General features: G+C 44.2%; 6 protein-coding genes and 2 long non-coding RNA genes across 14 annotated transcripts in view; 5 read left to right on the forward strand and 3 right to left on the reverse strand.

Moving 5' to 3' along the window:
- Positions 1-6,195: 6,195 nt before the first annotated feature.
- Positions 6,196-20,973, forward strand: LOC135236899 (von Willebrand factor A domain-containing protein 5A-like). Of its 5 annotated transcripts, none has more exons than XM_064303489.1 (19): positions 6,199-6,437; positions 7,585-7,636; positions 7,794-7,996; positions 8,411-8,633; positions 9,112-9,275; positions 9,425-9,539; positions 10,155-10,330; positions 10,930-11,018; positions 11,606-11,750; positions 13,253-13,332; positions 13,527-13,641; positions 13,903-14,061; positions 15,114-15,217; positions 15,792-16,043; positions 17,821-17,918; positions 18,114-18,184; positions 19,926-20,102; positions 20,260-20,383; positions 20,562-20,973. In XM_064303489.1, the coding sequence occupies exons 2-19, from the start codon at positions 7,594-7,596 to the stop codon at positions 20,639-20,641; spliced, it is 2,418 nt and encodes an 805-aa protein (XP_064159559.1). In that variant the 5' UTR covers positions 6,199-6,437; positions 7,585-7,593; the 3' UTR covers positions 20,642-20,973. The 5 variants fall into 5 exon arrangements, with proteins under 5 accessions (XP_064159561.1, XP_064159560.1, XP_064159559.1 ...); XM_064303488.1 differs by having other exon boundaries at positions 15,792-16,039; positions 17,811-17,912; XM_064303487.1 differs by having other exon boundaries at positions 6,200-6,437; positions 15,792-16,039; positions 17,811-17,918.
- LOC135236901 (uncharacterized) lies at positions 18,009-20,068 on the reverse strand. Its single transcript, XR_010324704.1, has 2 exons — positions 19,926-20,068; positions 18,009-18,184 (listed from the first exon to the last, which is right to left on the reverse strand). It is a non-coding gene; the product is annotated as an uncharacterized LOC135236901 (long non-coding RNA).
- A 1,228-nt stretch (positions 20,974-22,201) lies between the features above and the next one.
- On the forward strand, positions 22,202-26,702 carry LOC135236900 (hemicentin-1-like). The gene is made up of 5 exons (XM_064303492.1): positions 22,202-22,368; positions 23,129-23,389; positions 24,115-24,444; positions 24,894-25,157; positions 25,689-26,702. The coding sequence occupies exons 1-5, from the start codon at positions 22,311-22,313 to the stop codon at positions 25,787-25,789; spliced, it is 1,014 nt and encodes a 337-aa protein (XP_064159562.1). The 5' UTR covers positions 22,202-22,310; the 3' UTR covers positions 25,790-26,702.
- Positions 26,703-41,376: 14,674 nt separating this feature from the next.
- itpkcb (inositol-trisphosphate 3-kinase Cb) lies at positions 41,377-49,753 on the forward strand. Its single transcript, XM_064301344.1, has 7 exons — positions 41,377-41,547; positions 45,829-45,922; positions 46,147-46,360; positions 46,514-46,718; positions 47,397-47,498; positions 48,033-48,104; positions 48,492-49,753. Exons 1-7 carry the CDS (start codon positions 41,392-41,394, stop codon positions 48,696-48,698), a joined length of 1,050 nt encoding a protein of 349 aa, XP_064157414.1. The 5' UTR covers positions 41,377-41,391; the 3' UTR covers positions 48,699-49,753.
- A 1,797-nt stretch (positions 49,754-51,550) lies between these two features.
- actmap (actin maturation protease) lies at positions 51,551-56,968 on the reverse strand. 3 transcript variants are annotated; one of them, XM_064300917.1, is made up of 7 exons: positions 56,559-56,968; positions 55,469-55,701; positions 54,779-54,847; positions 54,086-54,210; positions 53,864-53,993; positions 53,235-53,305; positions 51,551-52,059 (listed from the first exon to the last, which is right to left on the reverse strand). In XM_064300917.1, the coding sequence occupies exons 2-7, from the start codon at positions 55,642-55,644 to the stop codon at positions 51,737-51,739; spliced, it is 894 nt and encodes a 297-aa protein (XP_064156987.1). In that variant the 5' UTR covers positions 55,645-55,701; positions 56,559-56,968; the 3' UTR covers positions 51,551-51,736. The 3 variants fall into 3 exon arrangements, with proteins under 3 accessions (XP_064156987.1, XP_064156989.1, XP_064156988.1); XM_064300919.1 differs by lacking the exon at positions 56,559-56,968 and having other exon boundaries at positions 55,566-55,702; XM_064300918.1 differs by lacking the exon at positions 56,559-56,968 and having other exon boundaries at positions 54,779-54,861; positions 55,469-55,604.
- A 370-nt stretch (positions 56,969-57,338) lies between these two features.
- On the forward strand, positions 57,339-61,853 carry snrpa (small nuclear ribonucleoprotein polypeptide A). The gene is made up of 7 exons (XM_064300920.1): positions 57,339-57,497; positions 57,844-57,951; positions 58,191-58,363; positions 59,114-59,290; positions 59,601-59,783; positions 59,881-59,969; positions 60,516-61,853. Exons 2-7 carry the CDS (start codon positions 57,879-57,881, stop codon positions 60,673-60,675), a joined length of 855 nt encoding a protein of 284 aa, XP_064156990.1. The 5' UTR covers positions 57,339-57,497; positions 57,844-57,878; the 3' UTR covers positions 60,676-61,853.
- A 4,664-nt stretch (positions 61,854-66,517) lies between these two features.
- On the reverse strand, positions 66,518-68,177 carry LOC135235479 (uncharacterized). Its single transcript, XR_010324383.1, has 2 exons — positions 68,036-68,177; positions 66,518-66,977 (listed from the first exon to the last, which is right to left on the reverse strand). It is a non-coding gene; the product is annotated as an uncharacterized LOC135235479 (long non-coding RNA).
- A 211-nt stretch (positions 68,178-68,388) lies between these two features.
- Positions 68,389-69,131, forward strand: part of LOC135235475 (protein jagged-2) — a 38,764-nt gene continuing 38,021 nt past the window's right edge. The window contains exon 1 of the mRNA XM_064300916.1: positions 68,389-68,826. Within this exon, the coding sequence (XP_064156986.1) occupies positions 68,671-68,826 (156 nt within the window). The 5' untranslated portion in view covers positions 68,389-68,670. The remainder of the gene's footprint in view (positions 68,827-69,131) is intronic.

A 69,131-nucleotide genomic window follows, 5' to 3' on the forward strand; every position in this document is an offset into this window, starting at 1 on the left:
TAGACATGCATCAGGGTGTTAATAGATGTAGGCAGTGAGCCAGAGACTGAGGACGGTGGCCCGGCGTAAATGGACAGTTGAATTAACTTGCTCCAAACTGTAAAACATGTTTGAGGGAGAGAACCAACCCTGCAGAGCCTTTAATGCCCAGCGACTTTCCTGAGAGACCAGAGCAATGGGGGGACAGAGCGTCACATCCAGACTATAAAGCATCTTCTTATCAAAACTAATGACCCCTACTTGGCACTTCTGTCACGCAGGACAACACTTTTGACCAACAGCTACAGCCCAGCCCAACTCCTGATGGGATGGAGGCTAAGCACACCAGTGCCTCAGCATCACTTACTTACACCATCCCAATACTTCCTGAATGCATCACAGTGGCTGAGAAAAGAAGGAGAAAGAAAAGGAGAGGAGACGGAAGGAGGCAGCAGCCTACTACGCACAACACCATGCAAGAGATCGCAGCCAGCTGTCATCAGGGCAGAAAGCATGGATCACAGACACAGGGCACTGTGGTGTCAACACTTGCCACACCACGCTCTTACTTAGTGGATGGCCCTCAAGGCACCATCAGAAGGAACAGGCATACCAAGTATGGAAACATGAGCTGGACCTTTCCACAGCACCTGATCAACCAGCCGAGGAGGTGCAGGATTCACCAACACCTCACCAGTCCCCTACCCAGTCAGCTCAGACTTCAAAGTCACCTGCCGTAAATAGGACTTGGTCAGGCAGGGCTGTGGTTAAATCTAAGAGACTGGACTGGTAATGAAAGGAAGAAATGGAAAAAATATATAAATATATATAGGTTACTGTGACTTAAGGGAGTAGTTTATTTTCTTAATACCTGAGAAAATAGTTTTCTGTTTGTGAGGGCGGGGAAGGGTGAAGACCAGACGCGACCAAACAGGGGATCTATAAGTTACCAAAGGGCACTCCAGTAACCACTGAGTCTCGTGAGAGACGAAATAAGGGGGTGCTATACTCCTAGGGGACGTATCCCAAATAATGAATAATAAACCCCTAAACAGGTAACTGAGGAAGAAGGAGTATATAAGGAAAATAAAGGAATAGGGAAAAGAGAAATGAAAAATAAACAACTTCGAACCGAAGCTGAGAAAAAGAAAATGTCTTTTCAAAAACAAACAGAAGAAGTTCTGAGGCCAACTAAAACCAGGGGGAAAAACTGGTTAGTAAAGGGTAGAAAGGTTTGTGCCCCAACGGTGACACAATAACCCCTTAAAACCGCCGGCCTCAGAATCTGGACCTATACCGTCCTAATACCTTTTTCCAAAAAAACAAACAAACTGAAGTCAGAATTCTTTTTTAAATCTCTTTGTTCTTAAATTCCTTATACCTTGCTCAGGAATACGACAGGGAACTGGCTAGAGCAAAACACGTTACACTCAAGCACCGTTCCACTGCCTACTGACGCTTTAAATACCCAGCCACAGGTGTGGCTGGTAATCAGTGGAAGGTGTGAGCAACCCCCAGGTGAAACCGATCAGAGGTAACCCTGCAGGAATGCATGGAATGTTCAAGCAGGAACAATCCTCCCACAGGAACCAAAAATAACGATTAGCCGAGTGGCTAATCTGCGAGCTCGAACTAATCGTCCCCACACACCAAAATAACGATTAGCCGAGTGGCTAATCGGAATGCTAACCACTGAGCCGGTGCAGGCACAGAAAAATGATCTACCTGCACAGAAACCGTGACACTGTTGCAAAAAGAATATATAATGCATTTGTTTAGGCAGTATTCAAGCTTATTGAGACAAGAGCCATTCATACTGCTTTTGTTTAATAAGAAAGGGAGATGTGGAACAATGGTTATTTGGAGTATATGAATGTTCAATAAAATAGTGGATTAAAAACTGTCATGGTGAATTCTGACGCGCAGTAATTCAACAGTGGGGTGTGATGAGAAAGGAGGGGGTTGAACACTGGATCCAACTTCCAGGCGAACTCAAGGATGAAGGCAAGCACGCCTTCAACTAATCAAAAGCTTGTGAAGTCCCAGAAGTAAGAATGAACACTGCATGCTGAGGGCAAAACATTGGAGCTCCCATTAAAATGAATTTTTGAATAAAACATCCCCAATGGTATTCTGAAACCCGATTAACGATTGTCACATTTCATATGAAAAGCAGATTGAAAAATATGTAATAAAATATGTACAGTGGGATCCAGAATTATTGGCACCCTTATACCCTTCATAAAAATGAAGAAAAAAGGCTGCATATAATAAATGACAAATAATAATCTATATGTTATGTTCAAACCTATGGAAAAACTATAGACTATTATTTAAATAAATTTACTCTCATGCTTCAATGTTTTTTATTAAGTAATCTAATTTTTTCTGAAAACCATAGGTGCCATAATTATTGGCACTCCTAACAATTAATCGTAAGATCAAACAAAATGAAATTGGCAATACAATTTTACTTAATTTAGTTCATCTCAGTCTAAAGGAACTATATTGTGTCATTCACTTCCAGTTTCACTAGAAAATAAAAATGAGATAACAAGCATACAAAATCCCTTTGTCATCCATCAGCATGGGAAAAGCCAAATAACTGTCAATTCAGAAGAGACAGATGGTAATTTACATTACATTACATTACATTACAGGCATTTGGCAGACACTCTTATCCAGAGCGACGTACAACAAAGTGTATAACCATAACCAGGAACAAGTATGACGAAACCCCTAGAGAGAAGTACCGGTCCAAGTGCAGGGAACAACCGCATAGTTCAACTTGGACCCTGGAGGTTAAACTGATTAACACTAACAACGAGAACGGCAACAACGCGATCTATGGAAAAAATACAAGTAGTCGTTAAGACAGTTAATGCACCTAAGTCACCTACGAAACAGCTGCCTAGTTACAACCCTAAGTTTAGTCATTTACAGGGGGGAAGGGTGGGATGGGGAGAGGTGCAGCCTGAAGAGGTGAGTCTTCAGTCGTCGTTTGAAATGGGTCAGTGTCTCAGCTGTTCTGACCTCCACAGGGAGGTCATTCCACCATCGTGGGGCCAGAACAGACAGGAGACGTGTTCTGGAAGTGCAGGTGCGAAGAGGGGGAGGTGCTAGGTGTCCTGAGGTAGCAGAACGGAGGGATCTGGCTGGCATGTAGGGTTTGAATATCTTGTGGAGGTATGCTGGGGCTGATCCCTTGACTGCCTGGTATGCTAGGACCAATGTTTTGAATTTGATGCGAATCACAAGTCTGGTAATGGGTACAAAAAAAGACATAAACGGTTAAACATACCACTTAGCACTGTAAGGGCAATAATAAAGGTGTAAAACATATGGAATGGTTGCAAATTTGCCAGGAAGAGGAAGCAAGCACGTTGTCCCCACGGACGATGAGGAAGATGGTGAGGGAGGCCATCAATAACCCAAGGATCACTGTTTAAGAATTGCAGAGATTGGTTTGTTTCTTGCGGTCAACAAGTCTTAAAAAAACATAAAATGGCACCTCTATACCAAATAACTCTTTGGAATGGTGGCACGAAGACAGCCCTTATTGAGCACAATAAACAAATCAAGAATCTGGAGCTTGCCAAACCTTATTGGAATTATGACTGGAAGAGAGTGCTATTGTCAGATGAGACCAAAATTAAACGTTTTGGCCATACACACCATCGACATGTTTGGCGGCAAAAGAGGAATGCATACAGAAAAAGCACCTCATACCTACAGTCAAATATGGAGGTGGGTCATTGAGCTCAAACCCAAAGATATCAATGATTCTGAAAAGTTCTACATGGAGCAAAGGTCAAAAATCCCTCCAAATGTGTTCTCTAACCTAATCACAAATTATAGGAAAAGACTCATGGCTGTTATCTTTGCCAGGGGTTTTCACAAAGTATTTAATCAGGGTTGCCAGTAATTGTGGAACCTGTTTTTTGGGGAAATATTTTTATTTATTTTAAAAATGTAAGACTTTGCTTGATTCCAATGAATCATTAATCAAGCACACCAGTTTACATATGTTGGAAAATAAAGCTTATGTCAATAACTGTATAATTTTTTAGTTTAGCATTTTTTTATTTTTTTTTTAGCATTTTTTGTGCATATCTATCAAGGGTGCCAATAATTCTGAAGCCCACTGTACATTTTAATAAATATCCTCCAAAAATATCCAGACCAAAACAACCATTGTTTCACAAATTGCTACACATTATGAAATGTATGATTGTATAACTTTATACCTTACACAAATTATAAATAGATCAACAGCATTTTCTTTGGTAGTTAAATCACGTTGGTGTTCTACATTAAATTCAATGGACAGCAAGCTCTTTTGCCATTAACATGCATGCTAGAGGCTGTTTTTCCGTTACTTCCTAGGCTTCACCGCCTGGCCCTTCCTACCCTCTCCAGTTCCTATGCAAGCTGTATGAGTGCAGCCCACTCAAGCTGGAATTAGAAATACCAGTGCGCTATAGTTTCTCAAGTTTACCATATTTTATTCAAATTACTCAATTAAAAAAATTGATTATTTTTATTTATTTATTTGTATTGATTTACTGTGTTTATTTTTATTCAAATGTGACCATATATTTATAAGATGTCAAATATGTATGAATATCAGTCTACCTTGTTTTATTTTATAAGTGTGTCTTAAGCAACTGGTGGTGGTTCCAAACAATGCTTCTTCTAGGAATGCTGTTGCCAGTTTCACTGGGAAATAGCAGGCTTGGTTCCACCCTACTACTAACACCCTAACAATTGCCTGACAGTCTTCACACTGGTATGCATGCCTAATAAAGGCAAATTTCACATCTACCCATATGGTGCAGCTGTCATAAAAATCAGTCCAAAACTCAGTTATGCAGTCTCAGAACACACCAATTCCTTCGCCTTCCTCAGGGTCTCCATTTGGTAGACACATCTTAATGTACACCTCAGTACTTTAACATATGGATTTTTAAAGGCGATGATGAGGTCAGAGAGACATTGTCCCCTCCTAACAATCAGTGTTTCTGCAGCAGGCTGTGGTTCATCCACTGTTTGGGTTGGGAGGTCTTCCTCCCTCGTAATCACATTTACAGGAATAAACTGTGGTTTGTCCAGAAGCAGGTGTAGCAGGTCACCCTCCCTGATAATCCCTGTTTCGGGAGCAGGTTGTGGTTCATCCAGTGTTTGAGATAGCACGCCATCCCATGGCAATGTGTCATCCATGTGTGCATCTTCATTTGTAGAATCTCCAAAGGAAATTTCAAGGTTGATTTCTGGATCTATGTTTTCCAACCGCTGTTCCTCAGTAGATTCATGCTGGCCTCTTTCCTTGAGATCTCTAACAGAGAGTGAGTTGACCTGAAGGTCTGCCCTCTCTCCCTCTGAGAACTGCTCTTCTGTTTGCATTTTAGAATCTTAGAGTCTTAAAATTTTAACCTGGCTTTCATAATACAACTGTTCTACTGTGTCAACTTGCTTCTGAGAAGATTCAATTTCAATTGAATATAGGGAGAACCTTTTCTTCTTTTAAGAACAACAACAATATATGAATGAATGACTTGTGCATTGTATGTGTGAGTAACTTGGCATTTTTGCACGTTGAAAACGTTTTTTCCATCAGATATTTATTTTCTCCTTCATGCCATCTGTAGGCTACTCAACTGTCATTTTTTTCCCAATACGCACGCCATATCGTTGGCTGCACGCATCCACGTGCATATTTAACTAGACAGGCAGACACGCCTTCAGCTAAAATATTCTGGTGAAGTCCCGGAAGTAAGTCTTTACTGCGCGTGTTGAGGCAAAACATTGGAGCTCCCATTAAACTGAATGGGAATTATCAGACTTTTGAAGACAAAATAAAACGTCCTCGATGGTATTATGAAACTCGATTAATAACCGTTACGTTTCGTATGAAAAGCAGATTGAAAAATATGCATTATGTAATAAAATATGCACATTTAAAAAAATATTTCCCCGAGACTTCTGGGCCAAAGCAACAATTGTTTCAGAAACTGCCGCACATGATGAAATTTTTTATCATAAAATAGGACCGATGAGGTTTTCTTTGGTTGTTAAATCACCTTGGATTTCTACATTAAATTCAATGGTCAGCCAGCTCTTTTGCTCTCAAGCATGCGCAATAGAGACCGTTTTCCATTACTTCCTAGGCTTTACCGCCTGGCCCCTCCTACCCTCTCCAATTCCTGTGTACGCTCTATGGCTGCACGTCTAGAACTGCATTGCGGTGCTGCAATTGGATGATATTGAATTTCCCTGTTTTCCCATCTCCTTTTGCAGCGCAAGCTATTGGCGAGCAGTTGATAAATTCAGCGCCAGCCCCGCCCATCACCTTTCTTGCGATTTTGCCCCTATTTAAATGTCTGTGTCGCATTTGGGACCAAGCAAGAATTTTAAATTGCTCAAACGAGATTGACCCCGAGCAACAATAGATACCAAAGGTAATTATTGTTTAATTTTTTCCATAAGAGAGAAAGATAAACTAATATTTTTAACTTTATGAATATTGTTTGTTCAAGGAGCAGCTGAGCTTGCTGCGGAAACCTTGTATACAGGAAGTGAAATTTACTAGGGGCGGCAAATGTTTTCATTGAGCTCCAACACATCACTTTGTGCACTCTAAAATTTAACTTAATTGAGAGACGATATGCATTAATACTGTCTCACTAGTTTCTGCACATAGTTGACAGACGACATATGCCCCAATGACAGCGGCAAAAGGCAGAAGGCGTGGTTAAATGAGCGGGCGTAGAAACATTGCTGTCGATGACGAAGGGTGTGTAATGTGCGTGTAGGGACAACACAGTATTAGTTACGAATGACGTGTGAATATCTTTACATATAAAACATATAGACAACTTGGCCGCCATATTATTATTATTATTTGTATTATTATTATTATTGCAGGGGATGAGTAGTTGCCGATTTGGCATTTGCTCACATTTGGCCGTAGAGCTTAAGTAAATATTCAATAACGGTGACCGTTCATGGTGCTTTGGAAATGAAACTAAGTTTATTTAAATGATTAAAATAATTAGAACGTGGCTTGTGTAGCCTATTTATTTTTTTGGTTGCTTTAGGGAGCGGTTGCTTGCACGCTATAAATAACGTTGTTCATATGGAAAAAGGATGCGTAATATTTTAATTTTATGATTACGGTCTTTAAAACATAACACCTAGTTTAGTACCTATATGTTGCATTCTGTGTATTCTTCATACCCTAAGTATCTTTTACATTATTTTTCTGGGAACCGAGTCACCTTTTTATTTGGTTAATTTACTGGATCATACCTCTGCTTTGCTCACAATCATTTCAGACCAGACCAGCATGTCTATACAAACCCTGATTGTTCTAATGGAGCATTTCCCCCGCACAGCTGCGGATATTTTGTTTGAATCCATCTGTACGCTCCCCAGTCACATGCATTCCAGTCTGAGGGTAGGCTGAGGATAACATTTCAACATCGTTTCCCAGCAAGAGAATGAGCTAGTCATTCATGGACGACTGCCAATTTACTCGAAATGCATGCTGGTTGGGACTTTGCCATGCTGTGGCTTATTTCAGCAATGTGTGTTCTCTCTTCTCAGTGAGGAAAGATGGTGAACTGCTGTGGACTGCTCACGGAAAAGAATGAACCTGGTATGAGGGATGCAAACAGGGCCAATACCCACACTTCTGTGTCATTAACTATTGTCCTCTTTTTGCTCATTCTCTTTTTGCCACGACTACCTACCAACACTCCCTCCGCCCTGGGTAACTGACCATTGTTCTCTCTCACTTTTTCTCTCTCTCTCAGTGCCTCTGAAACAGGTGGAGGTGGTGGTGAAGGTACAGGGTCACGTGGCCTCGGTGAGCTCCACGTTGCAATATGAAAACAACGAGGAGCGCCCTCTGGAGGCCATCTTTGTGTTTCCACTGGAGGGAGACGCAGCCCTCTGCCACTTCAGTGCCAAGATCGGGGAGACGGAGGTGGTGGCAGAGCTGCAGGAGAAGCAGAAGGTGAGAGTGGTGTGGAGGGTAGCGTTTGTGGCCACAAACTGGGCATGTGTAAATAATTAGAAAACTCCCACACAAAAAAATACACACAGAAAAGGCACACCACAGTCAGATTAGTTGAGTCACCAGGCCACATTCTTTGCAAAATACACAGTACACAGATCCTGTAGAGCTAGTTGCACAGCATTTTAGTCCAACAGCAAACTCTAAAAATCAGTGTAGGCTCCCAAGCAATATTTAAATTTTTTTCAACAACAGTGATATAGACCTGACTAGGAAAACTCCTGAACATGTAACACTGCTAAAGCACTAATGTAGTATTGCTATGCCAAGTTACATCATGGCTTTAGTTATGTTTCATGTTTACTGTCTCTTGCCTGTTGTCTTGTTGTCTCACAATGATGACATCATACCTAGGCAAAGGAACAGTATGATGATGCGCTGAGCTCGGGGCAGCAGGCCTTCCTGCTGGAGGAGAGCGAGGAGAGTGCGGACGTTTTTCGGCTGAGCGTGGGGAGTCTGCCCCCGGGAGAGAAGGTCTCGGTGACCCTGACCTACGTGACCGAGCTGGAGGTGCAGGCCGACGAGGCGTTGAGATTCTGTCTGCCCGCCGTTCTCAACCCCCGTTACGCCCCCCGGGGTAAAGACATGCTCTGTCTCTGCACTGCAATGTGTCTTCTTCAAAGATGCGAATGCGAGAGGTGATGTAGATCTCTATAGCTCTGAGGATAGTTTGACATTGTGAGTAAGGAGCTGCATTTGTTACAGGTTTGGTCTAGCGCATAAAAGGCACCTAATCACCAAATTGAGGACGAGGCACTTCTATTTTAAGTTCAGTTAGCATTAATTACCTCCTGTATGAACAAATATAGTGTTGAGAAGGTGTGTAAATTGCTCTCAGTAAGTATTAATGTCCAGGAAGTAAGTAATAACACAGAGGGACATATAGTTCTAGCTGACCTTGTGGTGACCCTGGAGCGAATTTTATTGACCATATGCAGGCTCACCCCTACCGTTAGTTTCACAGATGGATACTCTGCCCAGTTACTACCCTCTCTCTTTGCTCTGCCTGCATTATACTTTACCCCCCTCCCTCTCTCACCCTACCTGCCCTTTAGACACTGGAAGTGTACCCGAGGTAACCTCTGCCTTGGATGGTTCAGTGCCCTATACTCTGTCCCTCGGTGTGGACCTGTCCTCTCCAAGTCCCATCTCCAAGGTGGAGTCCAACTGTCCCCTTCAGCCCCTGAAGTACCTGAACACTGAGAAGACACAGGCCACGGTGTGTGCATGCACGTGTGCGTGTGCATGTGCGTGTACTTGTGTGTGTGTGTATGTGTGTGTCCTTACACTTCATGTCTTTTCTTCCTTAATGCACAAACCCCATCGGGCACAGTACAATGTTAACACTGGACATTGTACTGTGTGCAGGTGAGTCTGTCCCCAGGTCACAAGTTTGACCGTGATGTGGAACTGTTGGCATACTACAGTGGCGCCCATCAGCCCACTGCCATTGTGGAGATGGGACAACCCAATGCCAAGTCTGGTAAGCCTCTTTCCCTTTGGCCAAAATACTTGGGATAAAGTGTTATGATTAGTTCACTGACATCCTCTCCTCTCTCATTATTACTAGCACTGGGAGATATAGCACAATGATATATTATTGCATACCGTAATGTTGCATTTAGTCTTTTTTTAATCATACCTTATGCAATAGGCAAACATTCAAACATCAGAGGCTGTGTGAAATGCTTCCAGGGAAATAATGTCACTGCTGTTGCATGACGGCCAGTCAGCAGCAAGGCCTTGTGGCTTCCATGTGATTGACAAAAACACATCACATGATCATATGAAAGCTGTATAACCTTGCTGCTGATTGTCTTATTAATACCCAATAGATACCACTGGTGACGTTTTTTTCCCCGGAAGCATTTCACACAACCTCTGAAGTTGTGAATGTTTACTACCACATCAGGTATGATGACAGAAATAAAAGATGAAAAGAAAGGCAATATGCCACCTGGCGACAGTGACAGTTATTACATTTGATAATTATCATTGCGGATAATTATCATCTCTTTCTCTCTCTCTCTCTCCATAATTCACATCAGTGATTCACTTTACTGTCCTAGTCTAAATACTCTCTCTCTCTCTCTCTCAGGCTCTTTGATGGGTGACCCTGTTGTCATGCTAAGCCTTTACCCAGAGTTCCCAGCAGCAGTGACATCATCGCTGGCCTCATGTGGGGAGTTCCTCTTCCTGGTTGATCGGTCCGGCAGCATGGAATGTAATATGCACAACGATCAGGGAGCACAAATGCGAATCGACAGCGCAAAGGTAATTTATTTAAGAATTATTTCACATTTTTTTTCCGGAATAAACCAAATTGATTCCAAATAATGGTGGTGAGCTGCAGGACCTGCTGGTTTTTGTGATAAAAAATTTAACTGATCAATTAAAGCAGTTGATTACACACATAACGGACATCATCAGATGAATTGTGCATGAATTGTTTGCTGACCGAGAACAATACCAAACTTCAATGATTCATTAAATGAAATGCAGGCCATGAAATCATGGAATTAATTATTTTATTTAGACTAATTCAGGGAGTCAGGCTCTTAGAATCTGGAATCCATTCTTTTGGAATCAATTTTCCCTCCCTGGGGCCAGCTTAACCCTCCTTCCCATAAAACCACACAGTAATAGTTTTTCACTCTCAGTAGAGTTTATTTCACCAAAATAAAAGAATCATTAATGCTCAGTCCTTTGTAACCCCAGCAGAACGACAGCTTGGCTTTGTAATGTGGTATGCTGGATATCCACAGTTGAGTGTTCTGACTGGTTAACACTGGATAAGGGTATGAAAATGGTGTATGATTGGAATGTCGCAGGCCTAGAGCATGTGTAGAGACGGTCTCTAATTGGCTCTGCAGGACACGCTGCTGCTGTTGCTGAAGAGCCTCCCCATTGGCTGCTTTTTCAACATCTACGGCTTTGGCTCCACCCATGATTCTTTCTTCCCGTGAGTGGCGCTCCCCGATTCCTCTCATTTTTACATGTGCTGTAAGAACTCTCATTTGATCAGAAATTCTTTGTGGGATTTTTTTTTGTTGGCTGTGCTGAGCTCTTTGATTGGCTTAGACGTGCTCAGCTGGGCTCTGACATAGGTTCACTCATAGCCTGTCGTTGGCTCTGATGTGTTTTGCAGATCTTTCTTATTTGATCAGACATTTAGGCCTTTAGAACTCTCTCTGAATCAGATTATGGTCTGTGGATCTCCCTCATTGGATCAGACTGAATTCGTTGAGCTTTTACTGGCTCAGGCATCCTCTATAGGTCTCTCTTATTGGCTGGTACATTGACGGAGTGACATGTCGTGATGGTAGGATTAGGTTTCACAAAAGCAAATCTGGGTAGAGCTGCCATATTTTGCCGTTTAATCATATTTTACCGTTTAATCAGTTGTTTTGTTTTGGAGAAAAAAATTAATCGGTTAAAATAACCCAGTGATTGAAGCTTCATCCATTTCCAGGCTCACGAAAGCTTAATCTTCCTCACTAGTTACAGGACGCAATGTGACCTTGGTTCTGGCCTGTGTTTGTTCGGCAGGAAGAGTGTAGAGTACAGCCAGGCGACAATGGACCAGGCGCTTGAGAAAGTTCGGGGGATGAAGGCAGATTTGGGGGGCACTGAGATCCTGTTGCCGCTGAAGCACATCTACAGCCAGCCCTGCCTTCCAGAGCACCCCAGACAGGTAACCCAGCCCCTTTCCTTACAGGAACACACCTGATTTAACAAAAAGTGATGTGACAGAGTGATCTGTGGCTGCATTCTCACACACAAACACAGCGTCTTACTTTCCCATTACTGTCCCCTAGCAGAGAGATAGAAGTGCAGGCGCCTTTAATGTAAAAATAAATAAACATTTGCCTCGGTATTCTGTGCTGCACAAGGGCCACGCCTGGCTTTCAGACAGGATGGGCGTTTTCCCCAGCGCTGCTCAGGCAGGACAGGTGGCCTTGGCTTCGTCCGGGTGATCGCTGAGGCCTTGCGTGTGCCACAGTGTGTCTGGTGTCTTTTCAGTGTCCTTTCCCAACTCTTTTAGTGAACTCAACAACACGCCCCTCCCTCCATTCATTTACAGGAAGCTTTATGTGCTTGGCTGTGGAATTACAGGTGTGTGGCCTTTGCTCCAAAATGCAAATGCCTGGAAAACTATGAAGAACGTTTGGGGATATTTCAGCAAGGATTTATGTGATATTTTGAAATGTGTTACATTGAAAATGTGCTATGTGTGTTGGGTTGAGTAGGAAAAATCCATCCTTGTCTTGTAAAAAAGAAGCAATCTAGTCAGGAAAACACTTGATCCAATTATAAGGGTCTTTATTTTTGGCTGACAAGGTCAACACCATACTTAAAAAGCATTATTTACGTCAATCCTGTATTCCCTCTAAGGGGGACTGTAGAATATACATGCCAGTTTCAAAGATAACCACCTCATTCAATAGGATAGTAAAATTTCTCATCTTCTCTTTTTATAGGGGCAGGCAAATATACAGGCAATACTGATCAGGACAGAACCCGTCATTCTATGCAACCTGAAAAAAGAAATATAATAAGCACAATTATATGGATAACAACATGTTAACCCTTCAAGTGTAAGATGACAAATGCAATAGGAGACAGTACTTAAATGGTCTCAAAAGTATTATATATTCATATATATTGTTTATACAGTTCAATATACATTTCATTTATACATTGTTTTTTAATGTTATGGACAAATTATTCTGTGTTTATTTATGCAATATAACAGCTGGTTTGTGTGAAAACATGGTTAATGCCTGCATACGTTGAAACGGGATTAGCAGAATTCCGAAAAGTAAGCAACCTGTATACGTTCATACAGAATGGTGTTGGCCCTCAGTAAGTGAGATCAGATAGAATTGCCATTTCTGCACATTTTCACCACCAAAATACATATTTGGAATAACTTTAATGCATTTGATGCTGGTAAAATGTGAAACAACTCCAGAAATTGCAGATAATTATAAATAAGATGTTAGCAACATAACTGAGAATTGTATTAAAGGATTGTTTTTGTTGTGATGCTTTTTATGAGGTTATATGTAATCCGCAGGCATTTGCAGATGTTTTAAGGGTTAAAATATTTGACCTGGTTGTGATCACTACCCCTTCATATCAGAACAGCGTGGCACAGCACTGCTGACAGCTGTGTGACTCTCCTTCTCCCAGCTTTTCATCTTCACTGACGGAGAAGTGTGGAACACAAAGGACGTTCTGGACCTGGTGAAGAGCAACGCCATGTCTCACAGGTGCAGCAGCTACACCTGCAGTTAGCCTGCCAGGTCAAATACAAGCTTAGGAGTTCATGCAAATCCAGCATTATGACTAATCAAGATTTAGGGTGATTTTTGAATATTGGCGCTGTGTAGCCGCACCCTATCACGATGTTGCTGGCCACGCCACAGGAGCCAGCCAACCTGACCTTGATGTCATTTCCTCTCAGGTGTTTCTCGTTTGGAATAGGAGAGGGAGCCAGCACCGCTCTGATCAAGGGCATGGCAAAGGAGGGATCTGGGCATGCTCAGTTTATCACTGGAACTGAAAGACTACAGCCAAAAGTGAGTGACTGACTGACTGACTGCCTGGGTGACACCTCCTTAATTTGGAGGTTCTGCTTGGGAAGAGGTCTGTTAACAATGCGCAAATTCAATGAATATCCACAGCAGGAGTATGGAGCAGGCTATCTGGTCACTATATAGAACATCTGTGAGAGATTCAAAGGGTAGTCGGTCTGTCTGAGGAATTGCTTTACCACAGTGAAGGTGCTGCAATCTTTCCCCTCCCTGTCTTTCCCTCACTCTCTCTCTTCTCTTTCACAGGTAATGCAGTCTCTTCGCTTCGCTCTTCAGCCAGCAGTGAAGGATATCTCTGTGAAGTGGAATGTTCCAAAGGGGGTGTCTGTCACCCCCCTGTCTCCCCCCATTAATGTGCTCTTCCAGGGTCAGAGGTCACTGCTGTATGCTCAGCTCACAGGGAAGGTGAGCAAAGTTTTTATCAACAGGAATTTCTCTTTGCATGCAGCAAAAATGCTTGCATAAAATAAACTCTAATAGAGTGCATTTTACACTGATGCAATACTTCTTTATCCAAGGTGGACTCCTATAAGCTCTGTTGAATTAACACTGAAGGTTCTTCTGGAAGATTATAGAGCATCTTTCGGTGTTTACACCTGAAATGGTGTCCAATCTGTTTGATCAAGGTATGCTGGGAGTCAGGTGTCCTTCGTCCCACCCATTTATCAATGGGAAGGGGGATCCATGCAGGTAGTTACAGGTGCTTCATGTTTCTGCTGGGCAGAGAGAATTCTCCCCATATAATAACCGGGCAAATCAAGGTATATCCATATAAGAGATCAGATTTATTTCTGCCGAGAGAGTCCAACCCTTGCTAGGGATGGGTACGAGTAATGGATTGATCGATCACTCGTAGGGATATGTGCCTACTCAGTCTTTTATTTCCTCTTAAAGGCTATGCATGTATAACTAGGCTATGTGTTAGATTTGCACTTTTTTATTTATTTATCTTACAGTATGTAAAAAGAGAAGAAATACATTAAAATAGAGGATTTTTATTAATAATGGGATAATGTCCAAGGGGCTGATCATTTCAATCCAGAGCACCCAGTGAGGCTGTGTCATGCTTTGGGTTGGGATTGCGTTTCTCACTTGTGGACACCAGATGGGGGTTTCAGAATACCTATTGCTCCTTTAACCTTGAAAAGGATGGTGGTGTGATGAAGTGGTTAAGGAATGGGGTTTAGAACCCAAAAGGGTTCCACACCCCTGTTGCATCACCCTTGAAAAAGGAGCCTGGACTGAATTATCTCTTTAAATAACAGCACAAAAGAGGTGGGTATTGTCCTTGTTGGTTTGCCAGTATAGGGTTTAGGCCAAGAAAATGAACAGTGCAAAGTGAACTATGATATACTACTCTGTGCTGCTCAGTGTTTCCATCTAATGCACTGTATTTCATGTGTGTCTCAGCATGTCTCTCTATAGTCTTTGTGTCTCACTCTCTCCTGCTCTGTCAGTTTGCTGAGGCCACAGACAGCTCTGTCAGTGTGCAGTACCGTCTGGGGGAGCAGTCTGTGCAGAACCAGCTCAGCTTTAATGTAAAACCTGGAGAGAATACTGGGTAACAAGCACACACATATACATACAGACACACTCACACACACACACACAAACCCACACATGCACACACAAACGGATAGACACACACACAGAGACTGTCTCACACACTCACACAGGCACACAAATGCATGCACACACATTCACATACATACGCACACACTCGCAGATACACACTCATGCGTGCATCTACACACATACATAAGCTCACACATGTACACTCACTCTCTCACACACGCACACACGTAGACTCACAGAAACACACATTCACTCACACATACATACGTTCACACACTCACAAATACACACACACAAGCTCACACACACATACACTCACACACATGCGCACACACACACAAATACATATATAAACGATCACTAATATATAGAAAGGGCACAGAAAGAGAAGCCATTATCTGCATTTTTTATTTTACTTTTATCCTTAACATAAAATCTTGATTTGAATTGATCTTTGTGTCTGAAATTAGTAAAATTAATGATGATGATGATGATGAGTATAGTGTGAATGTCACATTCAGGCAGTATGTAAAATACCATTTCCTCAAATCTGTTCACAGGCTAACCATCCACAGGTTGGGGGCCCGAACCCTCATCCGCACCCTGGAGACAGAGCTGAGAACAGCAGAACAGGATGAGCAAGAGGGGCGCAGAAAAGAGGAGGCGGAACGTTTGAAGAAGAGAGTGATTGAGCTAAGTGTCCAATCAGGAGTGAGCAGTGTCCTCACTGCGTTCATCGCAGTGTGTACTGGGAGCACACAGCCTGTGCAAGGGTCCCTGGTGCGTCGACATGTACCCACACCTAGAGGTGAGTATGCGTGCGTGCTGCTAGTCTAGTTTATCTTGCTAGTCAGCTGTTTGATAAACTTGTTCCCAACTGTTCTTCCTAACTTGAATTCTGATAGCTTGCTCTGGTGTTTGGTTAATTTAAGAGTGGTGTTACTGTGTTACTGATTAATGTTAGCTAGAGTAACTGCAGTTACTCTGAATTTACCATGGTCAGTTTTGTCAAGAGCGGTCCAATGGCCTAACTTGTGCGACTCAATCACTTTTTTTTTTTTAACTTTTAAAAGTTGCTTTGGAGTTACTTCAAATGTATTTTCTTGCTTTTAACTTAAAAAAAAATCCCCTATACCTGCTGTTGTGAAGCTGGCAGGTCTTTGGAAGCTTGTTTAAATATCTAATATGTCCTTTATCAAACACACAAATAATCTAGGCCAATCAAAAGCATTTACCAAAACTGCAGTAATAAACAGAAAGTGAATTATTAAACTGGGTGTGAGGACTAGGGATAAGCAGCATCCTTTCATGTGGGAAACAATAGTGGCAGCATTTTGTTTTCTTTTTTGTGATTACAGCTAAAGTAATCTAGGCTTTCCAAAATCTCTCCATCACCATCAATATCAATTCTGGGTTTATGTACAGTATGCGAGGAGAATAGGCTACTTTCAAAAAGACAGGGACATATGTCCTATTGCAACGTAAAAATGCACTATATGACCAAAAGTATCTGGACACCCCTTCGTTTGGGACTGTTTTTCATGGTTTGGGCTAGGCCCCTTAGTTCCAGTGAAGGAAAATCTTAATGGTACAGCATACAATCACATTCTAGATGATTCTGTGCTTCCCCAGCAGTTTGGAGAAGGCCATTTCCTGTTTCATCTTGACAGCGCTTGACAGTGCACACAGCAACGTCCATATAGCAATGGTTTTGTCAAGAATGTTTGTGGAAAAACTCGTCTGGCCTGCACAGAGCCCTGACCTCACCTTTGGGATCAATTGGAAAGCCAACTGCGAGCCAGGCCTAATCGTCCAATCAGTGCCCGGCCTCACAAATTCTCTTCTGGCCGAATGGAAGAAACTTTCTACAACAAACGCTCCAGCATCTAGTATAAAGCCTTCCCAGACGAGTGGAGGTTGTTATAGCAGTAAAGGGTGGATCAATTCCATATTAGTGCCCATAATTTTGGATGAGATGTTGGATATCAGGTGTCCACATACTTTTGGCCGTGTTGTGTATCTCTGTGAAACTATAATGAGCAATTTCACTGGAGAAACTAACAAGATCATTTACAACAGAAGGTCCACTGCTTTTTTGTTTTTATTCAAGTCAGAATTTTCTCAAATGACATTTGCAGTATGATTCCAAGTTCCCTTTTGTGGCATAAGCCTACTCATTGGCATAATTTTAATTATTTTATTTTACCATGGTGTTGCTCTGCTAATAGTGTGATACTTTCTATATTAGTTATCCATCATTGAAAACCAATTTGAAGAAATAGCATATTTTCATATTATTTTATTAGTGGAACTGACTATTTGTACTTAACAGGCATAAATTATTCCATCTTAATTTTACCTTGTCATGTGCATCCCTAGTGTGTGTGTATGTGCGTGACTAAGTCTCTTTGTGGGTGTATGTGCATGTATCTGTTTGTTTATATGTCTGTGTGCATGCACAAACGTGCATGTGTACATGTGTGTGTGTGTGTGTGTGTGTGTGTGTTTGTGTACAGGTGTGTATGTTTAGCCAGAGGGATCATTAAAACCATGATTTCCATGTTTTGCTCTAACTGCAGCGATGCCCAGTTTTAGGATGATGGGTGGTGGACCACAGATGTATGCTATGGCGTGTTGCGCTGCACCAGTAATGGCTTTCTGCCAGGCGCCTTCCCCTCCAAGTATGGGTATCGTTTTTCTTCTTTTTTAAGTTCTTGTTCACCAATGGGTCATATGGGACATCGAATGTGTGTTTTTTGAATGTGTGTTTTTGTGTGTGCGTGGGCATGAGCATGTGTGCGCATGTGCACGTGTGCGTACATGCCTGTCTGTTCAGCCAGAGGAATAATTAAAACCATGTTTACCATGTTTTTCTCTTGCAGTAATGAATAGGATGGCACGTGCTGTTGCTGACCGAGATGACGCTCTATTTGGTGTTTCTATGTCAGAGGATCTAGGTCTGTCAAAGTGTGAATTTAGGTTGTATGAAAAAATGTTGTGCTTGACAAACACCTGATATGAATAAATGTTCTAATATGTTCTCCCTAGAAGGTACCTGCAACAGAACTGGCTAGAAATCTGTACCAACCATAGCAGAGAGGGCAGCTCACATACTGCTTTCCTGAGAGGAAACTCCCTTTTCTTTGTGTTGTGCAGGCATCATTCTGCTAACGATTATAATACTCTTACAGTTACAGTTGCGGTTTAGTGAGGACATTGGAGCATTTTGACTGGCATGAAAGACTCAATGTTGTTAAGAGGGAGCATATAAAGTAAAGCTTCCTACAGGTTCTTTCAATATAGGACATCCTGTATAATTCATAACTTTCAATCATTGCTGTTAATGACAAAAGAATACCTTTCATAGTGCACAGTGAAACCTGCCTTGATGGTCACCTTTTTGTGGCAGCCATCTGTCAGTCATGGCCACTTTTTGTTACTCCCTTTCACTTTGCTCTGTATATGACCTCTGCATCACAATCGCCTGCACAGAACAGTCGGCCATCAGGCTGTTTCTCTCCCAGGGCAGTTTTACTCGTATGTCAGCCTGTCACTAAGGGCTGTGCCAGGTTCTTTCAAAGAATTTGAATATTCTTATCTTCTTACATTTTGGGTTTTTTTTTAATGAATTACTTCAATGAATTGCATTATCTTTATCTTCATGGGTTTTTGGGTTGTAGCATTGTGAAATTATCAAATTATCATCTATAATCGGCAGTGATTATTATTTATAGAAACTCGTTGTTTGTATGTAGTGTCATTTTTGTTTTTTTTGTTTTTTTTGCAGCTTATGATGAAATGGGTATGTATCTTGCTGTTCCTTGGTTTAGCATATCCATGGTGATGTGTTACATGGTGGTGGGCGTGGTTCTGTAGTATGAAAACATGATGCTCTGCTATCTTGATGACTTATGCCTTTATGGGCTGTTTTGGGATTGCATTTGGCCTTCATTTCATTTTATTTTTTAACATTAAATGATTAAATTACTGAATACTGACTGCTGGATGGCTTACTCATTTAAGGCAACATGCTATGGTGCATGGATTAACCTTGTGAGCTTGGATCAAACCCAGACCTTCCCAGTGCCAACCGTGACTGGTAGTTCCGTAGGGCAAAGCACAGTTGGCAATTGCATCGCCCAGGGTAAGGGAGGGTCCGGTCGGTTATGGGACCACGTTCATTGTTATCTTGCAACCCATGCTGGCTGATCGGGAGCCTGTGGACAGCATGCAAATGAATGGTCTTCCTCCGATTTTGCTGTATGTGAGCTTAGCTGTAGTTTGTGGTGTGAAAACAAGGAGCTGGCACCACAACGTGTTTCGAGGAGAACTCTGGGTGACTACACTCTCCCAAATTGGGAACATGGTTTGCAGCATGAACGTGACTGCGGTTGCAGATGATTGCCCATTCCAAATTGAGGTTGGAATTGGCTATGCTGAGCCCCAAGTTGGGCGCCAAATTAATTTTTTTTAAAGCCTAATTACTCACCTTTTCTGTATTTAAATGTACAGTGTTTATTACTAGTAGTAAACTTTTAATAATCAGTGTTTATATGGAGTGTCGGTTAATATATCTATATATATACATATTTTGCAGATGATGAGGCCCCGATAGGTATGTACCTTGCTGTTCTGTGGTTTTGCATATTTAGGATGATGTTGTGTTACATGGTGGTGTGCTTCATCTCTGTTACGTTGTCTGGGCCGGTTTAGAGGACACTGAAATGTCAGAGCCCCCCCAGCCACCGAAGGATCTTCTGCTCCAGTTGATCTCCCTGCAGAAAGCCACTGGATCCTGGGATTTGGTAGCAGAACTGGCCGAGGTGTTTGGAAAGACTGAGGAGGAGTTGGCAAAGCAGAGACCCCCCCAGGTGGGCATTCTCACTCACTGGCAGAGGCTCTACTGACACAAGGCCTGTCATAGTCAAACTGACCCATTTACCTCGCATCCATCTCTGTCTCTCTCTGTATCTCTTTCCTCTTTCTCCCCTCCCCCCCCCCCCCCCCCCCCCCCCTCTCTCTGAGCAGGTAGACAGTACCGTTTGGGCCACAGTTCTGGCACTGTTGTGGCTATATGGGTTCAGAGTGGAAGATGAGGATGAGTGGCAGTTTGTTGCGATGAAGGCTGTGTCCTGGATTCGAGCACAGACAGGTAAGATGCACATTGAGTGTTGTGTGTTGGAGGGAGGGGTTTGTGTGCGTTATGTTGGTTATTTTGTGTGCTACATAGAATAGGGTGTTGTGTGATTTTGTGTGTTAAAGAGAACAGGGTGTTGTATGATTTTGTGTGCTAAAGAGAATGGTGTGTTGTGTGATTTTGTACTTCACAGGAGGCAGTGTGTCTCAGTGTGTCCAGGCTGGTAACGCTCTGCTGGGTTGCCAGGTGCAGCAGGGTACCCTTGGGCTGTGAGAGTGATATCCCTCCTACTTTTCATCCTCATCCTCAGCCCCACCCCCTTCTGGGCCCCCATACAAGCCCCACCCCTTGTTCCTTTGTTGCAGTCATTAGATCCAGTGAGCAAAGTAATGTCTCATCCATAACGTACCACTGTTAGCTTCTTCCTTTCCCAAAGAAAGAGTTTGGAGTGTCAGAAAAATGAAAGGGTGGAGATCAAAGTAGAGCTTGGAGGGCTAGTGGTAGGACTCTAAAGGTGAGGTTAATCTGTTGGGTTTGTAATGTTGCCTCTCATTTCTGTTCTGTTGCCTCTCATTTCTAATAAACTGACTTTCAAAAAATGCAAACCCTGTAAGGTGTCTTCTTGCTTTGATTGCATGATACATTTGTTGGATTTTTTTGTGACTATTGTAAATGAGAATATATTGACTGTCCTGCAATGTTTGTCAATCCACGAGCATGGTTTTCTATGCCTTCAAGCAAAACCATGCTCTATGGTCGAGGACATGGCAATTCTTCTATTTCAATCTATTTCAAATGGCTATGACAGAAGTATCCTTCAAAAGTCAACGGGGATTCCAGCAATGATAGGCAAGGTAGGCTTCAAAAAGACAAATGGGTGAAAGTACCATACTATTAGTGACTAACTGATTTGAACCCACAATTTGATTTATTCGGTCGAGCCAATGATGTCTGGTTTATTGCAGTGAGTGACCCATGAAATAAATAGATTCTTTTCGTCATACAATTTTTTTGCTTGACTAAGAAGGCTGTACTTCTCTTGATAGCACTTACGTCTATTTATGAAATTTTTAGGTTTACTTTGCATTTATCTGCTTTTTTATCGCGTCTTTTAAAAATATTTTTTTATTTTATTGTTTTTATAGTTTATAGTTTTTATAGTTTTTACTCGGCACTGAAGCAGTTTTTTTCGTGCGAGCGCCTGGAGGCTGTCTTGCATTTGTTGAAAGCAGAAATGTTAGCGGAGCGGTGCGGGAGCATAACTTCCTGAACATTGAGAGCGGAGCTTCAGTGCACTTCATTGTCCGTCTTGTTGGTTGATAGTTCTGTTCATTTGCTTTCCATAACAGTAACATAGCGAGCTTACATTGGCTCGATAGTTGTGTGGTCATAATATGAATAATTAATTTATGGGGGGGCAGAGGGGACAGGTCCCCTGAACTTTCACAGACAGGTCAGATAAGGAAGAAAAGGTGAACGTATGTTGCAAATGTAAGATATAAAGTAGCCTATGTCTTATCTGTTCTAATCTAGTCACTTAGCCTCTGAAAAGCCACTGGAATGCAGGATCGACTTCCTTACTAGCAAGATGTTCCTGGGGGAGGATCAGCAGACACCACCACCTGCACTCACGACACCGCTGTGACCCCACCCCCCTTTTTGTTCACTTGAAATCACGCCACTTTATTGAATGATGGAAAACGGTAGAATGTGGCAATATGGACTTGTGTCGAAACCACTTATGGGATGGAAAGGATATACAATTTCACATCACAGTTACAGGATGATGTTGCTCACTTCCTATTTCATCATTTTTAAAGATTGTAGTCCTGATGCTTCTTGGTTTGTCTTTATTTCTTCTATCCTACCTGCGAACCATCTTCGTCGGTCTCTGTAGTCGGGGCAGTATATTCTCTGTCCCTGTGTATGCCCGCAAACAAGGATGAAAGACACAGCTTGCATTATGGTGCTACTTTGTGTTCCCTTCTACACCTACTGTGGTAAGTGTGTGAATCTGTATTTGAGCATTTAACCTGACTTTGTAACCTCCACTTCATTTCATATTTAGTTCAGGCAGTATGTATTTAGACAGTGACACAAGTTTTGTTTAGGCTCTGTACTTCAGTGCATTCAGTTTGAAATTAAACAATGAATATGTGGTTAAAGTGCAGCCTCTCAGCTTTAATTTGAGCATGCATTTCACCTCAAAAAGACATGTATATATGGGAGCAAGGTGTGTCCGTACTGTAACCCATGGTACGGTTTTACGACTTTGAAGCGTACAATTGTGCCTGTTTGCTTTTGCCTGCTCATCTACAGAATTCAGAGGTTTTAGAGAATCTGCCACCTTTCCTGAAGTGAAATTCAGGAAATATACCTACCCAAATGTTATCTAATACAATATGTACATTTTGAACTGTTATATACATACATTTTGAAACACATTTGTTGGTTTGAAAATTTGTGACATTGCGTGTGATAGAATTTAGTTTTTTGTATGGATTTCCGATTTTACTTGAAAGAACAAACATACAAATTAAATGAGAGCAATTACAAATTAGTTGATGAACAAAATAGTAAGGACAGGAATTGATAATTTATTCACACTGTTAAAACCGGGGACTGTTGAACGAATTGTACTTCTTTGTATTATAAACTATTCTGACATACTTTAGCGATAGCAACGTATTACCACCAGGTGGCAGAATGACAAATGAAAAAAAGTTGGAGGCCTATGCTTAGCTGTTCTCATCACTGCAGGCGGCTCTGAATGTCCTCTGGAGCTGAACCCACCCTCAATTGTGGTGAAATACGGAGATCCTGTGTCCGTGAACTGCACAGTGACTGCGGAAGCTTATGGGATTGGCTGGGAGGCGTCAGAGGGAGGCACCGGAATAGTCGAGGGTGTAAAATCTGTCATTTGGAAGGTTGAGAATCTGACGGATTATGAGACAAGGCCCCTATGCTTCGGGAATTTTAATTCCAGGCAATGTAACAAACCCCTTGACGTTGTTCTTTACCGTAAGTCTATCCTTTTTTTTTCTTATTGCTTGATGTTGGGAGGAGCCAGGAATATTCTGGTACTAGTGCATTACCATGGAGGCAGTAATTCAGTTTTTTTGTCACCTTGATTTTTTCAATGAATGCAGAGAACATTTCCAGTTTGCAGCCTGTTCAAACACTGAAAATTCAAATGTTTTCGTTTGGACCCTATGTGAGGCACCAGTGAAGTAAAAAGGTTAGGGAAGTGGGCTGGTAATTCAAAGGTTTTGGGTCTGATTTCCAGGGCACTGCCATTGCACCCTTGAGCAATGTTCTTGATCTGAACTGCTTCAGTAAAATACCCAGCTGGATAAGTGGAAAATTTGTTAAAAAAAACAAGTTATGCCTTGCATAACTTTTTTTATTTTTAAAAAGAGTATCCATTTATACAGCTCGATATATACTGAAGCAATTTAGGTTAAGTACCTTGCTCAAGGGTACAACAGCAGTGACTTACCTGGTTATCAAACGTGCAACCTACAGACTACAACCCCAGTTCCTTTCCCATTATGCTACACTGTTGCCATATATAAGCTGGTCTGCTAAATGCCAGAATGGATATCTGCCAATATGAATCACTTAACTAAATGACCATAGATTTTATGCATAAATTAGTAAACTTATCACGTCATATCAGATGTCAACATAGATTAATTGTCTTTTTGATTAATTTTCTGATGATTTCTGCATTGATGCCTTTGCAGACTATCCAGACCAGGTGTCCATATGGGCTCAGGACCATCAAAGTCCAATGATAGAGTGGACAGAGTACAGGCTGGTCTGCAATGTCAGCAACGTAGCTCCCATCAACTTGCTCACCCTCAAGTGGTACAAAGGCCATGTGGAGGTTCAAAATGTCACCTTCAATGACACCAGGAAGACCCTTGCTTCTGAATTGTCAATCCTGCCCATCACCCCCACGCGAGCTGATGACGGAGCAGAGTACAGGTGCGACGCAGTGCTGGATCTGGGACCAGAGGGACCTCAGCCGCCCGTCGCTGTCCACTCAAAACCGTTCAACATCACAGTACATTGTGAGTTCTGACCGTAAGATGGGGGTGGAATTACTTGCTATATCTGCGCAATCCTGAAGAGGTCAATGTTGAGCTCCGGTTCTTTCTTGCTGTTTTTTTAATTAATCTATTTTGTAGATCTTGGTATTGTTTTGCCACAATTCAGGTACACTGCAAGTTAAATAAGAACTTCCCACTCTTCTGTGCCACTCATAGGTTTGACATGAATATGCACTTAGTTTGATCAACCAAGAAAGGGTTATGTGAGCTGGGTTTTAAGAAAGCTGCCATGACACCAAGTAAAACCCTCCCAGTGAACACAGCAATAGATTCACAGCTAATATAAATATGGGCTAGTCAACCCAACCCAACCCAGGCCTGCTTCCATGGAGCAAAGCATAGATTTCCACAGAGGCGCAGACATTGATCACTGACTTTTGACAAGGAATATCCCATTTTTGTTCCTGCAGACAGTCCAAACATCATTCAGAATCAAAGCCATGGAACGGAGGAGGGCGGCGACGCCCTCTTCAACTGTACCGCTACTGGGAACCCGGTGCCCACAATTGAGTGGAAATACAAGCCGGCTGACAATGTGCGGATCAACACCAGCGGGGCTGTGTCCCTGCTCACCATCTCGGCAGTCACTGCGGACCAGGACGGCACGTTCACCTGCGTCGCCACAAACTCGCAAGGGGGGATGAGCGTGGACTTCCTCTTGGCCGTGAAAGCAAGTAAGATGCAAGCGCTGCAGAGCAGGGATCCGTGGTGCTTTCTGAGCACGCGACCCATATTGCAGAACACATTTTTTATGACCCGCCCTTTGTTAAAATGTAGCCCACTATATGATCAGATACAGATTGATATATAGATAGATATGATGTGAGCACAATCCCATCAGCACAGATGCACACATGACATACAGTGTACAGATAACCTGAAAAAAGTTACTCTGAAATGGTAAAGTATCTTCTAACATAGGAAAGAAAGGCACACGTGATTTTTGGTGTGAGGGTTTAAAAACACAAGACCAAACATAAAGAGATTGCCTGAAGTTCAGACAGTTACAGTGACAGCCAGGGACACATGGGGAAAGGCATATTGTGTCCTCTGCAGGATTTTGACTACGATTTTGAGTTTCAATGTGGCAGGGCACACCCGCTCAAACTTTAGCTAAACACTTCTGTGAGCGGCTTCTGCTAATGTCCAGTATTGTACTTTGGGTTTCATGTGTAACGGCAGTTGTTTCATCCTTTTCTTTACAGAATCTACAGGAGCTGGGATGGTTGTGGGGGTCATCATTGCAGTCGTTTTGTTAGCACTATTCATCGGCTTAGGCGTTGTCGTCTATCGTAGGAGAAGATGAAAAGCAAGAAAGCGCGAGAGGAACATACGGAACAAAAACTGCATGGAGTTCTGACAAAGCCGCTATCCAGGCAACTGCACTGCTCATCCCACAAGCCTCCTTTTCTTACCCATTTTGTATCCTGTGAGCACAACCTATGTCCTGAACCGCCAAATAAAAAGCATTTTGCCTTGCCTTGATGTTTCCAGTCACTTCATCTTCTCCTTATTGAGAAAGTTAGGAACAGCTTCACAGGCTGGCTGTAAGTGCAAAGCTTCTCAGGATTTTTGTGACTGGCACATATTTTGGAACTCCCACTACTAACTACCAACTAATCACAGACCAGATTCTTCCACCTTCCACAGACCTTGAGCAAACAGCAAAATGGAAGTAAGCAGCTGGACAGGAGGAAACTAAGTTTTACTTTCCCACCTAATGAGGTGACTGTCCTTGGTAGTGACATGCACACGGTTGCACAGTTCCCCTTAGAGGGTATAAATGATCGCTGTAAATAATGCTTTTTTTAGTATGATGTTGACTGCTGGCAGACACACTCTTTCAGCAGAAATAAAGACCCTTATAGTTGTGTGAAGTGTTTTCCTTATTGGATTGCTTCATTTTTACAAGACAAGCATGGATTTTTCTTCTCAACCCAACAACAGCAATATGTACAGTAATATTTCAGCCTCCCACAGAACACTCTTCTTCCTGCTGTGTCTCTGCTTTGTGCCCCTGTTCTACTTCCTCCACCAGTCAGTCCTGTCATACAGTAAGTAAAGTACAGCCGGGGAGACCATGAGGCACAGGCAGTGAACTCTCAACCCGTGGGCAGTGGTTTGATTCCCCGCCATGGCACTGTCTGCACTGTGATCACATGTCTATCTGTAACCCTCTCTGCTGTCCCCTGACTGAATAAAAAGAATAAAAGCACAAAGAGGGTTGACTGTCTGCTCTTTTTGCAAATAAAACATTTGCACAAACATACAAAACTAGTAACATAACATTTCATAAGGAGATAAGATCATTTAATTTTCAGTCAATAATAAATAAAAACATGAACAAGAACCAGAAAATGAAAAGGTAATTATCTAGCTTGAGAAAAGAGCATGCCAATAAAAACATGCATTTAACATGCTATTTTCCACGTCTTTCTGAGAAGTAGGCCACATTTGACCTTTGCTCCCCCTCCTGCTAAGGCGATCAGCAATCTAGGCGTAAGAGTGACTGACACGTGCTTGAAAGTTTACGAACAGAACCCGAGTAAACTGTTTACCCAAGAGAGGGAGAGGCACGCCGTGTACATAACACATGGCTTGTGGCGAAGGAGGAATGAGCGAGTTTCCTGTTATTTAAATGTGTTTTCGGTCTTACAACGTCCCGGAATCGCACATCGATGAAGAACGAGCACGTTTGGGCAACGTTTGATGGGGAGATTAAGGTAAGGGGTGACTTTGTAATTATCTGTTAGCACTTAAAAAGCTGCTGACTAGAAACATTTCCCAAAATATTTGTAAAATTCACCAGTATGCAGTCCCTTTGCGGCTATGCGTCCCTGAAGAGTAAAATAGGTTTGTCACTGGTTAAAATGCAGTATACCAAATAAATTCAGCAATTATTTCTCCCCGTTGTAAAATGACAATTATACAGATTGCCAGCGCCGGAGCATAGGCTATCTACAATGACTATGCTATAAATCACTAATGCCAAAGTACTAAATTTACTGTCGTAACAAAAATTATTATCAACTGGTGAACCAGTGGGTGAAGTGTTGCTATTTAGCCTATTCAACAGTTGAAATATCTAATACCGGTAGCCTGTTTTCGGCGTATCGTTGTGTGAAATGAGGCTACTGCTTTGAAGCGGAAATAAAACTAGCATATCGAGTAACAGAAAGGTTGGTGTAAAGAGTATGTTGTGAGCAAATTTTCGGTCTCGTGGTGGGCGATACGGACTAGGCGTCTAAATGACTAACCTAATCATTTCATTTTGCTGAGGAAATATAATGTAACGTTTATGTTGCTGGTTTAGTAGGACTCGTCAGGGTGCAGTCATAGGCTACTCGTCACTGACTCGCCTGCATGATTTTGTGTCATGCAGAACTTTGTGCACAGATCGGCTTTTTCCGACAGCGCAGCGAAGTAGAAAATAGTGTATAGTTTCCTAACGGGTTTATCCAGTAATCATCATCTTATGTCTACATTTTCCCTATTCAACGACAGTTTGTGAAATTTAAAGTAGGCTACGTTATTTCTTTGGGGCGGATGTGTAACCCAAGTAATTTTTCTTTTGTTGAGATTCGGAAACGTTTTTTTTTCTTCTAAGAGTGGAAAGAAAATGACATTTCTGCTTGCTTAAAGTTGCGCTCAGTGAAAAGTTACTCTGATCATCATATTCTGATTATGATCGACTGATGATTGTTGTTCATTCGTGCTGTTTGTAGGGGACAGTAGGCATAAATGTGACAGTTTTTGGATTTTGCTCATTTACTCAAAATATTTAGCCTAGCATTATGAATTTTTACTTCAACAGCTTTGACATATCAGTGGTCATTACCTGTTTCAATTATGTTCATAACCTAATCGAGCCGCATACAATGTAAACCAAAGTACAAGCAGTTCGATGTTACATTCATATGGCCGTCAGTATAATTGTAACAGTAAATCTGTGGAGGTTTTTTTGCACATAGTCAATGAAACACATATCCAATGGAAACATGAGACCAGCCGCATCATCAAATTATGAAGCATGGGGATTTATTTATGAAAAAAGACTGTGCAAACATTGACCCACAAGCAACTTCCGGAAGGCTGCTTTTGTTTGCTTAACTTCCAGATAAGATTTTACAAAGCAAATAGCCTCCTATACAGACCAATCTGGTGTGTGCTTCTTATAAAAACTTGTGACCAGGTGGCTGTTTCTTTTCCATAAATCACTTGGAGCATCCATAAATTAATTACCTCAATGCAGCTGGCAAAAATAGCTGAACAAATTTATTATTAAACCCTGAACTAGCTTAAAAAAGTCAAACACATTTATGAGCTAAATTAATATGTATTAAACACCTGGTCTCCTCAAAAGGACACTACATGTGTATCTATTTTATCTAATCTCCAAATCTGAAGCCCTTTCCACAGGAATCTGATGAGAGGCAGACATTTGTGAACTGCCTTGCACTTGTGATGGTTTTCACAGTTACTGCTGGTGGTACATTGATGTGGTTGTCGACAGACCTTATGTGTGTGACTAATTAATTAGGGTGGTTTGGTGCTTGGGTGAATAAAGGTGTAGGATACATATTTGTGTGACTAATTGGTTAGTGTGGTGTGGTGTTTGGTGTTCTGGTGTATAATGGTGGGGGGAATGTATGTGTGAATGTCTCTCATCCTGGCTTCTCAAAGGCTCTGCCATCTCTCTGCACCAAGCTGTGAGCGTTTGGCACAGTGATCGGTCCACACGTCCTCAAACAGTCTCTCCCTTTATTATTTTTTATTTCCTTTTCCTGAGTGTGCAAGTGAATCATTTTGTAATGCTTATAAAGTATGAACATGTAGGTCTAATCTCTTTCCGTGCTGTGCAATAAAGGATACGGTAAAAACCCTTTCTCTCTCATTGGCCTGTTAGCTTGTGGTATTACTCTGAACAGTTAGGGCTTTACTGTCGCAACATCATGTCCAGCATTCGTCAGTGTTCTTAATTATTTACCCGTTTTTCTCGCGGTTTCCTCACCGCGTCACACAAACAAAAAAAAGGAACTAAAACACAAACAGCACAGACTACTGTGAGATAAGGGTGTGAGGACATTATCATTCTTGCCAGTCTGTTGATGTGACCATTGGGGCTGTCACAACAAGTCCTATCCCCCCTGCAGTGATGCAGTCATGGTCTCAGTTGCGGTTGAAGCGGCTGCCTGCCAAGGCTCCCATGCTGTCGACTGCATGCTAACGCAACGCACTGCCGATAGCAGAAGGGGTTTGCGCGGACGTAACAAACAAAAATGACCTGGATGGCTTCAGCGCAGGTGGCGCAGAGGAAAGCTCAGGGTGAGGACGCCCAGTCCCGGCGCTGTATGGGCGGGGCTGTGTCACTGTCTGGCCTTCACAGCGTGGCCGGTGCTGCCCTGAGTCACCTCGGTAATCTTGCTGTCCAAAATTTCCATTTCTCCCTGGCTTCCTGTTTCTCAATGCGCATTGCTGCAATCTCTTCGCTGTGTTTTCGTCAGAAATGAAATGTGCTCTTTTGAAATGATCTTTCTTTTCCCGCCGAGTAGACACTGTCACAAGTACAACAAGGACATTTTAAAGGATTGCACATGTGTAATACAATGGTGTGACCGTGTCTTCAGCTAGCGTTTGCCCACATCACCGCATAAGTTGGCGTTTGTTTTGTTCTCTCTGCGCCACTTCAAATCTCTTTCACTCAAAACGACACGCGTGCCCAACGTCAGTTAAAAATGCCCAAGATTGCAATACCCTGCAATATGGTTTTTGGTCTTCAGGGGAATAATGTGATGGTGCTTGCTGAGTATGAAACAGATGTATATGGCAATCAATTAGCATATTATCAGATGCAGAATCAGAAATGTGCCCTTAAAATACATTTGATCTTATTCTCTCATCAGTGAAAACCACAGAAAAGAATAACTACTCATAATGGTAGCTATGACAAACACTATCTTTTATTGCATTTTCCAAAAAACTTAACTTTAAAATGCAGGTTTTTTTTTTTTTGCTAAAAATTGTAACATTTTCAAGCTGTGTAAGAACACAGGGGTATAAAATCTTTACACAAAGGTCAAAACTAAAAGAAAACATAGTAGCAGAAATTCACAGAAATCTTTACAGAAATCCACAGGTGATAGATGAGGTTTCACAGCACGGGTGACTACTTTCAGGGCAAATGCAAGCAGATGCCTAAGCCGCATATCACAGATTTTATTTGCTGTTGTTCGGTTTGTGTGTGTATCTGTTTGAATGCCTGGCACTCACAGTTGGGGAATTTGGGTTATGGTCTTCACTGCCTCCCCTAGAACAAAAGCCACCCCCATTTCTGCCTCAAATTACTATTCTCCCACCCCCTCCGCGTTTTTTCCATTGCATGGAATGGAAAAGAGAGGAGGAGGAGGAAGAGCAGGGGAGGAAGAGGGGGAGGGGGAATCAGCCGGTGTCTGTAATTGCATCTTCTTCCTGCACCGTCTGTCACCGCAGTTGCTTTCAGCTGGCGTGGTGCCGCCGCTGTGGTAAGAGCTAGGCTGTGCCTTCAGTGTCACGTCAAAGTATGCGTGGCTTCTCATCCGTGCTGCTGTGGATGCTTTCTGTCACAAGGTTTGGTCTCTTCTAGGTTTGAGTGTGAGGGTTCATGACAGACAGGCTAAAATTTGGATTCAAATTCCTAATGTACACGTACCGTGGCTTTTGTGGTTCCCCGTACTTTGACCACTTTAACACAAGAGGGCAGCAGAAATCTAGATAACGCAGGACACTGGCTGAGCACCCAGGAAAGCAAGTGTGAAGCCACCATGTACCACCCAATTCATTGTAAGTAGATGGGACGATCCAGTTCTGATTAGCTTTTCAAAAGAATTTTCTAGAAATGGTTATGTTTATCTTGTTCATTATTCTTACTACATAAATATAGGCAGTGTAGCCTGTTATAGTTTCTGGTGTTCAGACATCTGACAAAGCAGAATTAACAAAAAGTTTGCCATCTTTGCAAATTACAGGGCAAAAGCAAAGCTATGACAAGAATTTACTTTTATTTACGCAAGCCACTTTACAGTTAACACTGTGATAAATTTTCAATGCAAGTGTGTTTATGTACTACCCAACCAAGTTAAGTGTGCATTTTATTTTTTTATGGCGTTCTGTGTAAATCAACAAAGAACATGCAATGTCACATAATTATTTTTACATATTTTGATCTCTCCATTATTTGACTAAAAACAGCATTTAAACGATAAAATAAAAAAAAATTGCATGTCCAGCTTTAATACATAACTAAGCAACTGGATATTTCATAAACCAATAAATACGATTTAGGTAGTCAATGGATTTGATTTAGGCCAAAAACTATAGCACAATGTAAAAACACACAAACACACACAATTTTGATGTCTCCCTTGTTGAAATTACATAAAAAGATTTTTCATAGGTAAAAGTATGTAGTTTAACACAGAAACAGGAGTATCCTTATTAACAGAAGGTTTTTTTAGAACGAGGTACATATAAACATGTTTTATTACAGTGTATTCAGAAATGCATTGTTACACTTGCTCAGTATGACAGATTCAGCTGTGTGAAGCAGTGTGGCATAATGGTTAGGGAACTGGGTTTTAGTTTTGAAGTTGTTGGTTTGATCCCGATGAATCAAACCCGCCATTGTGTCCTTGAATAATAAGGTACCTATCCTGAATTCCTTCAGTAAGTATACAGCTGTATAATGGCTGGTATGTAAAACCTATAAGTTGTGTAGATCGCTCTGGATAAGAGCATCTGTTGAATGTAACATAAGTGCATGTTTTGAGGCCTTATGTTTTAAGAAAGCTGTTCCTTTAGAGTTATTGATACTTATTATCACTTTTTACCACAGTAGGCAGATACATTTGTTTACTGCTACATTCATACATTTTCTTGTCCGCTTGGGAGGCTTTATTTTTTCTCTTTTTTTGTATAACTTCAGAATGTTGTGCTGACAAGAACAGGCCTTTCAGTGCATTTTGTCATGCCGCTTTCTCGATCTAAAATAAGCTATTCTGGGCTTTTGTTATCTTTTCTTTGTTGTACCACCATGGCCTACAGAAAGCACAGGAAGTGGATGCTGCCCTGTCTTGTCATTTCAGTTCCTCAGTTTGTCTGTGTGCGCTCTGAAGGATAGTCTGTTCTCGGCTTGATTTCCATTGGGTCAGACGGCCTTATTTATATTCCGTGCACACAGAACAAGATGACCTTCTACAGCTGCCATTCCTCCACCGACTGCAGACATGTTGAACACAGGGTCTTTTCTTTTCTCCTTTGTCATGCTCCGCCCAAACATGATTCGCTGAGAGAACGACAAATTAAATGTTCCAGAACTTCCTTTCTGAAGTTGAGAAGTCTGCATTGACAAGTGCAGTTTGACGTGTCTGTAGTAAAGTTGAAGTACCCACGTGATTCACCAGATTCTCATCAGATGGCTGCACTTGTTGCTAACACAAGAGAAGCAATCTGACCCTAGCAGCTCGCCCTGCCATAGTATGCCTTCAGAGGTTGTGCATGTGTATATTACCCAACAGTTCTTTTAAAAAAATATTTTTAAAAGTAGGCCTAGTTTAATGTTAGTTTTGGCTGGAACAATTTCCTGTGGTGCATGCAACCTGAGACCACTGCATTCATGGAAAGAAGTACCAGCATGATGCAAGGATGGATGTTTATGCTTAGTATTGTGAATGAATGCTGTAAAGTGAATCTGTTCATGTGTACAGCCTCTGGAAACATAATGGTACTACTACTGTACAAGCTGCTTTGGAGTTACCTGAAGTGCATTTTCTTGTTTTTAGCCACAAACCCCCAAATGCCCTATAGCCATTGAAAAGTTACATTGAAACAGTACAAATGTCTAGGATATCCTTCATTGCACAGACAAACTGTAGGCAAATCATAAACTGTATACTAAACTACATTGTATAATATAAAAAAAACTGAAAGTGAATGATCCCTTTGAGTGGTTTACCAACATAATTTAGCGGATAAATATGGAATTCCAATTTATACTCGCTTCCATATTCCATTCACAATGTGGTAAATAGTCACAGTATAACAATAATGGGTGCTGGGTGAAGGCATCAGAATAACCACTTTTAGGTTTGCCATTTCAGGGGGTCTTGGGAAATAAAACATTTGGGAAGCCCTGATTTAAAGGCTACTTAAAAAAAAAAAAATGTTAATATAGGTTTATTGTTGTATTTATGTTTTTTTTATCAATCATAAGTTTTAAGCACTGTTTTTGCAGGTATGTTTTATGTACATTCCATGTTACAAGGTGCATTTGCTTCACTACAGCCCTAATTATGTCATCTTAAAACACTGTATTTTTGCCATTCTTACTTATGTCAAATACTGTGTAATATCGTTCCATATTACCTTTATACACGTCGCCGATAAAATACTCTTTTAGAAATGCATAAATAAGTAGACTGTCACGCACATTAACCATTTTTATTTTTCAGGGACTACATGGACTGACGAAACATCTTACAACGGAGTTTACGGTTTAAAATGTGGTTGAGCAACTTCCTGAAAGTCGCCTGGTACAAAAGTGTCATATCTGCAGCGCTGACACTTGATGTGCGTCACATGGCCTAGGTTCGGCTTCGATGGACTCGCAGAAGTCTGGACTGGACTGGACTGGATATTCATAAAAAGAGGCGCGTTTAATCATAAAAGCATCATCCTTGTGAATCAGAGGGCGTGGACTAAAACGCTTTGTTCTGAGAAACCCCTCCTCGCCTGACAGCGCGGAAGATACGGATTGCAGCATGGGTCAATCCCCCTCCGTATCTCCGTGCGCCACCGTTGTCCCAGGTAAAGCGAAAGGAAAATCGGCGGAGACGACAGCAAGGCGAATGAGAATACGAAGAATAACAAGTGAGGAGCAAGGAGGTGACCGGTTTGACCGGAATCTAGTGAAAAATAAAGAGCTACCCAAACTGGAGGAGAGGGTGTCGGATATTTCTTCGTCAGAGCTCGTAGTAATCGGTTGCGCAGGTTGGGAGGCACTCGAACCAAGGGAGTCGCTTCGCGGTCGGACAGAGATAGACCAAATCTCCGTTACCAAAAACACATCTGGTGACCGGCGTGAACCAGTCCGGGCAGTTGTGAGCAAGTATGTCGACGGAAGCGGTGGGGAATTAGATGCCGAATGGTGCGATCTGTGGGCCAACGAACTCAACAGAATCGACTTCACGAACCACCAACGCGACGGTGCGGACACGACCTGGGATTGTGACCGAGATGCCTCGGTCCGGACCATGGAGAATCAAACTTTCAGAGGTAATTGTACCAAACAGGACAGAAGCGTTTCGGAGGCCAGGGCACCACGGGAGCTGGCGGTACCGGTTGGGTCACACGGATTGTGTCCGCCGGAACAGGCTATGAGACGGACTTTAATGAACTTGCGTTTGGACGCTCCGGAAAGAAGTGGAGTGACTGGTTCGGCAGACTCGCAGTTGACTAACTCAATAGACAGTATAGTAAATCGTACTAATGTGTTAATGACTAAAACGCCTGCACCTACTTCCCCTTGTCCGGTCAAAGCGTTCAGACCGGGAGAGAGGACTCATAGCTGTCCCGTTGAGTCGGGAAACAAGAACAGTTCTCTGAAACAACAGGAAGGATTGCAGAGAACCATACCACCTAGTCATAGCTTCCCCGGGACAATACCGCGGCTCATCGTGACTCGGGAACCGAGTCCAAGTCGATCAGGAGAGTCCTGCCTTTACGAGGGCAGTGGGCCTGGCGTAATCTCCGTGGATTTACCCATGGACGAGGAGTCGCCGTGTTCAGACAGCGGTTGCGGAGGCTCTCCGGTGCCGTCCCTGGTGCTTCGAAAGCTCTCGAGCTCGTCCTCTGCTGGTCTGTCTTCAGCCTCGTCGTTTGAGGAGTCTGAAGACGACTTCACCGGTAGCGACATCGAACCCAATATTACTGCTGTGTTTAACAATATGCTGAGCAGTCCAGAAGACGTGTCCGGGGTGAGTTAGTGATCTCTCACCCACCCTCACTCTCTCTCACACACACACACACACACAGGCGTGCTTTCTCTTTTACTATTGTTGGAAACAACACTGAAACATTGACACTGTTTTACATTTTGAATTGTACGTCATAAAAGTAACTGAAAACATCGTTTAAATTCATGTATTTCTATAACAATGCACAGTTGAATTCAGTGGCAAGCACGCCTGCTGGTTAGAGCACCCCCGTTTCATGGCGGTACCACGTGATACTATTGTTGCAGATGTGCTAGTGGAATTTCTTACTCAGACAGGCTGACACGCAGTCACACAGGGCTGTCTCTCCCTCTCTCCCTTTCTCTTCGAGAAATTCGAAAACACGTTTGCGTCGCTCTTTTCCAGAGTGGGGAAAGCCTCAAAATGTAATCCAGACTGTCACATGACCGCCACACCTCTGTGGAGAGCTAAACGATTGACGGGCAGACAAGGGGCAGGGGGAGTCTTCTCCATCACTTTCTCATTGTCGCTGCTTGAGTGTTTTGTTTGTTCTATTATCTGTCAGACACAGAAACTGCTGTTCCTAACGGTACTACGACTCCTGATGTAGTAATACTGTTTCATATGCTTATTATTATTACTGGTTTTATAATAATTTTCATAATTATTATTGTTATTGTTTTTCTAAATTAGTTTGCATTCACAGTTGTTGAATGTCTTTGCATATGCAAACACACTTGCGTATTTCACACTCTTTCACAGAAGGGCCTCACAGCTTGTGTGATTTGGTTATTCCCATATTTTGCAAATTTTCCAAGAGCTTTTGGAAGTTGGGTGTGTGTAGGTAGAACTGGCCCAACCCAATCCTTAATTATTCTAAAATATGCGTATTATTGAAGGGGACCTCAAAAGCCAGGGTCAGCATCATGTGTTGGATTCTTTGGAAGCCTGGCTGTGTGTCTCTGTCTATAGGTTACCCAGATATGCATCAGTTTCTTTTAGCTGTCACCCCTCCGTTTATCTTTGAATAAGTCGTTTTGTTGCCATGCTTTTTGTTTGGACATTGCACATATGTGTGTTTGTGTCTGCATGTTGCAGTATGTCTGTTGGTGTGGGCAGTGCGCATGTGTGTTGTGGTGTGTGTGCATGTGCTTGTATTGTGCATGCCTATAGATGTAGTGTGTGAAAGGTGATGAATTACTAAGATTACAATCGCGCGCTGTGACAATTTAGAATTTGCATTAATTTCATGAAACTATAATGTTAGCTGAATATAGTTAGCTACCTATTTCATCTGCATTTACCTTTTTTGACAGACTTCCAATCTAGTCAGTTGGCTGTAAATATTTTGTTTAAACACTTTTTGGGTTAAAATGATGCACCAACACAGAACTTAATTCTGTTTTGTGCGGTGCAGTTTGTTACTACAGCAATAATCAGTTTGTTTCATCTGTTGTTTTGCAACACTGTCTTGGAACATCGCTGTTGAATAAGGTTCACATAAATCGATACATAAATAACCAGGGAGTTATCTGTGCGTCAGGCTTCCGTCCCTGAAGCTCCTCCCCTTTTTAGAACTGTTATCTTTCTCTCCTCACACCCACTCCTCCTCCTTCCTCCAATGTCCATGCGTGCCCTGCAGCTCCTCATGTGTTCCTTCAGCAGGAGGGGGCCTTCTTTAACGGGACGTGATCAAAGCGCCCGGATTTAAGAGGTGAGGGCTGAATCGCAGCTCATCGGGGAAGACCGCACAGCGACCGTGCGCTCCTGCTGTACTGAGACGCCGGCACGTGCGCGTGGTGCTCTGCGCTTCCTGCATCCCTTCCTTTACCTGAGAAGTACACACACCAGGGATTCATTACACAAATGAAAAGAGCATATACGCTAACACACTTAGTCTTCTTCCTGCTGGCCTGCTATCCTTTAGCTTCCTGTACACAAGGGAAATTATGTCATGGCATGTGCTTTCTTGTGTTGCGAATGACATCACAAGTGCCTGGCAGGAAAGGTTAATTCACAGTTTCAAATGGCAAAGAATGCAAGGAATGATGGGGACTGGAAAAGCAGGATGCTGTTCTTAGGAATTGACCAATCAGATTGCATAGCTTCTGAAATGGGTGTGAATTTTTGTGGACTTTGAAGAACTGTGTTGAGTGCCACAGTGAGTCGCCTGATGTGGTTGAATAATTTTTTTTAATCACACCAGTGCAGTATCTGTACATTTCTAGATTTCATGTTTCCTTGAAAGGAATCAGAAAGAATTCAAGTATTTCCAGTACATTTCTGACCCAGCGCTGACATATGCACACACACACACACACACACACACACTTGTCTTCCCACAATGTCCCATGGTACCCATATTGACCAGAGATCTGGGTTACGCTGTTTTCAGTTGTTTTGCTTATATGATCTGAGCCTTTTCAGATTACGCAAGTGCGTGCAAATCTATTTGCATGCTGAGCCGTTGTCAGTTGACTGAATCTCCATTAGGGGTGTGGGCTGTTGGAGTGTCTGTAATGAGAGCTCAAATGGGATTTTTGAATATACCCCCCACATTTTTACTGATTTTGTAATAAAGTCCCATCCTCCACTCTAGACCTGTCCTGCCCCCGCAGTCTGTGAATTGGAGCACTGGAATGAGCCCCCCCACAAGAGCACAATCCCCATTGTAAATTTGGGGATAGTGCTGTCTCTGCTGTTGGTTTTGCAGTGCATGCTGGGAAGGGGGATCTTTTGTATGGCAAATGGGCAGGAGCCCCAGCAGCAAAATGAGTGCACCCACTGCGATGCATGTGCACAGGCGTAGACACACACACACAGACACACACACATACACACGTACATGTGCGTTTAGGCGGATGCAAACACATTCACAGTTCAGGGAGCGTAATGGAAAATTGAGCTGAAGGTGGTTCTGTTGCTAGGTGACGAGGCTGCCTTATATGGCGTTGTTTAGTTTTTTTTTCTCTCGCTCTCTCTCACCTAGCAGTATCTCTGAAATTGTGTCTCAGACCAAACTTGTGGTACTACATCAAAACTGTTTCTGGAACATTCCTACTGAACCTCACAGCTGTGGGACAGAGTTCAGGGTAGTATGTATCAGTACAGATGCGATAAACCTCCCTGCAGCATCTTTGGCACTTGTGTTCTTATGTATTGTGTGTGTGTGTGTGTGTGTGTCTGTGGGTGTGTGTGTGTAGGTGACACAGGTCCTGAAACTGTGGTTGAGATGTACTGCAGAAGGGGAGGGGATGTGGTTGAGAGAGAGAGTCTGTCAAAAAAATTTAAAAGAGCAATGATAAAATAACGAGGGCAGAACAGTGTAGCAGCAAAATGAATGTGTTGGGCATGTTCGATCCCCTCAGTTCACTTGGATTCAGTTCGCTTTATTGGCATGAAATGCAAATGGAAAGTACTGCCAGAGCCTGTGGGAAACAGAGAAGTGGAACAAGTAGTTTTACACAATTAACATTAGATTAACAGAAACGCTGAGATCATGATGATAACTAACAGTTATATAGAATACATTTTTTTAAAAATTAGGGGGGCACCCTTTAGACAATGAAGCTGATATCGATACCCAATATTTTCCTGTCCATGGTGGCTGATGCCCAAATGGGTACGGGCCATATTTTACAGTTATAGCACAAGTGCAAACTGCAACATGCGTTCAACAACTTATGAAGAATGAACGCAATACATTATATTTGAATAATATTTAAACTTTGCTTACTTTCTCCTTGAGCAGACGTGATGAGAGAAGAACACACTGCCAGGCATTGTGTAGGTTAGATTTAGAGAACAGAATACAAAAAAAAAAGCCCAGAATTTGAAAAACACGCCTTTCAGTCCTCCACATTTTACGCAGCTGTAGCAAGTCGTGCGAGCTGCAAGTGTTTTGTCATTCTCACTCACGATGTAAAAATCCCACGCGGCCAAAATTTTTGTATAATTCCCAGCATAAGCGGCACGTTAAGTGTGTGAATTCCCTGCTGCTCGTATGTTGCGCTGCCCATTATCTTAGCATTGGGCCCATACCAGTAAGTTCATTTAAGTTTATGGGAAGGTATGACTCCAGTATTACCGTGCATCCCTAATAAAAAGATACTCGAAAGAGAAAAAAAAGACTTCCAGCTGTTATTATTATAGTTGTTGTTGTATTGTTGGGTGGTTACTCTCTGTACCTGGCAGGCTGAAACATGTTGTGCGGTGAAGTGGGTACTTGGCCCTTCCCCTTAAAATGATTTGCAGCTTTTCCTCAGGGCGTCAGGGAAGAAAGTTTGTTTTTAAGACAGGAAAATGTACTGAAATACACTTTTCTTATGTTCAGTGTTTTTCCCGCAGCGTATTTCTGCCTCCACCTGACCTGTGTCACAGTGGCCACATGAACGTTTCTGTTTAACTTCTGTGTTTCTCGGTGTCTAAGGTGTGGGCACTGAGCCTATGCTTGGGATCTGCCTCGGTCGTGAAGAGAGACTCTGCCGGTGTGCATTTTCTCTTTGGCCCTCATAGAAATTCAGGTTATTTTGGGATTAGTGGTCCATGTTCCAAATAAATTAACTGAAGCAGTGCTTATCTGAAGCTGCTTTGTGTTGGTGAAGCAGTGCTTATCTGAAGCTGCTTTGTGTTGGTGAAGCAGTCCTTATCTGAAGCTGTTTTGTGTTGGTGAAGCAGTGCTTATCTGAAGCTGCTTTGTGTTGGTGAAGCAGTGCTTATCTGAAGCTGCTTTGTGTTGGTGAAGCAGTGCTTATCTGAAGCTGCTTTGTGTTGGTGAAGCAGTCCTTATCTGAAGCTGTTTTGTGTTGGTGAAGCAGTGCTTATCTGAAGCTGCTTTGTGTTGGTGAAGCAGTCCTTATCTGAAGCGGCTCAGTGTTTGTGCGGGTTGGTGAAGCAGTGCCTACCTGAAGCTGCTCTGTGTTGGTGCGGGTTTGTGAAGGATTAGAGAGGTTTAGAACCAACTGAATGGGGGGACATTTTCCCAGGTTGACCAATGAGTCTGGGTCTTTAGAGCCTTAGGCTATATAAAATCAATCTCTCTCTCTCTCTCTCTCTCTGTCTCTGTCTCTGTCTCTGTCTCTCTCTCTCTCTCTTATCTGGGGGAGAGCATGCTTGTCAAACTGGTTTGTTTCTCTGCAAAGGTGAGGCACGCCTGTGTTCGCTGGAGGAATGCCGAGGAGGAACGCAGAGGCATGGAAAGAGTGGAAGGGAGGAGGGAGAGGTGGAGATAGGGAGGGGGAGGAATAGGAGTGACCGAGGAATGGGGGCATTGGAAGGCTGGTAGGATCTTTGGGATTATGTGACAGGTGTTCAACTGTTGGTGTCAAAATTACCATGTGTGCGTGTGGACGGGGGGGGGGGGGGGTGTTGTCTCAGGGTGAAATCTATACACTGTAGTGTGTGCAAATACTTTAACTCCCCCCCCCCCTTTTAGAGTGGCTCCCCAAAAACATACATTTCGCTTTCTTTTTCCATAAGAGAGAGGTTGTGGGTGGGATGACTAGCTAAGCTACTGTGGGATGGATAGAGAGAGAATAATGTTTTGCGTTTTTTGTTGTTTGTCGACTGAATGTAATTCCCATTTATTTTTGTCATCGTGCCGATGAAGCACATTTGAATTTGAAAGAGTGGTGGGTGGAGGAGGCTACAGAAAAGATAGCAGATGGAGAGAGCGAGGGGGAGGGAGGGAGGGAGGGAGGGAGGAACAGATGAGTGCAAACCACAGACGGAGACAGGGATTTAGAGTGTGAGAGAGAGAAAGAGGGGGATTAGCGAGTGTGTGCGTGAGAGAGAGTCCACACTGCCTGCTCAGTGACAGGGAGAATGCGTGCGAAGGAGTAAGATCGAGCCGAGAGACGACCAGCGGACGGAGGGACAGTAGCGAGTGGACCGGGCTGACCGTGAGCGCGGCGGGAGGGGCATGCTGGGGGACGGGCGGTGCGCGGGCGGGGCGGAGGCTCCAGGGCGGTGCGCGTGGTCCTGGCTGCGCTCCCGCTGCCTGAGCGTGTCCGCGTGCGTCTGCGCCTGCGCCTGCGTCAGCGCCTGCCTGCTGCTGCACTACTGCGCCGTGTCCCAGGTAAGGCAGGGGCGGGGCCTCTCTGCTCATGCATGGCCCGTAACCCGCGACGACAGGGCGTGCCGTTCACCTCCTTCTGTGAGGGAAATACAGAGACGCTGTGCTTTTGACTGACTGACCGACTGACTGTTATGTGCTTGTATTGTGTGTGTGTGTGTGTGTGTGTGTGTGTGTGTGGGGGGGGGGGGTGTGGGGGGGGTAGTTCTACATATGGCTGTTATAGGGAGTGGTTAGGGTTAGGGTCTGTGTGCTGGTAGTTCTGTAATTGGCTGTTATAGGGAGTGGTTAGGGTTAGGGTCTGTGTGCTGGTAGTTCTGTAATTGGCTGTTATAGGGAGTGGTTAGGGTTAGGGTCTGTGTGCTGGTAGTTCTGTAATTGGCTGTTATAGGGAGTGGTTAGGGTTAGGGTCTGTGTGCTGGTAGTTCTGTAATTGGCTGTTATAGGGAGTGGTTAGGGTTAGGGTCTGTGTGCTGGTAGTTCTGTAATTGGCTGTTATAGGGAGTGGTTAGGGTTAGGGTCTGTGTGCTGGTAGTTCTGTAATTGGCTGTTATAGGGAGTGGTTAGGGTTAGGGTCTGTGTGCTGGTAGTTCTGTAATTGGCTGTTATAGGGAGTGGTTAGGGTTAGGGTCTGTGTGCTGGTAGTTCTGTAATTGGCTGTTATAGGGAGTGGTTAGGGTTAGGGTCTGTGTGCTGGTAGTTCTGTAATTGGCTGTTATAGGGAGTGGTTAGGGTTAGGGTCTGTGTGCTGGTAGTTCTGTAATTGGCTGTTATAGGGAGTGGTTAGGGTTAGGGACTGTATGCAGAGTCCGTTTCCTTGCCGGCTGCGTAGCATTCTGCCTGTCATGGCTACAGTGGGGTCATATTCAGGGTCATCGATGACGACTGCAACAGGCAGTGTGTGTAGGAGGCTGTCGCTGCGCAGCGGCCAGTGGGATGGGGGGGGGGGGTCATGGTGTGGGGGGGGCGTCATAGCAACCGTAACAAAAGCATGTCTGTGGTGGAACAGAGCGACGCTGTCTGGTGGGGGGTTTGTGATGGTAATGGGGCGCCCGCTCTAGCTGGCATGGGGCAGGGCTGGGCTAGAGGCCAGTAGCACAGCAAGTAGAAGACACGGGATTCCTGCCGTTCTTTCCACAGCACATAATGCGCAGGGCAAGGCTGAGGGTTACACTTACGGTTAGTGTTCGGGTTATGGTTAAAGTTACTGTTAGGGTTGTGGTTAGGGTTATGGTCAGGGATTTGGGTTGTGGTTAGGGTAATGGTCAAGGGTTTGGGTTATGGTCAGGGGTTTGTGTTGCAGTTGGGGTTGTGGTCAGGGGTTTGGGTTGCAGTTGCGGTTGGGGTTATGGTCAGGGGTTTGGGTTGTAGTTGGGGTTGTGGTCAGGGGTTTGGGTTGCGGTTGGGGTTATGGTCAGGGGTTTGGGTTGCAGTTGGGGTTGTGGTCAGGGGTTTGGGTTGCGGTTGGGGTTATGGTCAGGGGTTTGGGTTGCAGTTGGGGTTGGGGTTATGGTCAGGGGTTTGGGTTGCAGTTGGGGTTGGGGTTATGGTCAGGGGTTTGGGTTGCAGTTGGGGTTATGGCTGTCCTTGGCTGTAAGGATAGAAGCGCAGTAAAACGCAAACACTCCAGCAGCACGCCTTTTATGGATGCGGCTGTGGATGGGTGTCTGAGTAACAGCCCTGAATGCAAGGGCATGGCCTCTCTCTCTCTCTCTCTCTCTCTCTCGGTATCTCAGGTGTGAGGAGCAAAGGAAAAGAAAGGAAGAGTTTTGAAAGGGCCATGTCTAGAACAGATATAGGAGATTTCAGGAAGTGGTGTCTTATCCCGTGTGACCATCAGTTACCATAGCTGCAAGATGTGCGTGCAACATGGTGGCTGTTGCACGCAATAGTGAGTGATTGGGAACAAAACTCCAAGACAGAGTGCAGTTTGCTTTAACTGAGAAAAAAAAATGTTCCATTTCAATACAAATGCAGGTTTGACATGATACATGGATTAAAATGTGCCTTATCCTGCTTCCAAGAGGAAAGCATGACCACGTTTGTTTGCCAAACTAGGGATAGGATGTTAAAGAAAGATGGGGAGGTAGTCATACTTGGTAGGTATCTTGCCAGCTAGCTGTCTAATATTAGGCATTTAAGTTACTATAGCTTGCTGAAGCGGAGTGTATAATGTTAAAAGAAAGTAAAAATAAATTGCCTTTCTCTCCAGCTTGAATATATACATTTGCAGACAGATAAAACATACAACATTCAGTGACATCGTAACACTGAAGATTTCTATACTCTTAGACTATATGCTCAACTTCAGTAGGCTGTAGTAAACACCTAGACAGCTACCTAGCATTACTGGCTGGTTAGCTAGCTACCTAGTGTGGCTAGTCTCCCCGTTTTCTGTTTGGCTATCTTTCTGTCCAAACAATATTTAATTTGGCCAACGAATGAGGTCAGACTTTCCTCCTGGAAGGAGGTTAAGGTGCGACTGAGTTCTTCTCTTGTGTTAGAACCTGTCGTGTCCGTGTCTGCTGTAATTGTCTGCACTCCGAGTTGCCCCGCCCAATCGGCAGTGTCGCGCGCGGTTCATAAGTACGGTAATGGCGGTCATGCGAGAGCACGCCACTCTCTGAAATGCGCTGTGTCCCATCTAAGCACGACCCTTTGAAAGAGGAGAGATGACGCTGACATTGGAGAGAGCGCTGACGTGTCGCCCCCCCGGGGGGCAGTCAGCTCGGGTGTCACACCTGGGGGGGGGAGAGAAAGAAAGAAAGAAAAGAGAGATCACGTTTTAAAATCGGTGTCCATTCATGCAAGTATGTGTGCTCGCGTGTGACCGTTCATGCGTGTGAGTGCATGCTCGGGTGTGTGTGTGTGTGTCGGCGCGTGAGAGAGCAGAAGACTAACTGGGTCAAACTGAAATGGGGCAGGAATTTGTTTTACTGGGTCGCCTGTCACTCACGATCAGGCGATGGCCCTGTCCCACCCAGTACTGGCGGTGGAGCTCGGCGCAGCGCGCTGCTAATGCCTCCTGCCTCGATGGCGGTAATCTGGTTAATGGATTGAGCCGGCGTCATGAACGCGCTCCCGCCGGTCGAATCGGCCGAAAGCATCCGTGAAATGACGATGCTTTCCGAGCGTCACCCGGGGCTCGGATGATTGAGCAGATGCTTAGCTCTCAGTTTTGCCCCAAACGCGCGCTGCTATGCATCAGAGCAGCTTCTGGCCCAGCGAAGGGTTAATTCCGCAGCATTACAACACCATGACTCGCTCTGACTCACGCTGCTGATGGGGACTATCGCTGCGCACACTCACCTTTGACCTCCAGCAATCTTAGTGGAGAAGAGCTGATGGAAGTGTCGTCAACAGTCTAATGCTCCCTCCCATACACACACACACACACACACACACACACACACACACAAGCACACACACATATAAGGCACCCACGCACACACACATAAGGTACGTACACACATCAGTTAACATCAGCCTGCCCAGGGGCAACATATGGAAATGAGCGATCTAGCTAAATCTGGCACATTTACATCACATGATAGTGATGTTGATCAATGTGTATTGTCCCTGTCAAATAAATAAATAAATAAAAATAAAATAAAAATAAAACGCGCACACACACACACACACATAAGGCACATGCACACACACACACACACACACACACACACATATACATAAGGCATGCGCATACACACACACACACCATACATAGTAACATAGTGCACAGTAACTCACACATGCCCTCCATCACTCTCTCACACACCGTTTGTCTCCAGCTTGTACAAGCTGTGTTTGCCTGTGCACGCCAGTCCCTTTAAAAGCGCAGCGGGCGGGGCTGCTGGAGTTTCACATTCCCACAGGTAGACTCTGCCCGCCGGTGTGCGGGGGTACGAGGGCGCCGTTTGGGCGGTGCTGGTAAATGTTTCACGCGCAGGGTGAACGCACTTTAACCCAGACGTTGCACAACTTCTGGGTCCAGTCTCGACCTCGGCGCTCATTTCACACGGCAGCGCAGCGACGAGCGCTCCCCCTGCGCCCCGACTTCACTGGGACACTCGCTCGTACGCTGGTGCGGGGTTCTGGCCCCTGCTCGAGCCTGCGGGCGGAGTTGGTCGGCGAGGTTAATGCGTAACGTGCGAAAGGAGTGCTGATATTTGTGTAAGTGGAGAGTGAGGTGGGCCAGCAGTGTTTCTGAAAGGGGTTAAGGTGTGCTGAAGGACTGAGTTTTTTGGATGGTGCAGATTTTAATGCATTCTCTCTCTGTCACAGAACAAGTCGTGGAAGAAGCTGAAGACCATGGTGCAGTGCTCCCCCTTGGTTGCGTCCTTCAAGAAACGCTGGGTCCAGCTTGCCGGGCATGCAGGTGTGTGATCATTTCCTTGTGCATGCGTGTGTGGGTGTGGCAAGGAATAAAGCTCTACACAGTAAAGCCCTTCCCCTGTAACATCTATGGTCATGTATGTTCTCCTATACATTAGCATGTATGATCGTGTATGTTGTCCTGTACATTAGCATGTATGATCGTGTATGTTGTCCTGTACATTAGCGTGTGGTCATGTGTCAGGTTCTGGTTTTTTCTCCACACAGGGAACTTCCAGGCCGGGGACCGGGGTAAGCTTCTGAAGAAGTACTGCGAGAGCGAGCAGCAGTGCCTGGAGAAGCTAATGAGCGACTCGCTGCGCCCGTTCGTACCCGGGTACTATGGCGTCTCTCAGCTCGACGAGCAGGACTACAATGTGATGGACGACCTGCTGGCGGACTTCGACTCGCCCTCCATCATGGACTGCAAGATGGGCAGCCGGTAAGAGGGGTCAGAGCACTGCTCCGTGTTTCTGTGTGTCTGACATTTTCGTAATTCAGGGAAGTTCAAGGCTCCGGTTATTAAATTAGAAATATGAGTGGAAAGCCATTGTTGCCAGTGTTTCATAGCTCCCCCCGCTTCTCTCTCTTTCAGGACGTACCTGGAGGAGGAGCTGGTGAAAGCTCGGGAGAAGCCAAGGCTCCGCAGGGACATGTATGAGAAGATGGTTGCCGTGGAGCCCGGGGCCCCGAGTGCAGAGGAGCGTGCCCAGCAGGCCGTGCTCAAGCCCCGCTACATGCAGTGGAGAGAGACCCTCAGCTCCACTGCCACACTGGGCTTCCGCATCGAGGGCATCAAGGTCTGTACCAGAGGGTATCAGAATCTGTACTGCGCTATGTGTACCAGGGATTTAGATTTGTACTGCACAGCTTCAAGTAGGGATATCGGTCTGTACTCTAGAATCTATCTCCAATTGCTGAATCTGCAGTACAGATTATTGTGTAAACGGCTGTCTCTCCATTGGATATGAGTCTGTACTGCTGACTCTCCATTGGATATATGAGTCTGTGCTGCTGACCCTCCATTGGATATACGAGTCTGTGCTGCTGATCCTCCATTAGACATGAGTCTGTACTGCTGACTCTCCATTGGATATACGAGTCTGTGCTGCTGACCCTCCATTGGATATACGAGTCTGTGCTGCTGATCCTCCATTAGATATGAGTCTGTACTGCTGACTCTCCATTGGATATATGAGTCTGTACTGCTGACCCTCCATTGGATATATGAATCTGTGCTGCTGATCCTCCATTAGACATGAGTCTGTACTGCTGACTCTCCATTGGATATATTGGCTGAATATCCATAAGGAAAACGCTGTTACTGCAACAAGGCAACATAACCTACAGACTGAGACCTTAATCATGGTGATTATTTTTAGGAAATGAAACGGTGACTCTGGGAGGTTAGTTTCAGTGGTTAAATTGTTCTAAGTATATCCTCACTGGAGCAACCCTCACACCCTTCTTCTGTGCAGAAAGCTGACGGCACGTGCAACACGAACTTTAAGAAGACCAAACACAAGGAGCAGGTGATGCAGGCACTGAAGGAATTTGTGGGCGGGAACACTCAAATCCTGGTACGCCTTTTTCTGGGGATTTTGGAATAGGGGGGATATAGGTACACCACAGGTTAATGCTGAGTCTGTCCTCAGAGAAGTAGCATGCATCTGCCTGCGTGTGTGTGCATGCATGTGCATGCATGCGACTTGTTTCCTAATTCAGTCAGTTTCATATGAGCTTTATGAGCATAACAAACACATTAATATTTGCAAACGAATGCAATGAACAGAAAGAAGCACAGTGCAAAATCACATATTAGGAGAAATAAAGGAAAAAGTTAAGGAGAACAAACAATTTGCAGTGGTAAGGAATAATTCAATTAAAGTATTTAATTTAAAAGAAGTCAGAGACGTGGCAAAGTCAAATGAGGGCATGAACAGAAGAAAAAGAGACAAAAAATGAAATGAATTACTCTTTCAATTCAATTCAATTCAGATTAGCTGACATACAGAAAGTCAAAATTGCCAAAGCAAGTAGTATACTCTATAGATTTAACCTAATTATCTTTTTCTCTGTCTCGCCCTCCCATCTCCTCCCATTCTGTCTGATAGAAAAGTTACTTGCAGAGATTGGAAGACCTGCGAACAGAACTAGAGAATTCTCAATTCTTCAGAACACATGAGGTGAGGCTTGCATTCCCCTGTACCCATGGTGCTTTGGGGCTACCCAAATACTCCAGTTCACAGGTTGATTGTTCTTACATCAGACCTACTCTGAGTCCTCTGTTTAATCCCTGCTGAGTCAGTGCTGATTGTTCTGATTCCTGTTTTTCTCTAGAGAGTAACACTACTGATTGCTCGGATTCCTTTCTTTTCCAAGTTACAGTGCTGATTGCTCTGATTCCTGTTTGTTGAGTCACAGAACTGATTCCTCTGAGCCATTGTGCTGATTGCTCTGATTCCTATTTGTTAAGTCACAGTGCTGATTGCTCTGATTCCTGTTTGTTGAGTCACTGTGCTGATTGCTCTGATTCCTTTGGGTCACAGTTCTGATTGCTCTGACTCCTGCAGGTGGTTGGCAGCTCACTGCTGTTCGTCCATGACTGCTCGGGGCAGGCACGCGTGTGGATGATCGACTTCGGGAAGACGGTGCCCCTGCCCCCGCCCCTCACCCTGGACCACCGCACCCCCTGGGTGGAGGGGAACCGTGAGGATGGGTATCTGTGGGGGCTGGACAACCTTATCAGCATTCTGAACGCAATGCTGCCCGCGAGCTGAGGGGGGCCCGAAGTGGGATCAGCTCTGGAGGACCTAGGAGATTACCACAAGCGGCCGCCACTTTTCCTCTCTCTGGGAAACGGGATGGAGAGAAAAAAAACAGAGGAATGAAATGAGAGAGCTTAACAGCTCGGACAGGATAGAGTGATGAATGCCTTAGAGGGAGACAGGCTGTGCGAACATCTCTCTAGGCAGTGATTCGCTGCCATGTTTCATACTGGTGATGGATTCTAGTGAATCACTGCCTCTCTCATGAACAGCCCATCCCCTTCTTGGGCTCACTACTGCTCCCTGCTGGTGAGAGGGACTGAGGCATTGTTACTCACTTTTTCAATGAGAAAAATCCCCTAAGTGTCCTTAGTGAGAGGGAAAAGTTATTTTATTCCTACATGGACCGATTGAATTTTAAAACCGTTTTACAGATGTGCTACAACACTAGAATCTTGGAAAAGCCTTTGCAGTTATATTTTTTTGGATCATACGTTGTTTAATGTAAATAATATTTTACGTATGCATTGCAGAGACATATGCCATTCTGTGGATATGCTGGTTGTTTCTGTTTTGACTGGAATAGACAATTTTCCTGGGAGAGATTAACTATTACAGAGCTGATTGTGATGACCCCACGTTGGCATTTTAAAGGATAGCTTACTAAACATGGCCCAGGGAAACTATCTCAAGGTTGAGTTGGGTGAAAAGGAAGCCAGTGGAAAATGTGATTGTGGACAGAATATGCAGCAGAGGTGATGGAGATGGATTAAGCTTCTGGGTATTGGATGTTATTCCATCCCCTCTACTGGGCGGCGCAAAGTTGGCGAGAGGAGGAGCTAAACATATTCCAGCTCTGTTCTGAAGAGGTGTGCACTGGCGATGGGCCTCTATCAACTTTCATTCTTTTGTGACCAGCTGGTCTGTATTGCACTGTTATGCCTCAAAGATGCTACTGAACAAAGACTGGAGTCCAAGCTATGTTATTTATCAGGACCTGGGGCAGGTGGAACATATTCAGACCCCCCCCCCCCTTCCCCCACAAAAAAGAAATTTAAAAAAAAACAGCTCAGATCTATGGAAGCACATCATTCTCAGTTCTTGAAAGCAACCTGTGACTCATTTTGAGTTCCCACTGGAGATCAGTATCTTGAGCTCTGTTTCAGGTTTTTTGTTTTTACAAATTAAAATTATAGGCTTAAAATTCTAATTTTGTTTCTATATTGTGGGAGTGAAGCTGGTGCCCTTAGATACCATAGATAGCAGCTAGAGCACGTTTGTAACATCATATGATTGACAGACTTGTGTGACACCTTGCACAATGTGAGTTTAGACTTGGTGGAGGGGGGTTCAGGAGCCATTGGTTAAGGTCCGTTTTTTTTTTTGTTTTTCCCCCACTGTCATAGTATTGATTTGTTATACTGGCAATGTCTGCTCTGTGTACATTTTGCCTGTATGTAATCTGAAGTTTAAAAATCTATTTTTTAGTCAGAACTCTTAAGCCATAGCAGGAAATGTACACAGACCGCTTCGCACACGACAGTTCCCTATTTTGGCTGTGTGTGGGAGGAGAGACCCAGCCTATCGTATTAACAGCTTGTAACACACAGTCACAGGCCTGCTAAAGGATCTGTGTGTTAGTGTGGTACAACAACAATCTTCTGATCTCAGAGATGGCAATAATGGCAATAGGCTCTTCTGAATTATGAATACTGGGTTTGAAAATATGTTGGGAACTTTCACTGTGATTGTATATGGTTGGTGTGTGAACTTTACAACTTGTATTTCAAAGGTATATTCTGTCAAAAATGCAAAGGGAGTTTTTTTTTTTTTTTTTTTAAGATTTGAATCCTTTTAAGATGCAAATTTTGATAAATTATTGATTTCAAAAGAAGTGTTTTTGTGTTTTTATTTTGGGCGTGAATGCTTGCTGAATGTTCACAGCATTGTTGTTATAGTATTGACTGAGCCCTTACCATAGGCCTGGAACCAGGAGTTTGGGTGTAACACTCATTCCTTCCCCAGACACTGGCAGGCATAGCATGTGGACCATGAGGCAGTGGACCACCTGTGATTTACATAAGAGGTGAATGTCAGTTGCTGGATATTGATTTTAACAAAATGTGTGACAGGTTCTATTGAGTGTGTTGATTTTCCTGTCTTTTGTGGTGAATGGCTTCAGGAACTGACCCACGTGTGAACTCTTGAGTGTTGGTCTGTCTGCCAACATTCCGACTCAAGTCTTCCTCAGCATTCCATGACCAGAAAGTATTAAAGAACCAGTGGCTTTGAGTGTGTCTGTCTGGAATTCCAAACCCAAAAACAAAAAAAAGTCTCATTCGCCAGAGCTGAAACATGTTTTCAAGCAAAGAGAATCGGTTTTAAAACTATTACTTTTAATAATATTTTCCTTGCCTGTCATATTGGCCTTTGGCAGTACGCTGTTTGTCATATGAGATCATATACCTCACTGCTGTGGGGAAGGGCAGTAGACTTCGGATTGCTGCTGGGATTACTCGAGCTTGGTCCTTTGGTCGTTAGGGCTGGCTTAAGTGCAGCATGTTGAAAGACAGGCAGCCATTCCTTTGGGTAGGCAATCAACTGTGTCCAGTTTTCTGTGTACAGAAAGCGAATGAAATAAACTGGGACAATGAGCTAAACAGCCTTTATAAGCACCTTGTCGACCTCTTAAGGGATAGCACACTGGGGTATTCCTTGAAATTGGTTTGCTGCTTACACGGAGCAGACGTCCCCGCCTCAGCAGTGCACTTTCTGCTTTGGTTTGTCCCCGGGCAAGTCCCAGAGCCGCAGGTTTTCTTGCTTAGCAATAAATATTTACTTTTTTAAAGCATATAAAACTAAGATACTTAGTAAAATATTTTATTGAAACGTAGGTGACCACTGTAAAATGCAACTGGGTTTGTCATCAGTGACCCATTGAAAAATATATATGTATTTCTTTAAGAGAGCAGACGGTCCTTCCTTTTTGCCCCTGCGGCCATCACCGCCTTCGTTTCGACGCAGCAGTCCTTCAGTCCAGTTACGCATTTTCAGCAGGGTGACTGTCTGTGCAACAGCACCACCTGTCCCGCCAGCCCCGCCTCCAGCCCTCCCTGGGGCAGAACGTACAGCTTGCCATCGGCCGCCCGCTGCGGGTCCATCTCCCGCAGTTGGCCGTTGCTCCTCTCCAGTGCCTCCAGTGGCCACAGCTGGTAGTGCAGGCTCTTTCCCTGCTTGGCCAGGACGTACGCCTCCTCCACCGCCTCGCCCCGCCAGCAGGGGGCGTCCTGCGGCAGCAGCAGCCAGGGCAGGGCAGGGTCTGACTGGAAGCACCCCTTCTTCAGACTGCCCTGTGCCACCCCCAATAGAATCCCTGAGGGAACGTGGACATACACACATTTGGCCACAAAATAACCATCCTCAAAATAATAACTTCATTGCCTGAAGGGGATGTTAATTTTTCCAACAGTCCATTCTTATCTAAGGATGAGTTGAAAAGGTTATCCTTTAAAGAAACTCATTCTGATTATTGGTGAATGTGAATGTTTCATTTAAATTTGTAGGTACGTAGAAGAAATTTATCTGGCGTCTAAACAATTTGAAGTATTTAAAATATTTTTTTTCAGACAAGGCTGGTGAATGCAGGGTAGGCAGCGCGTGCTACGAGGATAGGTGAGAGCTGGGAGGACAGGTGTGTGCTACGTGGATAGGGGGGTGCTGGGAGGACAGGTGTGTGCTACGTGGATAGGTGCGAGCTGGGAGGACAGGTGTGTGCTGGGAGGGCAGGCGTGTGCTACGTGGATAGGGGGGTGCTGGGAGGACAGGTGTGTGCTACGTGGATAGGTGCGAGCTGGGAGGACAGGTGTGTGCTAGGTGGACAGGTCCAAGCTGGGAGGACAGGTGTGTGCTGGGAGGGCAGGCGTGTGCTACGTGGATAGGTGTGAGCTGGGAGGACAGGCGTGTGCTACGTGGATAGGTGTGAGCTGGGAGGACAGGCGTGTGCTACGTGGACAGGTGCGAGCTGGGAGGACAGGTGTGTGCTACGTGGATAGGGGGGTGCTGGGAGGACAGGTGTGTGCTACGTGGATAGGTGCGAGCTGGGAGGACAGGTGTGTGCTAGGTGGACAGGTGCGAGCTGGGAGGACAGGTGTGTGCTACGTGGATAGGTGCGAGCTGGGAGGACAGGTGTGTGCTAGGTGGACAGGTGCGAGCTGGGAGGACAGGTGTGTGCTACGTGGATAGGGGGGAGCTGGGAGGACAGGTGTGTGCTAGGTGGATAGGTGCGAGCTGGGAGGACAGGTGTGTGCTACGTGGATAGGGGGAGCTGGGAGGACAGGTGTGTGCTAGGTGGACAGGTGCGAGCTGGGAGGACAGTGTGTGCTACGTGGATAGGTGCGAGCTGGGAGGACAGGTGTGTGCTAGGTGGACAGGTGCGAGCTGGGAGGACAGGTGTGTGCTACGTGGATAGGGGGGAGCTGGGAGGACAGGTGTGTGCTAGGTGGACAGGTGCGAGCTGGGAGGACAGGATTGTATTGGTCCCTCTCTCACCTGAGGCCACGGCCCAGTGTGCTCTGTGGCCGCTGCGCAGGCAGGGCTCGTGGTTGAAGTCCTCATCGTAGCTGCACAGACGCAGTTAAAGATCAGGACAGAGGCGTGTTCTTCCTGACTGCCTAGCCTGACTAGCTGTGCCCATGGAGAGCGCCAAGCCTGTCTAAAACAAACTGGCCCAGGCCTACAGTATGACAGCCAGTCCAGCATGAAACTGCCGAGCTGCTCTGAAACACGGCGAGTATAAGGGTATAGCCCTACCGATCTTTTGGAAAACCCCAGTGTCACATTCAGTGCTTGCCCCAATAGCATGGGCTTTTTTTTTGTTGCTGTGGTCCATCTAGAAGGAATGGCATAAGAAGCTGGGCTTATTCCTCTATCACAAGCTAGCATGCAAATGCAGATATTTGCCATGCGAACTTGCGATCAATTTATTTATTCACACTGCTGTTGCCCACAACTGTTACGAGGCTCCGGGGTCACCAGTTGAGAAATATAAATTTTATCTGGTGCATTATGTTCATCTGATTTGTCATAAACAAATTATAAATTATCACTGATGTGTAAAAAATCTGTTCAAATTTGTAGTGAGGTACCGCTGAAGCCGGGCTCAGGGTAGTCAAGGATACGGAATGAGGACCGGAAGACCGGCAGAGAGGTGTCTCAGGATGAGGGTCGAGTTAGCCCCTCCCATTCCTCCTGACAAATGCTCCGCACGGCACCCGCACACCTCTTCAGCAAGCAGAGCCATGTCCCGGGCTGGAACACACACACGTGATTTAGCCAGACCTGCTCTAGACATGTGCTGAAATGCTGCTGTTTGGATGAAAGTACAAAAACTGCTTCTTCACCTGAGAAGACCTCCCCCTGTGCAGTGTAGCCCCTCTCCATTGCTGTGTGCACCACCGTCTCCATGGACACGCCCAGTGGGTGCTGCAGTAGCTGTGCAGCCATCCACAACGCCACCAGACCACACCTGAGGAACAAAGACGGTGCACACTCATGCACCCACCACTGAAGTTCAGCGGCCCCGCCCCCAAAAGGTACGTCCCACTGCAACCCAACACATCAATTCCTTACACCTCGACAAGTACTGTATTACATATTACCTTCAAGAGTTTACATATTAAAGGTGCAGTATGTAAGTCTGCTGGAAGAACACCTTGGTTCATGTTTGGCTTAATTTCTTTCACATTTCGACAGATTACAATAAATTAAAAGGTCTAAGAAATAAATCTGGTCTCCCTGCCAGCCCCAGGCTGTGAAATCAGCAATTCTAAATTTCTCAGCTTCTGAATCTTTACAACCAATCAGGACAGCTTTCTGCCCTGCCGCCTCTTGCAAAATTCTGAGTAAAATTTTTTTGAAGCTTTTAAACATAGGATGACAAGGTAGTACTGGAGTTTTGTGTAATTTGGAGGGTTAGGCAACGTTACCATAACAGGAGGCAGGGCAGACAGTCGTCCTGATTGGTTGTTAAGATTCAGGCACAATGAAATTTGCATGTAAAATCAGCATTTCAGTTAGCGGCAGCATTGACTCACTGTGGTCCATCCTGAATGAGGGAAGGCACGTATTTGTTGAACAGCACCCACTGCAGGTCTTGCCTGAAACTGCATGAAAAACACTGCAGGACTAGTTCAGATTTCAGCAAGGGAGTGAGGGGGTTTCCGATTGCTTATCCAACCTTGTATGAATTAATGTTTTACCTTCTCTTTTCAAACCGTATGTTTACCATGAGATTACTCAAATATAGAGTGCCATTGAGTTTCTCCCTTTAACAGGACTCCATTGTTAAAAGAAAGTGTAACACTGAACAGTGAGAATCTGTACACCTGAATCAACTGCTAGGTTAAACTCAGTTCGAAACATTACAAATGTTCCGGTGATTCAAGACTGTGGGCCACATTGTTCATGCTCGTAAGGGACATTTTTGTACAATACAAGCCAGGATTCCACATATTCTATGTGGATTTTGTGATATGATCGCGTCAGCTGCAACTGCAGAGGTCCGCAGTGTAATCTATATATTTCATAAATTATCCACTGTAGTTACATAATGATAAAGTGAACCCATTATTAATTGTTCTGAAAGCAAGAGTACTTTAAAATACTAGGTATGTTCATAGTACTGTGAAGAATGAACACAAACATTCATAACTTGCATGGTATTGGGTGATATAGACTCACTTCAATAGTAACCAGGGGAACTACAAAGGTGAGCTCTGCCTCACCTGCCCTCTCTCTGTCTGAGCAGAAGCCGAGCTTCCTCGTGGTCCCCCAGCACCGGGGACTTTCCCTCGGCTATGGTCTGGTAAAGCTTCTTCTTACCGGAGACTGGCAGGACAGCGGGGGGTGGCGGGGCCGGTGGAGGTGGAGGAGAGGGCAACGTGGGGCCGTCAGTCGACATGCCGCCTGTCCACCTCCTCTGCTCACTCTGTGGTCAGTAACCACGGCAAACTGCGGACTGATGCATTGTTGTCAAACAGTCAAGTTACAAACTTTACAAAACATGCAAATGGAAGAAACAAATACTTCTTTTAGAAAAAGACGAAACTAAATCGTGCCATTTTCCTTAATATTTTGCATAGTAGGAGCCAATATGTAATACGAGCATCATACTCATGAGATTCATATTAAGTTACCAGGCAACTTGTCTTTTGACAACACCTAAAATGATTATAAAGATGCTTTCCTGTAAAAATAATAATAATAATAATAATAATAATAATAATGATAATAATTGCAAACCCACACGATGTTAAAATTATCAAACAATGTTTGTTTAGAAATTGAAATTCCATTGATTAAAAAAAAAAAAACATTCTATGTCGAGACAGCTGAGGTTACTCTCAATGAGACACCGAATCTGCACAATGGATTGCACCATTACACATCTAGGTTCAATCATAGAGTCCCTCGGCGTGAATACATGTTGCGGCTACTGCGCCTGCGTCTTACAGTAAGCCCCAGCTACCAAATACAAAAGCACTACAAATATAACAAAATTCAAACCCCGCGTAGTACACTACTAAATTTAGATAGTTATTTTAGTATCTAGCCTTGTGTGTGGTTCACAGATTTCCTAATGTCTTGCAATAAGATATCTTAATATTCCTTTACATTCCATCAAAGTCATATCAGCAACACATTTCCGGAAGTTGGCTACATTGGCTAGCTAGCAATCATTAGCTGTAATATAATCGTGAAACGTAACATATAGATGAAATCTATAAAATAGCTTTTACAATATGCTATAGAATGAGAAACTATTTAATTAAAAACTGAAACAGTGTTTTAAAATGAAGCTCATGTGGCACATACCCGGGTCGTACTGATAGTGCTTGTCTGGAGAACAGCTATAACCGTGTTACACAGCATACTACCCAGTCCCGATTCCATATAAGGGTAGCTAGCTAAACTATTGGACACGTCATTTTCGTCTAGGATTAGATTTATTTTGTGAAAGGTTATATTTCCTTAATACATCTCCCTCAAAATAACGTCTGGAAGCTATCACATAAAACCATACTTTGCAATACTGCATGCCAGTGAACTAGCTAGCCCGCTCTGGGGGAAATTTGGCATTTGAGCACATTAGTTTGCAGTGATGTAAATAGCTTCGTTTACATTATATATTATGTAATTTTATTAACTCGATTTCATTTAATGAATCAAGTGCTATGTTCAGATTATGTGTAGCCCCCTAACGTGACATTTATTATGTGACGAACTATCGGCGACAAACAGGAAACTGCTTCCGGTGAGCATTAGGGCGGGGGAAACAATTCGTTTTATTTTCACTTATTCGTATGTTTTTATTTGTTTATTCGGTGTTGTTTCCACAAATCAGTGGATGGCATATGCTACTTTAAATTTCAATTATGTATCCAAAATCAATATAGTATGAGCACAAATATATGCCTCCCATTTTGGATCTAGACGCGATTTTGGATTGAGCCAAAATGAAAACTATTACCCAAGTTACTGCAATCGAATTGAATTATCAATTCATGTAGAGTCATTTCGCCTTGTCCAATCACCCCACACCTTTTGCGGATCGCTGAACTTCTTGTAAACCAACGGAAGCCCACAAATCTATGGAAAGGCAGGGTCTATTTGATGATTGACGGATAAAGCAGCCAACGACGTTAATTAAATGTCTTGTGCTTCTGGGTGGCGGGCCCGGTCGGAGCCATTGATAATAGACACCAGCAGGCCGCACGTTGGAGTAGCTCAGGAGAAACCGACCTAAAAGTATATGTAAGTACTTTTTGGAATATATTACGTCTATACTTAAACTGTGTGTAAAATGTTAACGTTTTTGTTTCCAAAATACTGCTATGAAGCGCATTTTAACATCGAAACGAAACATTTTGATTAACTTTAGTTGCCTAGTCGATTTTCCGAATTGAGGTAGCTACATGAAATGTAACGTTCGCTAGCTAGAATTTGAGCGAGTTTACTGTATTGGTTTTTTAATGTTTAAACAACAGTACTTTTCAAAGTGAAAAGCTCTACGTGCGTTTTATAACTAGCCGACGGCAAGAAACCTTTCGACGATCTGTTTGCAAATGCTGAGTGCATGACTGCCTTATTCGGCCTACAGACAATAGCAGCCTCACCTGATCACCCTCTCAGAAAATGGCTGGCCAAGACATGCGACTCAACCACACCATTTACATCAACAATCTAAACGAGAAGATCAAAAAAGACGGTACGTTTATTTGTGTGTGTCCCCTTTCTATGTATTCGCCGGCTCGATTTCCTTATTTCTTGAACATGCTGGTTATTTCCCTACGTTATCTTGCTTGTGAATGAGCCTGTTGCATTCATCCAATCTTGTTTCGCCTACGTAATCCTCCGGGCTACATTTTATTTGCCGTTGCAACCATAGGCTATATGCACATGTGATTTGTTACACCAGAATGACTATCAAACTTTCTTCCTCATTAGAGCTGAAGAAGTCCCTGTATGCCATTTTCTCCCAGTTTGGGCAAATCCTGGACATTCTGGTGTCTCGGTCCCTTAAGATGAGGGGACAGGCTTTCGTCATCTTCAAGGAAGTTAACAGTGCCTCCAACGCCCTACGATCGATGCAAGGATTTCCCTTTTACGACAAACCTATGGTACGGTCACAATGCTCCTGACACGCTAATCTTTCCATTGTTTTAATGATATGGTACTTCTCACTGTCTGTGTGAAACCGTTAATGCAATCACAATAACTTGAGTAGAGAGCTCTCAAATATTTTCTAACTGCTAAAACTTGTTTCATGCAGCGCGCAAACTTGTGCAGGGAGTATCCTTACTCTGCGATAGCATGAAAAAGGCATATGTGCACATCAGGTCATTTGCACAGACGTAGGGTCCAAAACACAGTATCCAGGGGTGTGGTTTTAATGGTTGCTGATTTACATGAATGTTGGCATTCAGCTGTGAATGGCTAAATTTCAGTTCAATCCAACGACTGTTAAAACCACACCCTGGATACCGAGAACAATCGGTTGCCCTTTCAAAAAGGGAGGATTTGGAGCCGTAGAACTGGTGGTCTCACCGTGCATTCATCCAGTGTCCCCCCACTGAAAGTTCCCTTTAACCCTTTAAAAAGTGCAAGATAACATATGTGAATAGAATGTTCCTAACTGAACCTTCTAATGCTGATGTAATGGTCACTACTGGAAATTGAAAGCAATGGAGTTCTAGAGCACTAACTAAGGGTCTCAAACAAACCAGCTCCTCAAAGGTTTAAATAATGTGGTTTGCTGTATTTGTTTAGCTCATTGTGTTGAGCTGTTCAGTATTTTTTGTGTGGCTCACAACATTAAGGCATTGCTGTTCGGTAGCTTCTGGTGACCATGCTTGCGCTCCTCAACACAGCGAATCCAGTACGCCAAGTTGGACTCTGACATAATCGCCAAGATGAAGGGCACCTACGTGGAGCGCGACCGCAAGAAGGAGAAGAGGAAGGTGAAGGGCCCCGATGTGACCGGAGTCAAGAAGGGCGTGCCGGGGGCGGCGGCCCCCATGGGCCCCGGTGTCCCAACACCCATGCCTGTGAGTGTTCGGACTGCAGCACATCACCGGCTGCTGGACTCTATTTTATTTTACACAATTCAGAGCTGTACTGTTCAGTTTAATATGGTATTGGGGCTGTAATGTTTTACATTTTATTTATGTGTTAGTTATACCACACAGGCAGCAAGGAAAAGGTCTCTGGACTTTTATTTTGCATTGTTATGTTGAGTCATGTGACGGGCCAACTCGTTGACCTTTTAGCCTGTGTCGGATTGATATTGATGACAAATGCGCGGCGAGCAGTCGTGTGCCCCCTTGCAGCATTTAATGCACCCTCTCTCCTCTGCAGGGAATGCCGCCCATGAGCCAGGCTCCCAGAATGATGCCCATGCCCGGGCAGCCCCCCTACATGCCCCCTCCCGGCATGATGCCCCCGCCAGGCATGGGCCCGGGGCAGATGCCGCCAGGAGCCATACCCCCTGGCCAGATGATGCCGGGGCAGATGCCAGGGCAGATGCCTCACGCTCAGCAGGTCAGCACAGTGACATCTGCGTAATTACAAATGGCACCCGTGTGTCTAGGGTGCCCCCGCGTCAAGCGTTGTCTGACGGCTGCTGTGTCTGTTCCAGGTGTCGGAGAACCCGCCCAACCACATCCTGTTCCTTACCAACCTCCCCGAAGAGACCAACGAGCTCATGCTGTCCATGCTGTTCAACCAGTCAGTTGTCTCTCCTCTCTTCCATCCTGTTCTGCCTCCCCTGCACCACCACGCCACAGGGCTTCATTCAGTGCAGTGTTCATTAGCCTGAGTGCAGTCTCCCTGAGGCAGGGCTCTATGCTATCATTTTTTTCAATGTGCTCCTGAGTTGGAAAAATTTAGGAGCAGACTAATGCATCATGATTGGTTGTGCTCCTACGTTATTTTTCCATTTGGCACACATCAATTTTCAGGAGCAAATGCTCTTTCAATGGGAGCACTGTAGAGCGACCTTGAACACATCTGACTTTTGTTTAGGCATGGCATTGCTGTAGTACATCTGCATTTTAGAATGCTCTAAAAGCTACAATTCTCCATTTTCTGTCAATGATGTCAGACTCAATTACTGCTCCAAGCACTTCATGTATTAAAAGTCTGTCTTGCTTCATGTTTGCAGGTTTTTTCTGTAAGAATCCTTACTGTCATTTGACTTCGTGCTCCTCTGCTTGCGTGCATTCAGTCTGTCTGGGTTCGTTGAAGCTGACGGACTGTCTCCATTCGCTGCAGGTTCCCCGGCTTCAAAGAGGTGCGTCTTGTACCCGGGCGGCACGACATCGCCTTCGTGGAGTTCGATAACGAGGTGCAGGCAGGCGCGGCCAGGGAGGCCCTGCAGGGCTTCAAGATCACCCAGACCAACGCCATGAAGATCTCTTTCGCTAAGAAATAACGGGAAACGAAGCTCGTAGCGCGTAGCGCGTACGCGGCTGGCTTGGAGTGTGAGCTTGGGCGCACCAACATCACAAGCCCCTTTGTTGGCAAATTGGCATGACTCTCCCCTTAGCCCAAAAGAAAAGGTTATAAAAAATAAAAAAAAGCATCAGTAGACACAGCACACAGGTCACCAGAAATGCCTCCACATACAGTCCCTCGTTGCTCGTATCGGTGGACAGAGCCCATGAACTCCCCAGCAGCACCTGCGTGAACTCAGAAGCTCATGGCCTGTGTCCACTGATACAGCCCCTCCTTTCCCCGGTATCTGTAGACAGAGCGCACACACTTCCCAGCAGCACTTGCGTGAGCTCAGAAGAGGCCGTGCTTCTGTGAGTGTCCCAGCTGAGACAGGTAAGGGAAGTGGATGGCACAGGAGAGCGAAAGGTTAGTGTCTCCCAGCTGTTTAATGTGGAATCTCATTGGATCACTTCATTTAAATATTTAAATCCCCCACCACCACCACCACCCGTTGTGGGTTCACGGAATAGCTGGGTCACATACTCGTTTGATAATTATCAGATATTTTGAGTGCCATGATGATCATTGATACCATGTGGTATATTGTCTGTGTTTTTCTTTATACCTGATTCGTTAGTAAACCCCTGAACTTCAGAGGCGGCGTGAGATGCTTCTGGGGGAGAACAAATCACCACTGATATCAGTTGGTTGTTGATCAGATGGCCACTCCGCAGCAAGGCTCGCAGCTGCCATGTGATTGAAGAAAGCTTCGCATGGAAGCGTGTACACCCTTGCCGCTGATTTCCCAATGGGAAAAAGTTTGGATGTTTACTACCGTATGGGGTATAATGAAAGCAAAGAGACTGAAGGAAGGGCAATTAACAACATGGTGGTGGTGATCGAAATTGCATTCGATAATTATCGTTACGGTGTATTGCCCGGCCCTAGTTCAGCCCAAACAGGTAAAATTGTTTTTTTTCTTGTTTTTTTTTGTGCTTTTTTTATTATTTTTTTTTTTAGCTCAGCCCCCTAAATGTAATGTGGAAGTATGCCCTTTTATTATTATTTTTTTAATTATTGTACATTTTTATTACAAGCATTGCACCCAGGGTCTGGACCACCAGACATTGTACCTGGAGCTTTTGTCTTCATGATAAACCTTTTATTATAACCACAGTGTGTGTCTGTGTACGTCTGTGTGTTGGTTCATTTTGTCTTGAAGATGAGATTTAGTATGAATATTCTGTGTATATATACACTAATCTGTTTTGGAAGGAATCTTTGAGAAGTTATGTTTACTTTTGGAAGTATCTTTAAATTAAAAAAAAAAAATTCTAATCCCTTCATATTTTTGAATATATGGTATATCATGTACTCTTGTCATTCTGAACTGTTACAAATGTTTTAATAGCTGGTCAAGTGGTGCAGGGGACATGTCTGGCAGGAAATAGAGTTCCACAATGAATGTCATCCCACACAGTTGAAGCAGCTGCCTAATATCAGGTGCTCTCATGCACCCTCTGCATGCTAAATGGAGGTGCACTTGATTATCATGTTTTGGCTAAGATGATCACAATGTGGCTTAACCACCAGATGTCACTCTTGAATTGTCTTTCACATTAAATCACCAGCAGGAGAATTGGGTCCCACTGTGCCTCTGATGCTGAATTGGGTATGAGGCAGTTAATAACGACATCTAATGATTTCACACCATTGTGTGTGATCAGGTTTGAGATCTTGCTTGGGTGATTTTCCTGAATCTGATGTTTTAGTGTGAGGAAAATTCAGAGGGTCTTATTGCTGCCAATTAACGTTTTAAAATGTAGTTGATAAATGTACTCATTTCAAAAAAGTAATTTGTAAAGTGTGATGTTTGGAATGCCACTCGGTGAGCTGAATTCCTGACACAAGTCTGTGGGCTGCCTGGTCTGGATGCAGTATTCAATGTGTCCATTAAGTTGGATTCAGTTTTACTTGCTGTCTTATTTACTTACAGACAAGTCTTACCAGGCCTGTTTTCCCTTTCCAGTGATGCTACAAATCTGGGTGTACACCTGTATACATTGACACCGTGGGCTGATAAATTGTCTTCCGCACACACTTAGAATGGTGATACCTGACTCTCAGAGACTGGTGGGAATTCTTTGCATTAGGGCAGGATTGCTGTCAACACTGGACACAAACCTTTAAACTGATCGCTGTATTCTACCGTCAATCCCTGGCCGTGGATCCGTTAACCCTTCTGAGAAATCCTCACGTCCTCTCCAATTCCAGCGAAACGACAGCGTTCTACTGCCAATATGGCGACTTCCCTCCTAGCAGTTTTTCAGCATTAGCGATAGTAAAGATGGAATCATTAGCATTGCACAGCAGTGTTCATTGGGTTTACTTTGGAGACCCTTATTTGGTAGAAATGGATTTGTAATTACGACTGGTGTTCATTATTCACAAGACTTAATGCGTGACGGTTGCCTGGTCGTTCAGGATTGCTCGGTAAATGAATTGTCGGCCTTGTTCATATTGGCAGAACTGCTGCTTTAAGCAGTGGAGCAGAAGCTGGACACTGCAGGGTGTTGAGCATGTTCCTGCATGCTGACGAGAGAACTTCATCCATCACTGCTGTCGTTCAATGACTGACATTAATCATTTCCCCGGCACGTTTTCAATCCTTTGCTATCAGACTGCGCTTGAATTTCCATGCAGTCTTCATTGTTGCTGAGTTTTTACCCAGTATAGCAGCAGTAATCTGCAGTAAATATATGAAAAGTGATGTTGACGAGGCTGGGTATAATCAATTTGTCCCTGTTCTGTTTTCATTTTTGCATTATGGCAGGTGTACCATTTGCAGGCAGCCTGTACACATAAACTGTCTAATACAGAAACACTGTTATACATCAACATCCTGACTACCACTTCTGATGGTATTTGAGTAAATCGGAGGCCTGGTATGTTTGTGGGATTAAGTGAAAACCAGTGGGATCATGACTCAAAGGCGACATGGCAATTCAGATTGCAGTTTGTTGGCTGGTCTGTGTTGCTGGCAACACGACCAGTTTTCCAAATGTTTGAGGCTATAGAGGGAATCTTGGTAGTGTGAAGCAATCACTTAATCTATGTTTTGTACGCACATGCAGACAAGCGCTGACAAACTGAAGGAATGATACCGAAGTGAGGCTGAAGCCCAGCCTCTCCGTCTCCTGAGTCCTCTGCTCCGTTCTTCAGACCCTCTCGTGTCCTCACGTTTTGGCTCCTCTGTCTAGGGCTCCGGGCGCCATCTCCTATCGCCGTCCGCCCGCTCGCCGCTTCCTGGCAATTCAATTTGCCGGCCGCCCTGAATTTATGAGATCTGAAATTTGTGAGATTTGGGGATGGCATTAGCTTAGCATCGATCGCGGCGGGCGGTGAGCGATGGGGCCGTCACGCGGGTCCCCCGCTCGGCTGCAGGTCGGCCGTGCGTCCTCGTGTCTCTCCAGCGGTCTTGAATGCCGGCGGCTCTGAAGCAGCAGCCAACTTTCGGTGGGTGGAGTGGGAGCGGCTGATGTATTTTTTTTTTCCTTCCCATTGGCTGTTTGATATGATTGGCGGGGGGGGGTAAGAAAAAATGTCCCCCATCTCCGTGGCAGTCAGCCTTTTGAAGTGAGCCAGCGCAGAGCCACAAGAAGAGGTGGCTATGGCTCAGAGCGTGGGGGGGGGGGTCTTGTTTACTTGGCAGCATCTTGCTTTCAGTGTCTGTTTACACGCTCTTTCCGCCAGCGGTTCCTCTCCTGCCATCTGGATTTTTCCCTCTTTCTTGGGTTCTGCAGCTACCATGTCTGATGGGCTGCTGAGGTTTGCGCACTATGTTGGAGGGCAGATTTGCCTCTTTTATGTGTCCCCCTGGCCAGACAGAATGAGGCTTTGCATCCTCCGGGAAATTTAAAGGAAGCCTCGTTTAAATTTTCAGAAGTCTGTCATTTCGGTTGGACAGAAAACCGCGGTTGTTTGTTTGGTAAAATATTTTCCTGGTTATTTGTTGCCTGAAGCATCCAATCAGACCATGCAGCCTTCTGTGATTTGTATTGTGCGAGGGGTCAGAAATGTTTGTGAGCAATTTGTTCATGTAAACGTTAAACTCTTGTAATTCTTCACCATGGCAAAATATTCACTTGTTATTGCTTAAAGTGGGTTAGTGGGTTGGATCCTCTCTGGGCATCCTGTGACTGTCTGTATCAAATACAAACATTTGATTTAAGCCCACAGCACTCAGTCTGGCCCCAAGCGCTGATCTAGAATCAGTTAACCTCTTCAGTAAATCTTGGGTAATTACTAAAACTCTTCACATCCTTCCTTAATACAACAAAAAAACTGTATTACTTCACAATTTCACTTGGTATGAATGAAGTCTCAAAGCATTCTGGGTGGCACATGGTTTAGACAGCACGCAGTGGTGCATGGATGAGCCCAGTCTTGGGTCAAATCCGGACCATGCCAGTGGGCAACACAATCACCATTTGTGCAGGCTTGTACTGAAATTATTATTATAGTTTATGGGTAAAATAGTCTATTGTACAGTTTTCTAGATTCTTACTTTGCGAATACTATATATACCCTAAAATTGTTTATTTCAGGTTAATATATATAATTATGGGCCCTGTAAGGTATTTCTATCCAGTGCCATCATACAGTGCCAGTGTAATATTCTTTCGTTTTTTTTTTTTTTTAGGTCAAAATAATTTTAGGTGTAAATGCATTTTTTTTTCCGTTTCTCAGGCCTTCTGCTTGAGAAAGTGCTGACCTCAGCTACCGGGTCGCCTTGAGGGCGAGTCCATGCGTGCGACTGTGTGTGTGTGTGCGTGTGCGCGCGCACGCACGCATCGGTGTCTGGAGTTCTTGGCGACAAGCCTGGTGACTCCCTTTCACCAACACTATGGCCTTTCAGCAAAGGAATAAATGCAACTATCTGCCGACCGTGCGTGGGCCACCTCCGTTGTGTCCATGTTATTAAGATTGAAACATCAAGAGCATTCCATCGGACTTTAGCGAAGACGCATCGTGTCCTCGCAAATAAGAGAATACACCATAACTTGAAAAATTAGAAACACTGTTATGATTAGGTTGTGTGAATATGGACCAAACTGGAAGTGATGTATGTGCCTTCGCCTCCAAGAATGATACATTGAAAGCATTCAAAAGCAAGTAGCTAATATTTCTTGTGATCTCCGATTACCTCTGTCTATGTTACAAAGGAGATTCTGGTGATTCACACGCCTCTGGTCAGCAGTGACAAGGTTGCAGGTTAAAGGGATAATGTTTAAAGCCAACGTGATATGATTTACTCGTTTTTGAAGTGGGGTTTGTTTCTGTTGGGAGGGAAAGAATGCGTTGGCCTTTCTTCAAAGAACAATGTTTTGTTTGAGGTTCCTCCTAAAATCATCGTGCGCTTATTTTGGATTACCGGGTTTGGCTAGGATTTGCGTAACCTGTACGTTCCCTGGACGCATGTTTTCTGCCACACTTTGTGGAGTCGCAGCCTTCATTTTGTGTCTGCTATTTCAAGTTTGGTCCAGTAAACTGTTTCTTCTCAATCCACTGGCCTTTGCCACTATTGTTGGTGGGCCTGTTGAGAGTTCAAAATTAAAGTCAGGTTTGTTGCTGAGAGAGACTGAGAGCAGGTCTTCACTGAAGCGCTGTGTCAGCACCGACTAGCAATGGCAATCTGTTTAATTCTGTCCGTTTTTCTTTGGGGTGAAACGAGGACAAGGTTTGTAGACTATTTAAATTAGTTACATTGATGTATTTGCCGTAGGCAACTGCGCGCGAGTAGCCTACTGTTGGTGTTTGTGAGCCGAAAAGATTCAGGATGTTTTGTTCATTGTAATCTGTTAAATCGTTGGTTACATTGTTTTACATTGATGTAAAGCGTGCGGTAAATTACGGGATAAAATGTTTTCAAAACATAATTGTGACATTAACACCTCCTCCTTCAGATGGCGCCCTTCACCTGGACACTGTACGTTGGGATATTGTATTGATTGATGAAGCAAGCAATTATGATAATTACTGATTGGACAAAAAGCACTTCTTTAAATAAACAAGACTGCCCTCGTGCAGACTAATGGAAGAAAATCAGTGAAGTGACTCTTAATTCCTTGATCCACGAGGAGATTAGATTGAAATTCAGTGCATGCCTCTATTCATTGGTGCTATATGCTAATCAACGTTGGTCGCTTGAAGAGCCCTCTGTTCTAACCCAGGGTCACCGCACTGCGAAGACAGCAGAGAAACGATCCGTTGCCCGGGACGTCCGCGTCAGCAGCAAGTCTATCCCAGGACAGAGAGAGAGAGAGCGGGTTCAAATAAAACTGGTTCATTATATTCCAAGCATAAAGCAGAGACATTGTGCGACTCTCCGGTCTGAATGTACGGGTGCAGGCAGGAACCAGCTAGATGCGGAAAGTATTTAGAAAAACTAGAGCCAAAAACTAAAACGAAATGGCGTTTATTCAGTGAAGAGGGGTGGCTTCTTCATGTCGTAGTTTTTTTCCACCCCTTTCTCGCAGCACAGGAGAAGAATGTTAGGCTGCCTCAACAGGTTTGATTGTACAAATGCGTACGCGAACACAGCTGGTGGATAGAATAAAACGTTATTTGGCAAGCTGGGGGGTTCTCTGCGTGCGCGTGCATAGTAAATGATTATTATTATTTTTCAATTAAGAGGCTCAAAACTTAGAGCTAACTCTTGAGGAATGTCTAAATAGCACCTGTGTTATTTCCCCCAGTCGACCTAAATATTAATGTTTTTGAATGCATTTCCTTCCTGGCTGTTTCTGTGAACCACCAATTAGCGAGGCATTTCATAACCGAGGCCCCTTTTAGAAAATCCAACAACGAGCCGCGTCTGCTGTTATTGTCATTTATTTGACAAACATATGTAATTAGTGAGGGAGCACTTTGATGTTAAATAGAGATTCATTGTGGCTTAAAATGCAGATCGGGTCATTAGTCTATTCAACAATATAATTGCGACCAAGCCAAGCCCGCGAGAAAAACTCGTAAACTAAAACAACCAAGGCTAAACCTCTGTCACTATAATATAAAGACAGAATCCAGACAGTAGGCATACACATTTAAGGAGGCGTTGATCCATTTCTTACGAGAATTCCATTCTTCCAACTAAAAGTGAATTTAACGAATTCCAAGTTGCGGGAATGTCAAAGCACATTAATACACCTGAATCTGAAAAAAACCGCAAATCTTTTGTAGGCTACTGATATTGCAGACCCCAGAGACAATTCGAGACATTATAGCCTGTCGATCATACTAACGATTTGTAGTGTTTACGAGAAGCACGTTACCATTAAAAAATGAAACAAGGCTACCTTATTCGATTGAAATGCCCAAGGGGCAGAGACCGCCTCCGTTGCCAGATGCAGTGCACACGAGAAAGGACGACGGATATCCCCAACGCGAGGACACACCCTCATATCTCTCTCCCACATTCGCACTCAAACACACTCTGCTTTTTTCCTCTTTAGCAGCATTCGCGTATTGCGCCTACTTCCAGGTCAGTCAACCACCTCTCGGGGTCTCGTTGGACAGCCATGTGCACAGAGCGCGAGGCGTAGTGTACAAGGGTTAAACGACAGAAAAAGTCGGGGCAGAGAGAGGGAGCGAGCGAGAGTGAGTAATTGGGATGAGAGCTCAAGTCAGTGAGCCAGCAGGTCGGACAATCAAAGCTTCTTAACGACTGGTGGAGGGAAAGGAGGGGGGTCGTGTTTTTCCCCGAGACGGACACCCACTCTGGACAGCTCACCAACAGAGGAAAACAAAGCGGGGGAAGGGGGAAAGGGGTGGGGAGGTGGGGGCACCTTACTGACCATATTTACCCACATATGTGCTCTGTCACTCAAAGTCCGGTGGAATGAGATGGTCTTCGGAAAGCTGAGGGCGGAGGAGCAGGAGTCGGTGTGAAAGGGGTAAAACACGCACGTGTCCGAAAAGGACTCGAAATCAAATGTCCCGAGAGGGCGAGACGGAGAAAGACGACGAGGAGGGGCAAACCTGGAGGGACAGTCGGACGAAGAGCACCGCGAGGACAGCGATGACGGACCGGGGACTGGGACAGCGGTGGCCCGTGATTTTCCTGCTCGCGCTCGCCCTGCAGTCACAGGTAAGTCGCCGATTAGGCGCTATTTTCAGAGCGCTTGTTTAACCCCGTGGCTTTGTTTTTGTGACTAGTTGATGTATTTCCCCCCTTGGAACTAAACAAGGCCACTAACATTATTTATATCTCTTTCTATTTTATCTAGATGTCCGTCCTGTCTGCATTTAGATCTTCTCCACCTGTTGTCCCATATCTGTTGTATGTGGTTTCAATTGTGCTTGGACACTTGTTGCTCTTTGTATGCGATTTCCCTTTCATTTGCACGCAAGATAGTCTATAGTTTTGTCTTGCATTTTCTCAGAGACCGAGAG

Source organism: Anguilla rostrata, chromosome 12 (assembly GCF_018555375.3).
Source record: "Anguilla rostrata isolate EN2019 chromosome 12, ASM1855537v3, whole genome shotgun sequence".
In the NCBI taxonomy this organism is placed as follows: domain Eukaryota; kingdom Metazoa; phylum Chordata; class Actinopteri; order Anguilliformes; family Anguillidae; genus Anguilla; species Anguilla rostrata.

Bases quoted from the DNA above. Each gene is read 5' to 3' on its own strand.
- LOC135236899 (XM_064303487.1), top strand. From the start codon at position 7,594: ATGGTGAACTGCTGTGGACTGCTCACGGAAAAGAATGAACCTG. The intron at 16,040-17,810 runs GTGAGTATGCGT...CTCTAACTGCAG, and splicing joins ACATGTACCCACACCTAGAG to CGATGCCCAGTTTTAGGATG. The intron at 17,919-18,113 runs GTATCGTTTTTC...TTTCTCTTGCAG, and splicing joins GCCTTCCCCTCCAAGTATGG to TAATGAATAGGATGGCACGT.
- LOC135236900 (XM_064303492.1), top strand. From the start codon at position 22,311: ATGAAAGACACAGCTTGCATTATGGTGCTACTTTGTGTTCCCTTCTAC. The intron at 22,369-23,128 runs GTAAGTGTGTGA...TCATCACTGCAG, and splicing joins TCCCTTCTACACCTACTGTG to GCGGCTCTGAATGTCCTCTG. The intron at 23,390-24,114 runs GTAAGTCTATCC...ATGCCTTTGCAG, and splicing joins CCTTGACGTTGTTCTTTACC to ACTATCCAGACCAGGTGTCC.
- itpkcb (XM_064301344.1), top strand. From the start codon at position 41,392: ATGCTGGGGGACGGGCGGTGCGCGGGCGGGGCGGAGGCTCCAGGGCGG. The intron at 45,923-46,146 runs GTGTGTGATCAT...TTCTCCACACAG, and splicing joins CCAGCTTGCCGGGCATGCAG to GGAACTTCCAGGCCGGGGAC. The intron at 46,361-46,513 runs GTAAGAGGGGTC...TCTCTCTTTCAG, and splicing joins GACTGCAAGATGGGCAGCCG to GACGTACCTGGAGGAGGAGC.
- actmap (XM_064300917.1), bottom strand. From the start codon at position 55,644: ATGTCGACTGACGGCCCCACGTTGCCCTCTCCTCCACCTCCACCGGCC. The intron at 54,848-55,468 runs GTGAGGCAGAGC...TTTTTCATGCAG, and splicing joins CTCAGACAGAGAGAGGGCAG to TTTCAGGCAAGACCTGCAGT. The intron at 53,994-54,085 runs GTGAAGAAGCAG...TGTGTGTTCCAG, and splicing joins ACAGGGGGAGGTCTTCTCAG to CCCGGGACATGGCTCTGCTT.
- snrpa (XM_064300920.1), top strand. From the start codon at position 57,879: ATGGCTGGCCAAGACATGCGACTCAACCACACCATTTACATCAACAAT. The intron at 59,291-59,600 runs GTGAGTGTTCGG...TCTCCTCTGCAG, and splicing joins GTGTCCCAACACCCATGCCT to GGAATGCCGCCCATGAGCCA. The intron at 59,970-60,515 runs GTCAGTTGTCTC...CATTCGCTGCAG, and splicing joins CTGTCCATGCTGTTCAACCA to GTTCCCCGGCTTCAAAGAGG.